The 72,089-nt window shown below is 34.4% G+C and overlaps 5 protein-coding genes across 5 annotated transcripts; 2 read left to right on the top strand and 3 right to left on the bottom strand.

Moving 5' to 3' along the window:
• Positions 1–3,431: 3,431 nt before the first annotated feature.
• LOC132612730 (uncharacterized) lies at positions 3,432–6,239 on the bottom strand. The gene is made up of 6 exons (XM_060326829.1): positions 5,750–6,239; positions 5,507–5,641; positions 5,013–5,443; positions 3,999–4,407; positions 3,544–3,596; positions 3,432–3,455 (listed from the first exon to the last, which is right to left on the bottom strand). Exons 1-6 carry the CDS (start codon positions 6,237–6,239, stop codon positions 3,432–3,434), a joined length of 1,542 nt encoding a protein of 513 aa, XP_060182812.1.
• An 18,554-nt stretch (positions 6,240–24,793) lies between these two features.
• Positions 24,794–28,332, top strand: LOC132613768 (uncharacterized). Its single transcript, XM_060327986.1, has 3 exons — positions 24,794–26,185; positions 27,393–27,547; positions 27,661–28,332. The coding sequence occupies exons 1-3, from the start codon at positions 25,633–25,635 to the stop codon at positions 27,922–27,924; spliced, it is 972 nt and encodes a 323-aa protein (XP_060183969.1). The 5' UTR covers positions 24,794–25,632; the 3' UTR covers positions 27,925–28,332.
• Positions 28,333–32,823: 4,491 nt separating this feature from the next.
• LOC132614983 (ribonuclease H2 subunit A) lies at positions 32,824–38,503 on the top strand. Its single transcript, XM_060329538.1, has 8 exons — positions 32,824–33,025; positions 33,117–33,188; positions 35,543–35,666; positions 35,751–35,838; positions 36,658–36,795; positions 36,881–36,968; positions 37,058–37,178; positions 37,962–38,503. Exons 1-8 carry the CDS (start codon positions 32,941–32,943, stop codon positions 38,137–38,139), a joined length of 894 nt encoding a protein of 297 aa, XP_060185521.1. The 5' UTR covers positions 32,824–32,940; the 3' UTR covers positions 38,140–38,503.
• Positions 38,504–40,313: 1,810 nt separating this feature from the next.
• On the bottom strand, positions 40,314–45,276 carry LOC132614633 (uncharacterized). Its single transcript, XM_060329125.1, has 7 exons — positions 45,090–45,276; positions 42,943–43,083; positions 42,801–42,856; positions 42,282–42,405; positions 42,094–42,200; positions 40,956–41,016; positions 40,314–40,877 (listed from the first exon to the last, which is right to left on the bottom strand). Exons 2-7 carry the CDS (start codon positions 43,022–43,024, stop codon positions 40,798–40,800), a joined length of 510 nt encoding a protein of 169 aa, XP_060185108.1. The 5' UTR covers positions 43,025–43,083; positions 45,090–45,276; the 3' UTR covers positions 40,314–40,797.
• A 9,918-nt stretch (positions 45,277–55,194) lies between these two features.
• LOC132615121 (uncharacterized) lies at positions 55,195–56,998 on the bottom strand. Its single transcript, XM_060329692.1, has 2 exons — positions 56,732–56,998; positions 55,195–55,786 (listed from the first exon to the last, which is right to left on the bottom strand). The coding sequence occupies exons 1-2, from the start codon at positions 56,814–56,816 to the stop codon at positions 55,479–55,481; spliced, it is 393 nt and encodes a 130-aa protein (XP_060185675.1). The 5' UTR covers positions 56,817–56,998; the 3' UTR covers positions 55,195–55,478.
• Positions 56,999–72,089: the final 15,091 nt, after the last annotated feature.

The following is a 72,089-nucleotide window of genomic DNA, read 5'->3' as shown; positions in this document are numbered from 1 at the left end:
TTGCCCCTTCCGGCATACTTTTCCCTTTTTCAAGCATAAGGTTTGCCCCTTCCGGCATATTGTTCAAAACTTGTTCATAAATTTTCCTTTTTGTGAACCTAACTTCTGCTTGTTTTGACATAATTTTCAATCTTTTACCCTTGCAGAATTTGTTATTTTTTTATTTTAATATTTTTGCTTCGATGATGGATGTTGTGTTTCTTAATTTGTTACTTTATGTAGGTTGTTATGGAGGAACAATTGGGCGGTGAACAGTTTCGTGACGCCAATCGCGAAGAATCCAACGTATCTCCACCGAAAGGACATATGCCTGAAAATCTTGAGCACATAAGACGTTAAACACCTGAAGCTCAAGTTTCTAACGAGGGTGATGAACGCGCTGTTGTTCCTCATATTGGTGTTATGCCCGAGTCTATTAAAGCGGTTGAGCCATTGAGGAGCGAACCAGCCAATGCAGACCCGGTTCAAGTCAATACTCCAAAGGAGTCTGCTGTTGTTGATGGAAAGGGTGAGAACTCTCAAGGAATGGAGGACAATATTCGATATGTGTCCTTTGAAGATATTGTAAATGTCGCTTCTTCCGCTGTCAATGAGAGTACTGTTATTCAAACCCCTCCTATTGCTGAAGAAGAACCTGTTGTTAAAGTGGCGGAAGTGCTATCTTCCTTGAAGACAAGGCGCCAGAGGAAAAAGAAAGCAGTGGGTGATACCCCGGCACCCGGATGGATGCTATATTCTGGACGAAACGATCTTCCTTTTGGGTCACGGAAGGACGAAAGTGACTGGAATGAACAGTACATAAGGATGTGCCCATTCCATTACTTCAAATGCAAATTTGCCATGACCTTTTGGAAAAAATTTATCAATCCTCGAAATCTTCCACCAAGTAGCGTTCGACCTACTGGGTAAGTTTTTTAGTTATTGTGTGCTTTCTTGCATTTTTATTCCTTATTTTGGGTTTATGTTTTTTTTCTTTTAAGTACAATCTATGTATTTTTGCCCCTCCTGGCATAATCCCCCCTTTTATTGCAAACTCATGTTCTGCCTACTCCGGCATACTACCCTTTTTCGCAAAGTTATATTTCTGCCTAAATCGGTATACTTTTACTTTTTGAAACTTAGCTCTTGCCCCTTCCGGCATAGTTTCACATTTTATTGCAAACTCATGTTCTGCTTCCTCCGGCATACTCATCTCTTTTGGAAAGCTATTTTCTGTCCACTCCGGCATACTTTTACTTTTTGAAACTTAAATCTTGCCCCTTCTGGCAGACTTTTTCCTTTTTCAAGCATAAGGTTTTCCCCTTCCGGCATATTGTTCAAAACTTGTTCATAAATTTCCCTTTCTCTGAACCAAACTTCTGCCTGTATTTTTGTAATTTTTGTTCCCTTTTCTTTAATCAGGGCAGAAAACGAGGTAATGTATCCTAGAAAGTTGAACCAACTCAGTGAAGTTTATAAGTTGGGTGATGTTGAGCCAAAATATAGGATGTTTTTTTTGGAGTTGTACCATGATGTCTATGCGCTTAATGATGAGGTTCGTGATTGTCTTTTACTTTTTCTTTTCTTATTTTTCTATTAGTTATTGCTTCTTGCTTCTTCTTCTTTTTTTCTTTATCGCTGAATCACTATTTTTTTCCCTTAACACAACATATTGATGTGATGCTATATTATTTGAGGAAGAAAATGATGTATCATCCTCCAACTGCTAATGCTGTTAAGTACACAACCGTAGATATGATGTTTGATCAGCTTGTGCAATTTGACATCAATAGATACTACAAAGACCCGGTTAATTACCACTAGTTTGGTGGCGACAGTGATGATGCATTTTTGCATAGTAATATTGTGTATGGGAGAAGAGGAAAATGTGGTATATCATGGGAGAATGTCGATAGGAAATTAATTCCTATTCGCCCAGGAGATGATGATCCTAAAGTAATTTCTCACTATGTACTTGCTGTTTTCATCATTGATGAGCGTAAATTGGTAGTTTATAACTCACTCAATCATAATGATGATCATTTGGTTCGCATTGTCTAGGCCTACTGTGGTATGATCCCTAAGTTGTTGATGATCAATGATTTTCAATTATTCAGGCCATCATACAATAACTTCAGTAATCTGACATATACCTGGGCTGCCTGTCCAAAGCAAGGATCGTACATTTCATTCTTATATTTTTTAGCTTTTTTCGTGGTTTTTTGTTGATTTTTAACTTTTTTATTGTTTTTGCTTTTCTGTTGTTCTAAAACATCTCTCTTTTATGTCTTTCAGATATTATAATTGTGGTCGTTTTTTGATCAAGTTTGATGATATGCTGATTAGTGGTCAAAATCCTGCTGATTGGGATGGTTCTGGTTTGATGAACTACATGAAAGAGTGGTTAATCAATTCGGTTTGTCATGGGAAAGATAAGCTGAAAAAGGGTTATGACACGCTACCAGATACAGCTGGAAGTGATTATCATGAGCATAACGATATGGAGTGTGAGTATGAGATGAAAAAGAGAGCAAGATCTACGAAGAAAGCAAAAAAAATAGTTTGTTTTAGTTGAGCAAGATCTGTGAAGAAAGGAAAAAAATAGTTTGTTTTAGTTATTTTCCACTATGTAATTTTTTTTTTCGTTCGCCCTTGTGTTTTTTGTAAATGTTATAAGATTGTATAGTTTGTTTGTGTTATAAATTTCAACTTTAAGCCCCTTTGTAATTTGATGGTGTTCATTTTTAATCTTAACTTCTCTGTTCATAAAAACTGTCATTTTGTTGAAAATCCAAGTTATGCCCTTTCCATCACAACTTCATGGTTGTTATGTAATAGAAGTTTGCCGGGGTCGGCATAGTTTCTCATTATGTAAATAGAAGTTCTGCCCATTCCGGCAGAATTTAAGTTCAGAAAACTTGCCACAACCAACAACAAAGACAAACCCTTTGAAGTTATTGACCAGCCAAAATGCATTTATTAGGGATTATTTGTGACGGAAAGCTGTTATTTTGTTGAAAATCAAAGTTATGCCCTTTGCATTACAACTTTATGGTGTTTATGTAATAGGAGTTTGCCGGGGTCGGCATAGTTTGTCATTTTATGAACAGAAGTTCCACCCTTTCCGGCAGAAATTAAGTTCAGAGAACTTGCCACAACCAGCAACAAAGACAAAACCTTTTAACTTTTTTGACCAGTCAGAACGCATTTTATTGGGATTAGTTGAGACGCCATAATTGTTGTTTTAGTATGAATGAATTTTTATTTTTAGTCTACGTTGTTGTTGTTTTTTTTTTCCTCTCCAATATTTGTATGAATGAAATTTTGTTATGAATGAATGAAATATTTTAGTTAGTGTTAATTGTATTATGCTGAATGTTTTATCCAATTTTCCAGCATTTTAAAATATTTTATAAACAACAAACCACATAAGTATGCCCCTAACGGCATACTTATTTATTTTGTAAACGGAAGACCTGCCGGTTCCGGCATAAATGTAAAACTTGAAAACAACAGACAGAAACAATATTGTTATGTCCCAAGGCATACATCTATTAAACTTACCAGGATGTAGTCTTTGAGATACCAATTTGTTTTCTTGGCAAAAACTGTTATACCTGCCACATGAGGCATAAATTATAAAACTGGATAATTAAAGTTGATGATTTTTTTTTCTTTTTCCTCAATGTTTTATGGTAGAGAATTGTAGATTTCATGTAGGGACATTTATCTCTTGCTATTATATAGTCTTTTATTATCAGCAACAAGAAGATAACAACTTAGTAAAAGAAAATAATAAAAGAAAGAATTGACAGAAGAATAAATGTGTGATAAGATGCTTGAAGTCTCAGTCTTAGTAATACCAAAGTTTTGCCATTTCTTTCAGGCAGAGTGTGCATTATGCGTCAAGAATCACAAGATAAATTCATATAAACCATGTATAAGAGTGTGATGTTACGATGACAATTGCCTCTTCATGTATCTTCTTGAATATGGATTGAGAGCTAGACTGTGATTACAGGTTGCCCTAGTGTGTCCAAAGAATTTGCATCTACCACATCTGTATGTGTACTTTGTCGATTCTCTTCTTGAGCGATATCTTTTTGTTTGTTTTCTTCCAGGTCTTATTTTAACATCAGGCGGCGTTATTTTAATATCCATAATGTTTTGTGGAATAATCCATGAGTCTTGATTTCCAACTGATAGTATTTCACCTTTGTATGTCTCTTGCCAGGCTTGTTTCTTGAACCAGTCTGCACAGTATATAGATTTTGGCAAACTTCTTTTGTCTATAACTGCCATGGCATGTGTGCACGGTAACTCGTTAGTTTGGAACTCCAAGCACTCACAAGTCATATTCTGCAGGTCTACATTGTATTGATATCCTTTATCTTTCACAACAAATTTGATAGGAGTTATGTTTTCTACCTGTGGAAATTGACAATATAAATGAGTGATATTTTTGTGGCAATTTTCAGATTATGTGAGAGTTATGTCCTTTCCGGCATACTTCCTGTACAGTGAAAATAAGAGTTTGCCCCTTCCGGCAGAACTAAGTATAAAATAGGGTCATAGTCGTTCCTTTGTCTAGCGTAACTTTTGTGTTTGGTTAAATTTAAACTATACATTGCTCATAAAACTAAGATTGAAGTGTGTGTTGGTAAAATCTACTTACTTTCATTGTGAGCATAAAAACAGTGTCATAGTTATGCCCTTACCGGCATAACTCCAGGCTAGTAAAAATAAGAGTATGCCCCTTCCGACAGAACTAAGTATAAAAATAGGGTCATAGTTGTTCCTTTGTCCAGCATAACTTTTGTGTTTGGTTAAAATTAAACTATGCATTGCTCACCAAACTAATATTGAAGTGTGTGTTGGTAAAATGTACTTACTTTCATTGTGAAGCCTCTACTTATCTTTTCAAGCAGAATCTTTTCAGCCCAACATGTCAGATCATGGGACGGTCCTGTTGCATCCAATTTTCTCTGGTAAAACCAATTTTGCAGCTTGTTCTGGATGTAATCAATACATGCCATTATTGGCAACTCCCTTGCTTTTCTCAATACAGAATTCATTGTCTCGACATTGTTTGTTATGAGCATGTTGTAATGCCTGTTGGTGTGGAATGAACGTGCCCATATTTCCGGTGGTTCTTCTTCTATGTATTCTGCAGCTTTTGGGTCGATTTGTTGTATCTGTGACATATAGGTACGAAACTCTGCCTGTTTATAGGTAGTTACTGCATTGTAGAACAGTGATAGGATCGCTTCGGATGGGAAATATTTCTGCAAGTTCTTCTCCATGTGGTAGATGCATATTCCATGCTGGGTATCTGGATACAGTTCTTTGATTGCAGTTGTAATTGATGTGTGGCGATCGAAAAGAATTGATAGGTCTTTGCGCGTGCCAAACACCTTTTTCACGTGTCTGAAGAACCACCTATAGGATTCATTATTCTCAGAGTCTGCAATACCAAATGCAAGAGGAAATATGTTGTTATTTCAATCCTTTGCTATCATGAGCACACCGCGGTATTTTGATTTCAAGAAGGTTGCATCCACTATCATTACTGGTTTGCAGTGTTTCCAACCCTCAATTGATGCTCCATAAGCGAAAAAAGCATACTTAAACTCATTGTCAGCGGTCCATTTGATGTTAGCAACTGTTCCACGATTTTTTAATTTCATCATGTGAAGATATTGCGGTAGAAGTGTGTAGTTATTTTCTGGGCTTCCTCTTATGACATTATAAGCGTGTTAGAGGGAACGACACGCTTTGTGGTAACTAATGTGCAAGCCATATCTGCTTCTCATTTCTTCAATGACAAATTTAGGTGTTATCTCTTGTAGTGTATGGCGTACTAGGTCTGTAATGTATTCCGCTATGACTTTTGAAGTTGCATTCCTCATGTCAGATGTGATGAAATTTATTGAACTATGTCTCTTTTCAAAGTTAACTACTTTGAAAAGTTCTGATCCTCTGGACCTTAAACTGTGGAAACGCCAAATGCAAGTTGGGTCAACACATCTGATGTAATACCGTTGCGTGCATGACTTTTCTACCTTGTACTGTTGATGACGAGTAATTGCAATGTTATTCATGCACTTTTTCACGGTATCTTTGTCTTTGAATAAAATGCCAACTTCTATTTGATCAATCGATGCACTAGGTGTCAAAATTTGTGTATCATTTTGTATCCTCTTCCTCTTTAGTGTCTTTCTTTTGTTGCATGGATGTGTTTGTGTCTCTTCAACTGTCATGCTCGGAGTAAGTGATACAATATTCATTGAAGTTGGATGCTGAGAAAGGTCATTGTTTACAACTTGTTCAATGTTTGGCGGTTGCCATTATAGCTGCTCAGGTGTCTGGTTAGGAGTTACTATCTCTCTTTGCTCATGTGGAATCCCAAGGTTATGTCCAATAGGGTTGTGTTGTTCGTCATCCAATCCAACTTCAAACAGGTCTTCTTCATAAGCAATGCAAAGTTGTTTGTCAATTTCTTCTATGGTTTGTCCTTCTGTCATTAGGATAGAGTCATTATGATGTTCTTGTAATGGGTTGTTCTCCGCATCAGTTGAATTGAACTCTAATATGAAAAAGGAATTTCTGAAGTTGTCATTGTTGTTGAGCAGGTATAAGCAAGTGTGAAGATTAATGTCGTTTGTTACACGCATCCCTTTGGATGTTTTCTCACTGGTGTCAAATCATATGTTGGCCTCTTTTTGCTGAGTATCTTGTGTATGCCCTGCAAATATCTGTTGAGTGAATTGTTGAAAATTTACACCATCGTTGACAAGTATTAGCTTGGTTTCATGATTAACATAATTGTAGGTGGTGTCCCATTTACCGTTGAAGGCTATGTAGATGCACCTTGGTGTCATTTTTTGTTAAACTTCCTGCATAAAAAGAGATTCACTTGAGCAAAACCCAAAATGAAATGTATTTAAGTTGTTATTTTTGAAAATTTAAGTTCTGCCCTTCCCAGCAGACTTTGTATGTAAAGTCATGAAGTATGCCTGAAACGGCATACTCTACCATTTTGTAAACAGAAGTTCTGCCCCTACCAGCATTCTTCAAAAACGGAGTAACTGTTTCTGCAACAGTTATTCCAATGAAATTGCAGCAGTTATTTTCATGAAACTGAAAAACCTCCTCTGTCTTTATCCAATTTAAATCAAATCCATGCAACAGTTATTCCAATTTAAAATGGACTAATTTATACTTCTATATAAACCAACACAACTTTTGGAAGAAGGAAAAAAAAAACACTTTACTTCTGAAAACCAGATATAATCACATACAAAATGAACCAAAATCAACATATTGTACATGTTAATGGTGGCCACGAGCACATGAACGTGCCCATCTTCATAACCAAATCCATCCTAATATTGCAAATTTGCAAATTACTCAAGAAATTGCTGATATCAAAAGAGACATAGATTTTCTGAGGGCTCTTTACGGTGCTCTAAGTAGAGAAAATGATGATCTACGAAGAGAATTACGATTTGTAAGGCAGAGATTATTCCAGCACACTAGTCAAATTGACGATGGGGCAATTTGGAATGGGTACACATGAAATTAGAACAGATGATGGTAGTTTGGTACTTATGAAGTTAGAATTTTATGTTTTGTGGACATATATATTTAAATGTATGTTAATGAAGTCTAAGTTTCTTTAGGTTCGTAGAATTTTACTTTAATGGCTTCTAAACAGAAGTATTGCCTTCTCTGGCATACTTGTTCAGAAGTTTGTTCAGAAGTTTGCCTGTAACGGCTTACTCTTGTAAAATGTATTTTTGCCTCCTCCGGCATAAGTACTTTTTGTTTTGCTTATCATAATGCAGTAACTGTTTTTGGTTAAAAAAAATAAAATGAAAACCTCCTCTACCTTCATCCAATTTAAATCAAATGCCTGCAATAGTTATTCCAATTAAAGGATTGACGCAACTGGACTAATTTATACTTCTATATAAACCAGAACTTTTGCCTTCTCCAGCATACTTGTTATGAAATTGGTTTAGAACTTTGCCGGTAACGGCATACTATACTCTTTTGTAAATTGAACTTTTGCCTCCTCCGGCATAAGCACTTTTTGTTTTGCTGATGATAATGCAGTAACTGTTTTTGGTTAAAAAAAAATGAAAACCTCTTCTACCCTCATCCAATTTAAATCAAATGCCCGCAACAGTTATTCCAATTAGAGGATTGACGCAACTGGACTAATTTATACTTCTATATAAACCAGAACTTTTTCCTTCTCCGGCATACATGTTATGAAATTGGTTCAGAACTTTGCCGGTAACGGCATACTCTACTCTTTTGTAAATTGAACTTTTGCCTCCTCCGGCATAAGTACTTTTTGTTTTGCTTATCATAATGCAGTAACTGTTTTTTGTTAAAAAAAAAAAAAAAAAAAACCTAAAAAACCTCCTCTATCTTCATGCAATATAAATCAAATCCATGCAACAGTTATTCCAATTTAAAATGGACTGATTTATACTTCTATATAAACCAGAAGTTTTGCCCTCTATGACATACTTGTTATGAAGTTTGTTCAGAAATTTTTCCGGTAACGGCATACTCTACTCTGTTGTAAATTGAACTTTTGCCTCCTCCAGCATAAGTACTTTTTGTATTTGTTATGATAATGGATTTTGCCTCTAACGGCAAAATGTACTCCTAAATAAATTGAACTTTTGCCTCATTCGGCATACTTGTTCAAAATTTGTACACAGTTTGCCTTAATTCAAGTTTAAATCGATAAGCATTGCGTGTTTTAAATTGAATTTATTATAATTACAATTTCAAGTAAATAAGCATTGTATACTAATTTAAGTAAGGTATAAAGTAATTAAAATCAGAACAAAGCAATAAATCCAATCAATTCTATTTTGCTGATTAATTTTATCATGCGCAATGTTCAATCTGAGTTGTATGTCAGCTGTTTCTTAATAATCAGGTCGTACAGGATGATTTTTTTCAAATATTAACAATCTAAACTCAATAAAATCGTTAAATTGAGTTGAATTAAGATTTGTACCTTTTACTGATGTTGTAGCGGCAAAATCAATTGAGAAATCTGGCTTGAAACAACGATTTGAATAATGTGAAAAAATGGGAACGAAGTTTGGGTTAACGATATGAAAGAAGGGAAGGTTTTGAATAAGGGTAGATTTGAATAACGATATTTTTTTTATATGTAACGGTTAGGGGTAGTAATGTCTTTGTACTATGTTGCTTTTGCTCGGAAGGACAATAATTAAAGACCGCCATTTTGAGGGGCAAAATCTAAAGACCAGCCCAAAAGAGGGGCATTCGCGCCAATTGCCCGTTATATTTTACATTTTTTGTCCTTATGTATATTTCTAAGAAACGTTTAAGTCAAATTTTTATTTTCAATTGGGGCTTTTGGTAAGACCATACATTTAAACATGCCTAAATAGTCTAGCTTGATTTAGATATTAATGACTTCCTTTCTCCAACTTATTAATTTAGAAGGTTGTATGCGTGTCCATTAATTCTTCAATAAAACCAATTTAAATTAAACTATTTAAAAAGAAATTGCCATGACTTCGTGTGTACTCCTTCTGTCTCAAACTATCTTTCGTGATTTCTAAAATTAATTGTCTAAAATTATTATTATTTTAAAAGTTCATGACAAAATTAATTTTTCTTTTCTCATTTTAACCTCAGTAGTAATTGTTCTTGAAAACTATAAACACCTCTTTAATATTTTCTCAATAGAATTTTTCTGAAAATGTTTGCCATTAAAAAAAAAAATTACTCCTTATTAGTTTATAGAATATTAAATCACTTGTATATTTTTGGTATTTGTAAATTTTCTGCCAAACTTTCTTCTTCATATAGAATTTTTTTTCTTTAATAAGTTATCATTTTTTTAATAATGATGAATACTTATAAACAAAATTTGACTAACATGCCACTACATCAAATTAATTATGCAACAAAGAAAAGTATGAATCAAATTATGCTTCCTTAGTTATCTTTTATTACTTTTATATTTTAAATTTGCACTCGGGCTTAGTACGAGCCTCCTACAACTAATGTGTAAGATAATGGCATATAAATCATACGTAGACCTAATGTCTATTCATAACACCTGGTTGCCTTTTCAAATTTTATTAAGAATTGCATATGATTTTACGATCCATATTTCTAAGTGGTCGTTTGGTACACGGTATTAGCTAAGATATCTCAGCACTAACTCTGAGATTAATTTTGTACCATATTTAGTAGAAGGTATAAATTTATCCTGGGATAAATTTATACCTTATACCAAACAAAATTTAAAGTGCATCTCAAACTTAAAGATGGAATATCCCATTTTATCCCATTAATTCTGTGATTATTTTATCCCGTCTCCTAAATGGGATAAATTAGTCCCAAGAGATGGGATAAATTAGTCCCAGGATTATAATCCTAGGATAATTTTATCGATGTACCAAACGACCCCAAAAAGAATAATAACTTTGTTAAGTATAAGAATAATTATATATCAATTTATACGCTTTTACAAAGTAATTAATTGCTCATTCAAAATAAACTTTGTACGTATTACAATCAAATCAAGCTACAATCTCGTCATGAATGTATAAAAAGCACCTTAGTAATTTCGGATGTAGGACTTAATTAAATTTCACGCAAAAGATTTTCCTAAAGATCAATCCGAGCACAATCCTCAAATTTGTTTGCAAAAACGTTCTAATTTTCGAAAGAGTAAACCAAAGTAAATCCCAACATGCGTGACAACATTATTAGTCGATCCATAAGGTCCATGATTGCATAGTGGATGGGCTTAGAGGCCGTGCCTGCAACAGTTAATTTGATATTTGCCCGAAAAGAAAGTGATCCACGTAATCTGTCTTTTTATGTTTAACTATCCGATATTCAAAATACATTTATTTTTTTCTCATTTTTTTTTTAAATTGTTTTTATTACTTAGTGGGTAAGGGAATGGAAAATGGGGAAGAGGATTACAATATGGGAATTTGAACCCTCACCAACAAAGTGAGAGTTCAGGTAACCAACCAACTGAGCTACTAGATCCCTACTTTTTTTTTCTCAATTGGAACTCATTCACTTGACTAATTTAGATTCGCGGCGCTAGGACCCATTAAGCAGGAAGCATTCTCTTAGTGTTTGAACCCTATAACTCTGATTAATGATGGATGGATCTCATTCATGATTATCAAGAGGACTAAATCAATGAACGATGATGTAAAGAAGAAAAGGTCCAAAAGGATCCTACCCATAATTATTAGGACTACATTCATACTTTGCCCTTTGTTTTATGGGTAGTAACACGGAAGGTCACTCAAAATGATCTTCCAAAGTTATATTTATTTATTTTGTAACAACAAGGTCACCTAACTTTTCCTGTATCACATCAAAAGTCACCAAACAAATATTTGGCCAACAAAATATAACATGACATTTAATTTAGTCTACATGGACTTTTTCCTTTTTTTTCTCTCATAGTTCACATGGCAAAAAGACCTGACCAGACCCAATCCAAACCCAAATTAACCCTTAAACCATATTTAGTTGAATAAAATCAAGAGGGAAACTTTGTGCTCTCACTAAAAATTCAGAACTTGAAAACTACTGGTGTATGTGAAGTCAAAAGCTAGGAAATCTAAAATAAAGGGGTGCATCTCTTTCCCACAGGCATTATTTAATGCGAAAATGGACCACTATATTGAGGGTATTGCACAGAACATCAGAGAAAACGAGGTTAGTGTTTTTTTTTTTTAATTGTTGGTTATTGCATCTCGAAAAAAGTGGTCTATCTCTCAATCTATTGTATATTTGTAAAATTGTGTTTGGACTTTGGTCCATCTCGGAAAAAAGGTTAATTTGAGTTTGGGTCAGGTTGGGTCGAGTCTTTTTGCCATGTGAACTGAGAAAAAAGAAAAGTTTATGTGGACTAAATTAAATGGCATGTCATATTTTGTTGGCCAAATATTTATTGGATGACTTTTGATGTGATATGAGGAGAGTTAGGTGACCTTGTTGTTACAAAACAAATAAACATGACGTTGGGAGATCATTACTCATAGTTGGGTGACCTTCTGTGTTACTACCTCTTTGTTTTACATTTGTTCTAATATTAACACCCCCTTTCGGTTAGGGGAAAAGTATCGTTTTCGTCGTTGACCCTTTAACCGAGCTCTAGCTTGAAGGTTATTTTAAATCATATAAAAGGTTGAGAAGTAAAGTTGGATCTTTTTTCATGAAGAATTTGGACATGCAAAAGTATAATCATTATACGTTAGAGCTATGTTATTAGCAAAGACAAATACGAGACAATTTGCTGACGTTAATGGTATGAATGAACTAACAATATAACAAAACATAAAACTAAAATTACAGAAAAAATAAGGGGGGATATTGAACATTTTCCTGGCGTAAAATTAGAAGCAGAGACTTCACGAGACGAATGAAGAAGGAAGGATCCAATACAATAAAAAGCAAAGTATTTGATACAGACGTAAAAAGTTATTTGCATACAATGTTTAAATCAATTCAATTAATGTATGAGCATGTCTTAATTCATTTTCATATTACTAAACTATAATTAATACATATTTTAACTTTAATTAAACAGTAATAACTTGTTACCTAATATGGACTCTATGATTGAGCTAGCAATCAATTGTTCAAGAGGAATGTTGATAGGAGCAATTCGTTAAAAGCCAAAATCCACATTGCCATGATCAATTGGAAGAAAGGATTCGTAATCAACATTCTTTCATCACACATTATAATCATTTCTTAACTGACTCACCAAACTAACACGTACTAGTTACTACAGTGATTGGGAATTACACGACTTCATGAATTGTCACTCTTAATCTCTTATGCATCATTCATCAAATTACATTCTGAAAACGATGTACCATTTTTTTTTTAATGATGTGGACAGAAATTAAAATTTTAGACTTTAAAGACATCTTTTTGGCCTAAATTAATGCTTAAAAGATTAGCATGGCATGTTAATCGCCTCAGTTTCAAATGTATTATGTATTTAAAGTACTAATAAGATTTTATTTTATAAGATGGAGATTAGAGGGGGAGTTAGGATTTTGAGTTTATTGATTATGAATTTGATCAGAAAAGATTGCTTATGGGATTCTAGATAAATTGTGCATTTTCTAGATAAATTGTGCATACATATGGAGTAAATATTTTTACCATAAATATAAAATTTGAGTCAAAGCTAGTAAGGTTTTACCGAATTCGCAAGTTGCATTGTCGCTTCGCAATATATATGTGTGTGTCAGTGTGTGTGTATGTGTCATATTTAACTAGCAATTCAAACCTCGAAGACAAAGTGCGACTAATTGTCTCGTCACACGATTTCGAGCATTGTAGCTTCGCAATATGTGTGTGTGTGTCAGTGTGTGTGTATGTGTCATATTTAACTAGCAATTCAAACCTCGAAGGCAAAGTGCGACTTCGTCACATGATTTCGAACCATTATTTTATTGTATAAATCATTATCAACCATCTTATCATGATCTTTACTCTCTTCAATTTTAATTTCAAATTTTCATATTGGCCGCAGAGTTTTTCTTTTAGACTTGTGAAAATTCAGATCTAAAATGTTACATCATGCTTAGTCTGTAACCCCACATGGGCCACATCTACCATCATATATTAGAAACTCAAAGACAATAAGGTATGCTTTAGATTTTATATAAAAATAAACGCCTAGATGAAAGAAGAAAGCAATTCCTGTTGTAAAATATATATGAATGTCCATATAGCCTAGGTTTTTCACATGTCTTAAATAAGAATAGGTACATGTACATTTGGTGACATGTATGAAATGAAGAAAATGAAGCAACACAAGTTTGATTTTAATTCTTGGTGTTGTCATTGATGACTTCATCAAGAGATTTACCATCTCTATAAATAGATGGTTAAGTTCTCAATTTGAGATATCAACAAGAAGTGAAATATAATCTCTCCCTTCTTTGTACAAAGTTATTAGTTTGCTTCTCTTGTTTATTTCCAATTATATAGTTTTATAACACGTTATCAGCACGAGACTCTACCGTTTCAAGGAATTTTTGAAGGTTAAGGTACTATTTTTATTCTCTCTATTTTATGGCTAACCTTACAAAACTCGAGTTCGTTGCCCTTGATATTTCACGCAAGAACTACCTATCATGGGTGCTAGATGCTGAAATCCATCTTGATGCTATGGGTCTTGGAGACACCATTAAAGAAAATAATAAAGCATCCAACCAAGAAAATGCCAAGGCTATGATATTCTTGCGTCATCATCTTGATGAGGACCTGAAAATTGAATATCTTACTATTAAGGATCCACTCGTTTTATGGAAAAACTTGAAAGAAAGGTATGACCACCTGAAGATGGTCTTCCTCCCAAAAGCACGATACGAATGGATCAATTTAAGGCTACAAGATTTCAAATCAGTTATGAAGTATAACTCTGAGATGTTCAGAATTACTTCTATATTGACACTATGTGGAGAAAAGATTAGTGATTCTGATAAACTGGAAAAGACGTTCTCCACTTTTCATGCCTCAAATGTGCTCCTGCAGCAGCAATATCGAGAGAAAGGTTTCACAAAGTATTGTGATTTGATTGCCCATCTTCTTGTGGCTGAACAAAATAATGATTTGCTGATGAAAAATCACGAGAATCGACCTACTGGCACTGCACCACTCCCGGAAGTGAATGAGGTGTATGCCCACTACTCCAGGCGTGGAAAAGGTCGTGGCCCCGGTCGTGGTCATGACAATAGTCGTGGTCGTGATAATAGTCGTGATCGTGGTCGTGGTCGTGATAATGGTCAAAGAAGAAATTATTTTCCTGGTGTTAATCACTCTTCAAAGAAAAATCACCACCAAAAGGGGAAAAAGAATGATGATAGGCATGAAATGCCAGAAGCACGTGGCTCAGAAAATAAATGCTATCGATGTGGTGGAATTGGACACTGGGCACGTACCTGTCGTACGGCAAAGCACTTGGTTGAGCTTTATCAAGCATCAATTAAAAGAAAAGAGAAATATCCCGAGGCTAATTTTATCTCTGAAAATCAAATTGACATCACACACTTGGATGTAGCAGATTTCTTTGAGCACCATGAACGAAAGATAGATCACTTGATTGGTGATGGTTCTGTGGTTAGAGATGATTAAGTTGTTTATTTTAATTTTTACTAGTCGTAATAGTTGATGAATAAAAGACCATGTGACAGTAGTTGTTTACATGAGTACTATTTTTAATTAGTCTAGATTTAGTCAGTTTGTTATAGTTAGTTATTAATATTTAAAAAAAAAAAAAACTGGTTTGTCTTGATTAAATAATATTTTAATATTGATATTAGTATCCTCTGCTTACTAATTATAAAGGCTCAGTGAGTATTTTGGGAGATTTATAAACTTATGACACCAATTCAATGGAGTTTGAATTATCTATATCTTGTTACTTCTTCTATTCCTCTGGCCGACAAGATTTTTCATTTTATATACACTTTACATTCTTTTAATCACTACACTTTATACTTGAAGTATAATAGAATTAATATACTACTAAAGAGCGAACTGGAAAGATGGAAATTGGTTTATCAAATCTAGTGGTAAAAATTGCAGTGTTATGCTATTTCATTTTTACAGTTACATATTTAATTCATGTCTCTTGGTATACTTCATTTTACCGGATAAAATACGTGAAACTATTTAGCATTATCTAACCTCCTTGACTTTATATGTGTATAAGTGTTAATATTTAATGGGTATTCATTTAATTTTGTGTAATTTCACTTGAAGATATGGATTATTGTCAAAGCAAGTTTGGATTAAAATCCAATTATGAAGACATTTGTTTGATTGATTCTGCTACTACACACACGATATTCAAAGACAAGAAATATTTTACTCATTTACTTATGGGTAAGGCAAATGCTAATACCATATCTGGTAGTACTAGTTTGATTGAAGGCTCCGAAAGAGCCGTCATAATTTTGCCTAAGGGAACAAAACTCATTATAAGCAATGCCATGTTCTCTCCTAAGTCCAGAAGGAATTTATTAAGTTTTAAAGATATCCGTCAAAATGGATACCATATTAAAACAATGGATGAGATGAATCTTGAATATATTGGTATCACCAAGGATGTCTCTGGCCAGAAAGTTGTTATAGAAAAGTTTCCTGCTTTGTCTTCTGGCTTATATTGGACAAAAATTGGTGTAATTGAGGCACACTCTGTCGTAAACCAGAAGTTTACTGACTCCAATACGTTTGTACTTTGGCATGATCGATTGGGACACCCTGGATCTATAATGATGAGACGAATTATAGAAAATTCAAATGGGCACCCATTAAAGAACCTGAAGATTCTTTTAAACAATGAATTTTCTTGCCCTTCTTGTTATCAAGGCAAGTTAATTATTAGGCCATCACCTACAAAGGTTGAGTTTGAATCCCCTGAATTTTTGGAACGTATACATGGGGATATTTGTGGACCAATTCACCCCCCTAGTGGGTCATTTAGATATTTTATGGTCCTAATAGATGCTTCTTCTAGATGGTCTCATGTGTGCCTACTGTCATCTCGCAACCTGACGTTTGCGAAATTATTGGCACAAATAATTCGAATACGGGCACAATTTCCTGATAATCCGATAAAGTCTATTCGCCTTGATAATGCTGCAGAGTTTTCATCCCAAGCATTTAATGATTATTGTTTATCAATTGGGATAAGAGTTGAACAAACTGTAGCTCATGTTCACACTCAAAATGGCCTTGCAGAGTCATTAATTAAACGTCTGCAATTGATTGCAAGACCATTACTCATGAAAATGAGGTTGCCCACGACTGTTTGGGGTCACGCTATTTTGCATGCAACAACACTTGTTCGTCTCAGACCGACAAACTATCATAAATTTTCTCCGTTGCAATTGGTTTTGGGTCAAGAACCTAATATATCCCATCTAAAAATTTTTGGATGTGCCGTATATGTGCCTGTAGCACCACCACATCGCACCAAGATGGGTCCCCAAAGAAGATTAGGAATATATGTTGGGTTTGAATCGCCCTCCATTATTCGCTACCTTGAACCATTAACCGGAGATTTGTTCACTGCTCGATTTGCAGATTGTCAATTTCATGAGATAATTTTCCCAAAATTAGGGGGAGAGAATAATGAAATAAAAAGAAAAATTTTGTGGAATAATTCATCATTGTCTCATCTTGATCCACGTACTTCTATTTGTGAGCAAGAGGTTCAAAAGATTATTCACTTGCAGAAAATAGCAAATCAAATGTCAGACGCATTTACAGATTTGAAAAGGATTACCAAATCACATATCCCTGCAGAGAATGTCCCGATTCGGATTGATGTCCCTGTAGGACCATCTACTAGTGTCATAGCAAATGAGTCCAAATTACGCCAGAAGCGTGGTAGACCATTGAGTTCTAAGGATCGAAATCCTAGAAAAAAAAAACAAATGGTCAAGATGACACTACGAAAGAACCTCACAAAGAAATTCGAGATTTGAGCAATAGTGATATTCTTGAAGAAATCAATGAGACTGAGACTCAAGAAAATGAGGAAATATCAATTAATCCAATTAATGTTGGGACTAATTTGAATAGATTGGAAATAAATGTGAATTATGTCTTTGCCTATAATGTTGCAACAAGAATTATGCAAGATAGTGAGGATCTTGAACCCCAATCTGTTAAAGAATGCCAAGAAAGACGTGATTGGCCAAAGTGGCAAGAGGCAATTCAATCAGAGTTAAACTCACTTACCAAACGGGAAGTTTTTGGACCTATAGTCCAAACACCTAATGGCATTAAACCCGTTGGCTATAAATGGGTTTTTGTGCGAAAAAGAAATGAGAAAAATGAGATACAAAGATATAAGGCACGCCTTGTTGCATAAGGATTTTCACAAAGGCCTGGTGTTGATTATGAAGAGACATACTCCCCAGTTATGGATGCAATAACATTACGTTATCTCATTAGTTTCGTTGTCCATGAGAGACTTGAGATGCATTTGATGGATGTGGTTACAGCCTATCTATATGGATCACTTGAAAATGAAATATACATGAAAATCCCTGAAGGATTTAAGATGCCTGAAGCATGTAGTTCAAAGTCTCGGGAAATGTATTCAATCAGATTACAAAGATCATTGTATGGTTTGAAGCAATCCGGGCGCATGTGGTATAACCGCCTTAGTGAATATTTGTTAAAGGAAGGCTATACAAATGATGCAATTTGCCCATGTGTTTTTATAAAGAAAGTAATATCGGAGTTTGTTGTACTTGCTGTATATGTTGACGACATAAACCTTATTGGAACTCCTGCAGAGCTCAAAAAGGCAATTGATTATTTAAAGAAGGAATTTGAGATGAAAGATCTTGGAAAGACAAATTTATGCCTTGGTTTGCAAATTGAACATTTGACAAATGGCATCTTTGTCCATCAATCTGCCTATACAGAGAAAGTGTTGAAACGATTTTATATGGATGAAGCACGTCCATTAAGTACTCCGATGGTTGTTTGATCACTTGATGCGAATAAAGATCCATTCCGACCTCAAGAAAAGAATGAGGAAATTCTTGGTCCAGAAGTACCATATCTTAGTGCAATTGGTGCACTAATGTATCCTGCCAATACCACAAGGCCTGACATAACATTTTCAGTTAATGTGTTAGCGAGACATAGTTGTGCTCCTACAAGGAGACACTGGAACAGAATTAAACACATATTGAGGTATCTAAAGGGGACTATCGATTTGGGCTTATTTTATTCTAGCAATTGCAGTCCCAATCTTGTTGGTTATGCCGATGCAGGATATTTATCTGACCCACACAAAGCTAGATCTCAAACAGGCTATGTATTTATTTGTGGGGGCGCTGCCATATCTTGGTGATCTACAAAGCAGTCTATTGTGGCTACCTCATCAAATCATGCTGAGATAATAGCTATTCATGAAGCGAGCCGTGAAGTTGTGTGGCTGAGGTCAATGATACATCTCATTCGAGAAAAGTGTGGTTTGAAATGTGATAAAATACCCACAATCTTATATGAAGATAATGCAGCATGCATTGCCCAATTGAAAGGAGGATTCATAAAAGGAGATAGGACAAAGCACATTTCACCAAAGTTGTTCTTCACACACGAGCTCCAAAAGAATGGTGATATCAACGTGCAACAGATTCGTTCAAGTGATAATATGGCTGATTTGTTCACCAAGTCTCTACCAACCGCAACTTTCGAGAAGATGGTGCACAAGATTGGAATGCGAAGATTCAAATATTTGGACTGAAGTTCTCATCAGGGGGAGTTAATACATGTTGTACTCTTTTTTCCATACAAGGTTTTGTCCCACTGGGTTTTTCTTGTAAGGTTTTTAATGAGGCAACCAAAATGTATATTATTAGAAATATGTACTCTTTTTTCTTCACTAGAATTTTTCCCACTGGGTTTTTTCTAGTAAGGTTTTAACGAGGCATATTATCTATCAATGGACATCCAAGGGGGAGTGTTGTAAAATATATATGAATGTCCATATAGCCTAGGTTTTTCACATGTCTTAAATAAGAATAGGTACATGTACATTTGGTGGCAAGGTACATGTACATTTGGTGGCATGTATGAAATGAAGAAAATGAAGCAACACAAGTTTGATTTTAATTCTTAGTGTTGTCATTGATGACTTCATCAAGAGATTTACCATCTCTATAAATAGATGGTTAAGTTCTCAATTTGAGATATCAACAAGAAGTGAAATATAATCTCTCCCTTCTTTCTACAAAGTTATTAGTTTGCTTCTCTTGTTTATTTCCAACTAGGAAATTAATCCGCGCTTCGCGCGGTCATAGAATACATCAATATTTTACTAATTATAATATAGATAGAAAAGGTAGAACTGCCCTTTATAAATGGATTATATTGTAAAGGTAATGTGTATTTCTTAATCAATCATCTACAGTTAGGTCATTCTATAAAAGTTTCGGTTGTTCTGATTTTTTGACTTTTATAACAATTGGTTGTTATATACCTATAACAACATTTGTCATTTAAATATTATTCGGCTGTTATAGGAAAAAATTATCCAAAAAATATTTTCTTTTCATTTCTTAATGTTATAAGATGATACAAAAATTATTTAAATTTAAAATCTCAAATATATGCATAGTTCACTAATTAATAATTAAAAATAGTTCCAAACTGAAATTTTGAAAAAATAATACTAATCATACACTTTATATTAAACAGAAAAGTGGTGTATAATAGAGTAGTACTGTAAATTTACTCCTATTTAAGAAACGAAAAAAAGTAAGAAACAACTGTTAAAGATAATAACTTTTTTTTTTCCAAAATGTAAGTACTTTACTAATAAAAATCTCAAATATATGCATACTTCACTAATTAATAATTAAAAATAGTTCAAAACTGAAATTTTGAAAAAATACTATTAATCATACACTTTATATTAAACAGAAAAGTGTTGTATAATCGAGTGCTATAAATTTACTCCTATTTAAGAAACGAAAAAACAGTAAGAAACAACTGTAGAAGATAAAAAAAAATGTAATTATTGTACTAATAAAAACTTCTAAGAATATAGCTTCAACCACTATTTCTCTCATAACTCACCCTGCAAAACCCACTATCAGTCGTTATTGAAATAAGGAAATAGGGTACAAATCACTACTTTTTTTCTAGAAAGATAAAAAAGCAATATTTTATATCCTCTCATAGTCCAAAAATAGGAATGGTGCAGCAACAAAGAGCACCATTTTCTCGATCATCTCTTCCTTGCTCATAATTTTTCAATACACCAAAACAACATATAGTCAATGGACCAAATATGTAATATAAAATCTCGAAATACTAATTTAGAAAATTCAAGTATATCATTACCGTAACAACAACTAAAAGTAGGACGTAATTAACAAAAAAGATCAAATATGTCTAATTAATAATGATATACGAAAGAAGAAAGCAAGCATATTTAATAGATTTATTGTAGTTCTCGGGCTCTTTTTTTTCCTCATCTCAAAACTACCAAATCTTTTGAGGTCCTCCATGTTTGACGCAAGAATCATAAAGACTTTGGGTCGTTTGGTATGTCAGATGGAATAAGCAAGGATATCCCATGAGATTTTATCCCACCTTATATATGGGATAGTACTTTCACCATTTTAGTACAAATCGTGGAATAAAATAATCCAGGGATCAAGTTAATACCCATTATCAAATTGGGAATAAATAATCTCACATATTATTCTCAGATTATTATCCTTATCCCACCAACTAAACGGTACAACATATAGATGCCAACCACTATCAGATAGAGCAATCTTGGATTCGCAATAGCACCAAACATAACATATAGATCCAAGATAAAACAAACCGAACCAACGCATCAAACAAAATAGAACATAAAAATTATAATAAAATACACCTGAAAATAAAGAGTATTAGTCCCCTATACCGCTGGAAGAAAAATTAACATTGAGCTACTCTATCTTATTCATGATTTAATTGGAAGAGAAGGATCCTGCTGGCAACCTTCTTTTTCTATACTTACATAATGGATGAACCTCAATAACCAAAATGGAAGAATGCTTCTGTGCTTTGTAGACCAAGAAAGGGAAACGGTTACAGATTTTATTAGGGAAGGCTAATGAAAACAAACAATTACCATTGACTTTATTACGTAAAAAACAGGCAGGGATATCAGTAGACATATTGTGGCTTTTAAATACAATAATTGAGCAAAATATGGAGAAAGGTAAAAATACAATGAGAAAGCAAAGGGACGTGCTGATGAGGGTTGTTGAAGAGCTTTTAAGACCTAATCAATATGAAATAAACTATTCAACATTGAATGGATAAAATGAGTGAGTTTGAAGAAAAATATGGAAAAATAGAGAAAAAGCCAAAAAAATGAGAAAAAAGATAAATAGGAATGGAGGTCATAGAAAGGTGCCACATTACCTTGTCTATGCCTAGCTTTATATTATATATAGATTATATAGTTTTATAACAATTCCATCTTAATTGAAAGATAGTTGACAATTCTGATTAGCCATGTTATTTCATTTGGGTTCATTAATTCATTTCGTTCCAATATCCAGTATTTTATAATAGAGGACTTTGTAATAATTTCTACTTATATACGATTTAATTTCTAAACATACTAAAACAAACTCTAGCAAACACTGAAGCTAATTTAAACATATAATTATAATTAAGCGTAAATAGTAAATACCAATTAGTTAGTATCGCCTAGATCGAAGATCTGGGAGAATATATATATATATATATATATATATATATATATATATATATATATATATATATATATATATATATATATATATATATATATATAATTTGCCAGGTTTGTATTTCCCATTATTAACAAATGACATCAACAATTAACAATAGCCACCAAAACCTTTGACGAAGCAACTTGTTCAATAAATTTGTGCTGCTGTTTTGTCGTCAATATAAGAGATAATGAACAAAAACACACCTCAATTATAACTTTTTTTTTCTTAAGTTTCCTACTTAAACTATAAGGTGTGAGAGTTTCCTACCTAAACTATCACTAATTAGTTTGCAAAACACACCTCAACTATCAATTGTGAGAGTTTTCTACCTGAACTATCACTAACTAGTTTTCGAAACACACCTCCAAACTGATAGTTGAGGTGCATTTTGTAAACTAGTTGATGATAGTTCAGGTAGGAAAAATGCACAAGTGATAATTGAGGTGTGTTTTGCAAACTAGTTCGTGATAGTTTAGATAGGAAACTCTCACACCTAATATTTCAGGTAAAAAACTAAAAAAAAAAAAAAGAAGTGATACTTGAGGTATATTTTTAACCCTTACCCCTAATATAATGGTTAGATTGGACCAAAAACATAACAGATGATATAATTAGACAATTTGAATGCTATAGAGATAACTTTGAACATTTCCTCCCCTGTAAAACTGGAGGTTCATACTTCACGTAAACGAATGAAGAAAGAATGATCAAATAAAATAGGGCAAAGGTGTAAATATACTCTTTAACTTTGCGATTGAGAGCAGTTATATTCTTCGTTAAAAATGATGTATATATATCCTTATCGTCACATAAATGGTGCAAATATACCTTTTCACTTTGCAGAATATAGTTATGAAGAACTCTATCATTGAGTTGGAAACCAATTCTTGAAAGGAACAAATCATTAAGAGCCATAATCCATATTGCCATGATCAATTGGAAGAAGGATGCGTAATCAACATTCTTTCATTACACATCATAATCATTTCTTAACTAACTCACCAAATTAACACTTACTAGTAATGTGGTTAGGAACACGACTTCAAAACTTTCTGTTTCATGTAGATCCTCAGCCCAAGAACAAATGCAAAGACCTCAATAATAATAGGTAGCCGTACACTCTACTCCCAGATCCCACCTGATGAGATTATACTGGGTATGTTGTTGTTGTAGTATTTCCATTTTTTGTTCTTTTTTGCCATCTGTTTCTAATTACAAAGTTTCATTCGTTTTCAGGAATTTGTCACTCTTATGCATCATTCATCAAATTACATTTTGAAAACGATATACCAATTCTTTCTTCTACTATTTTTATTTTTATTTTTTATGATGTGGACAGAAATTAAAATGTTATACTTCAAAGACACCTACGGTGTGGTCCAAAATAATGCTTAAAAGATTAGCATGGATGTTAATAGCCTCATTTTCAAATCTTTTTTGTATTTAACGTATTCATAAATTCGTTTCATTAGATGGAGCCAGAAGATAATGATATTTAACTAGGGTGTGTTCGGTACGGAAAACATAAGAAATTGTCCGTTTGGAAATTTCCCAAAAAGTTAATTATAGCTTCTTCTCTTCATCAGAATAATAAGATCGTTATGCTCATTACTAAACTTGTTGAAGAGATGAAATATAATCAAGGAGAAGAATCTCTTAAATCCGGAGCACCTGGATCTATTTTTTATGTGCCCTACATCCACCTATGTTAAAGCATCTGATCATTCTTCAGTGAAAGAAAATGCTATTCAAGGATCAAAAAAGAAAGTTAGTGCCTTAAAAAATGTTTTTAAATTTTTTCATGTTCGATTGGTCAAAATTTTTATGTGACATAAATTTGAATTAACAGGAGCGCTAAAATAAATATCGAACACCTAATGAGAAAAAATCATTCTTTAAGGAAAAAAAAAACTTTCATATAAATAAATCTGAATACTGAAAAATTAGTGATACAAGTTAAAAAGTTGAGCTGCTTATTGACAATTAAGCTTGGATTGACGTCATATCCACTGATATTATAAGAAGTTATCGGACTAGTAATATAATTTACTCAGCATGAGACAGACTTTTTCTTTTCCACAGCGTGAAACAGACTCATTGTGTATAATAATTGAAAAAATAGGCGGACGTTATAAATATTTAGACTGTATTTACGAAACATAGTTATAATTTTAAAAAATTACAAAATGTAGCTATTATACTTGACAGACATAGCTATCGGTGCTGATACAATATGTATTGATACAACTCTTTCACGGCATTTTCAATTGATACAGTATGTCTGGAGCTGTCAAATACAGTTGAGCTTATACTTGCCTGCCTAAGCTCTTTCTCTGATACGGTAACTACGTTTCGTAACTATTATAGCTATTTATGAAATATTCTCCATAATAATTAAAGGAAATCAGTTAGATTAACAATGAGTAAATCAAAATAAAAGACGTTAAGCCCAATGACCAAACAAAACAAAGCCGTCCGGTCCCAAGGGAGCGTCTTTCCAATTGGCACCTAATTTCTCGTTGTATAACTCTATCTGTCTATCTATCTTCCTCATCAAGCTCCCATTCATCAATTACATTACATATTATAATATAAATAATATACCCTGCACAAAGCACACATCCCCAAAGCTAAACACTCAAAGAAAATTCACTATCAATACGCATTTCCCCCCTTTACTATGCACGTCTAGTTGTCTTCTTCACACTCCCCTATACCATTTGCAACCCATTTCTTACTAATCTAAAGATTAGATCCTTTCACTTGCTTTCCAATATAAAACATATTGTGTTCACTATCAAGATTTGTTATGCCTTGTCCTTTTCTGTTCTGTTAAGCACTTTGCCTATTTCTTCCATTGAACTCGTCCTCAACTCCTCAAAAATCTCTTTCTTTCTTTCTTCATTTAGTCCTTACCCAAAATAAAATATTGCTTTATTCCAAAAACCCATATTTTTTTTGTCATTTCTTCCATTGAACTCTTCCTCTCGTGTTCCAGATTCTCTGTTTGCCCGGAAAAATTCTTTTCATCAGCCACATTCAAGAAAAGAATCTCGGTTAATTTCCAAAAACCAAGAAAAACCCACATTTTTTTTTCAATAATATTGCTTAATTCCAAAAACCCATAGATTTTTTTTCATAAATAATTGTCATTTCTTCCATTAAACTCTTCCTCACGTGTTCAAGATTCTAATTTTCCAGGAAAATTTTGGTTCATTACCCATATTCAAAGAAAAGAATCATTAATTTCCAAAACCCAGATTTTTTTTTTTGTTGTTACATTTCGATTTGGGTAATGGGTAATTGTTTCGGGTCGAGAAAGTCGGGTCGGGTCGAGATTGCACCGGCCGACATGCTAAAGAAACATCCGTCCGTCAAACTTTACGGTCATCCAAATAGTATTCCAACTTATTACATTCGATGTGCTCTTCTTTACAAGCCCGTTACCGTCAATTTTACTCCCTCCATTATTCACCAGTCACCGTTACTGCAGTACAAATCCGACACCGTTACAGGGTCCGTTAATGACGTGCTCCGTTACTTGGACGTTAAGTTTCCCGACCCGAAAGTGTTAACGGGTGGGTGTTATGATGAAACGACGCCGTTTATTGTCTGGTTAGTGATATTGCAACATAGGAGTATGACGTGGCATTTGGAGAGAATGGGGAGGTGGGCTGAGGATTTGGCAGCGCGTGGAGGGAAGGCGCGTGGTGATCCGGCTATGGGGACCCCACGTATGGAGGTGAGGAAATTTGCTAGGGGTTATTCACAGTTGTTTGAGTTGATGCTTGAACATGCTCAAATGGAAGAGAGAGTTGTGTTTCAAATCTTGGAAAAGGCTGATAGAGGTAACTTCATTATTTGGAGAATTTGTTCTCGGTGTATTAGTTTTACTCTTGTATTTTCTTATTTTTGTAGGTCTATTATTACCTGTTGTTTCTTTAGCCTCAATTATCTTATTATCTCGTTATTGTTTCTTGCTACTGCCTCTTTTTCATTGTTCTTTGAGTACTCGGAATCAGACCCTTTCCCTTGTCAAGGTAGGGTGTCTGCGTACACACTACTCTCCCAGGCCACACGTGTGGAATTACACTGGGTTTGTTGTTGTTGTAATCTTTACCCTTGTCATCAAATTGCTGAGCATTTTAGAGTCTTTAGACAACTAAAACTTACTTTTTAGTTCCATTAATAAGAGTCTAAATCAAGCATGAATAGGGAAAATGCTCTTATGCTTATCTCTATCTGTTAAGATGTATTTTTTTATGAGCAAGAAATCTGTCTTGGTCCAACTGTTAGGACCAACCGCAACCTTTTGAAGCTTAGGGATATTGACCCGGCCACTTTGCCCTTCTCCACTTAAATACCAACAGGGCTCATACTTGTTATCTTAACATCTTATTGATAAGTTATACTAATGTTATTTGAGCTGGTGCTCTAAAGTTAGAAATTACAAGATTGATTGACTTTCTTTTGGTAATATGGTTGCTCAAATACGAGACGGGGAAAAATATCTATGTTTTACATTTGTTTATCACGCTGAGGTTATTGTTTCTATGCAAGTTTTGCATAATTAACTACATTGACAACAGTATGTATATTGTTTTGAAGAAATGAAACGACTAATTGGATATTTATAGGTATGAGAACTTGAATAAGAAGTTTGAAAATGGGAAAAGTTGTGTAAGTGCGGCAGATTCTGCCAAACACACATCATAAGGTTATCGTTCTCTTGAATTATTGGGGATAGATGGTGTTGAACTGCTAAGATTTCCGAGAACTTGAATAAGAAGTTTGAAAATGGGAAAAGTTGTGTAAGTGCGGCAGATTCTGCCAAACACACATCATAAGGTTATCGTTCTCTTGAATTATTGGGGATCGATGGTGTTGAACTGCCAAGATTTCCGAGATAGGTAGTGACTGTTGAGTGATACAAGAATCCTGCCTACTTTAAGTTCATACTTAGTTTGTGCAACTTAAATATCTTCTCAGATGCATATGATCTGTTAATATTTTGTTTTGCTGCAATATATTGACCTTACATGGGCTATAATTCAGGATTGTCTAAAGCTGCAAATGAGGAGCATGCAAGGGACCTTCCTATGATGAATGGTATTAAAGAAGATATCAAATCTATAGGAGTTCTTGATTCAGGTCATCCTGCCTACCAAGAGTCCCTTTGCAACCTCTCTACTCGACTCAAAACCTTAAAGGTACATACATACATTCTGCATTCTGTATATCACTTTCAGGATTCGTATATATTATTCCACCGAATGTGTCTGAACTATCTTTTAATAACACTACTACTTTATATCTAATGAAGGAGCATAGCAAGAAACACTTTGAAGAGGAGGAGAAGAATCTACTGCCACTGATGGAGGCAACCGAATTGAGTAAAGCGCAACAGGATAAAGTCCTAGACCAGTGCCTGGATGTCATGCAGGGGACCCATTCACATCTGTTTCGTTTCTTTATGGAAGGCCTCCTCCCTCAGGACGCAATGCATTACTTGGACATGCTTTCTAGGTGCAGCGACCAAAACCGAGTAACCTCAATGCTCAGGTTAATTGTTGACAAGGTTGTATGATTCAATTTGACTATCAGTCATCGTTTCTTTAAAATACGGATACAATCACTTGACGATTGAGAAATTAATCATTGAGCTTGGTCCAGCTTTGCTGTTAAAGTGGAGCACTTGATGCTATGATCACTGTAATGCTTTGCTTTGCTCTTCTTTAATGTCCTTTAAGCACCATTGGTACCTTTTGTGTATTTCTTTCACGAGGCAGATACTCAAAGCAAAAGGGAGGAGAGGTTGCCTTTTGTTCTTTTCTACTTTTCATTTTTTTTTATATTTTTACTTTAGCAGTTTAGCTGGTTATAGTAATCTGTACAGAAGTGAAACATCAAGGGGACAAGCTTTGATGGATGTTGCTTTGAATCTACTTCTCTGTTAATGTAAATAATTTGAAGGTTGTTGCTTTTCTGTAAATAAGGTTTTTACAACTTTTATGCTTTATCCATGTTCATCTAATTTTCTTGTATATCATCATTGGTCTTAACTTTGATGACCTTAGCTTTGGGAGAACAAGAAGAGAATATTGGATTGTGGACAAGGCCTATGTTTCTTCTTTTGTGTTCTACTTTTTGCCTTCTTTTTCCTTTGTTATTCTTCACTTCCAAGTTACGTTACCTTGGGAAACTGAAATAATTCATTTTTCATATTTTAATTTATTTGTCTATTTTCTTTTTAGTTTGTTTAGAAAAGAATGTCACTTTCTATACTCGATTATTGAATTTCAACATCTCACATGTCCTGCTATATCACAAGATTCAAAAACTTTTTTTACTTTCTTCCAACTCTATTTTGTCAACTTAAGACACATAAAATGGAACACGGCATTATATAACTTTGCCAATCAAAAGGTATTATTCTTCATTCATGGAATCTAGGTCGTTTGGTAGTAAGTTAAAATTATCTCGGAATTATAATTTTGGGACTAATTTATCCCATCTCTTGGGATTATTTTATATCATTTAAAAGATGATATAAAATAATCATTTAAAAGATGATATAAAATAATCCCGGGATAAGTGGGATAAGAAGAGATATCCTACCCTTGGGATTATGCTTCATTTTGTACTGTGTTTCGTAGGAGATATAAATTTATCCCAGTATAAATTTATGTCTCCTATCAAATACGGTATAAAAAATTAGTGCTGGATATTCCTGCACCAAACGATTACAGTCTGGCCTGGGTTTATCAAGGACGACTCTGAACACTTCCTTCTTTTGAACAAAAAAAAAAAACTGTACTAATAATTTATCTACTCAACTTTATCTTATACTAGTATTTAAGTTATCCAGTTTTGTTAGATCTAGTTCCATCAAATAATGAAGAATACTGAATACAATATCCAGCGCAATTAATTCTATCTACAGTGTTAAAATTGTTGATAGCGGGCCTCACTGCTATGATCTTTTTTCAATTTTGAATATTTAAATTTGCCCAGTTTAGAAGCAGTTATTGGGCGAAATAAATTCAATCTAGAAGACGCACGTGATTTTAGCAGTCCTTTTTTTGTTTTGTTTGGTGATTTTAGCTTAGGGTCCCAATAGTATGGCTGTGACAATTATTTTATAAAATTTATATCATAATAATTATTTGATTTTTTTTATTTTGTATAACAATAATTAGTCTTTTGAAATCGTTTCATTGTCTCGATTTCTCTTCGATATCGCTATATACGTATTAATATATTAGCCCGATGTGGCATCTATACATACTATTAAAATAGCCCGATGTGGCATTTATACATACTATTATACTAGCCCGACGTAGCATTTATACATAGCGTTATACTAGCCCTAATTGGCATTTATACATACGGTTAAACTTGCCCTAAATGGCATATATACATATTGCTACATAAATAGCTTAAGTGGCCTCCGCTGCTAGCGGGAAGGTGTATAATGTACTACTGCGATCTAGCAATTTCTTAGGAGTAGGTTTTGGCTTGGAAAAAATCCGTGGATGAGTGAGAATATACGAATATTTTTGTTAGAAAGTATTTTCTTTTTAAAATGTCACGTAAAAGCCGCAAGAAGAAGTTATAAATGGAAGAAATTGCACGATTTTCCCTTCAAATGGGTTGGTCTTTAATTTTTATCCTTCAAAATTGAATTTATGCCTAGCAGAGCATAAGTTCTTTAAGGACGCAAATATTAACTTATTATATCTTATAATGTGAAAATACAAATTTATGTCCCTTGAAAAAAGTTATTTGCTGAGCGGTAAAAATTAAAAGACCACCACAAAATAGGGTCAAAAGTGCAAATCACCCCATGTAAAAGTCCCAAATAAATGACTTGTTCTTGCTATTAGAATAAAGAACGAAATTTATGTGAATATACCCTTCGATCATTTAGTTTATCAAATATAGCTGAAGTATACGCTATCTATCACTTTGGCTGTATAGGTATGTATACTATATGTATAGGTATGTAAATTATAATATATAGTAATTTGCAGGATTGCCCTTCGCTGGAGGTGGCCTTTAATTTTTACCCCTCAAAATGGTGGTCTTTAAATTCTGCCCTTCAGGCAGAATTTCAGCCAGTGCAAATTCTGCCTTTGCCCATGCAAATTCTGCCTTAAGGCTCGAATAGGCAGAATTTTGCAACCTCTGCCTCGCGAAAATTCTGCTTTGCGATTTTTTTTTTTACTAAGCTGCAGTTCGAATCCACAACCTCAGGGTGTTAGGCGAGGAGCAATACTTAAAGACCACCAATTTGAAGGGCAAAAATTAAAGACCACCCCAAATGAAGGGCAATCCGCGAAAAAAAAAGAATGTACTTTATACACTACCTATATATTTGGAAAATTTACCTGCCATAGCTACCTCTATGACTTATTTTTGAATAATAACTACCTTATTTTTTATTTATTTTTTGTAGCTTTATTTTTCCAAAATTACATTTCATAACTGGTCCAGTAACTTTTGAAATACATGTACCTCTTTATTCTCCCTCACTACACATTTAAGAATTATCATCTTCTCTAAACCCTAAAAAAATTCTCTCTTCTCTTTCCCCTTCCCCTCACTGCCGCCTCTCTCCCTCCCTTTCTCTATCTCCAGCCTCTATTCTCCTTCCCCTCAATTTCATTATCCCGCAAAACCTTCTCGTCAATCTCTTTCGAAATTTTCTTCGTCACTTGTTTTTTGACAAACCAACCCATCTTTTTTTCATTTGCTATTTCTTTTTCTTTTTTTCTTCCCCTTTTTCTTTGGGTATAATTTTACCATTAGATATGTAGTTCTAGAATTTGCAAAACTGGGGTCATTTGATGGAACTCCATTATAACCACCACTATTGACTTCAATTTCGGACTAGTAGTGGAAACTCTTAATATTTTGCTCTGTACATTTTTCAGCATTTATTGTTTACTGTAATCGTTGAAATAAAAACAAACGCGTGTGTAATTGAAAATGAAGACAGAAGAATGATTTATGTGGTTGCTACTCTTAGAATTATTAAAAGTTGCGATTGATAACAGCGTTATTTCTACCGTCCCTCCGGCATGAATTCAACGCATACTCCACCTCCGATGAGAGTTGTGGAGCTTCATGCTCACCAAGTGTTTGATAAAACATTTTAGTATATTTCAGTGTACTGTTTCAGTATATTTCAATATATTTCTAATTTATGAAACAATTTCTGATATATTTCATTGTATTCCATTGTATATACACATACTACAATTTTATATTTCTTAAACAATCAACCATATTTCATTGTACTTCAGTGTATATTTTTCTGTATTTGGAAGTATTTCTAAAAGTTTGAAATGGAGTAATTTGGAGAAAGAAACGTGAGTTGTTATGGAACTTCAACAGTTATGCGTCATACATGGTTGATTTAATTTGACTTACCATTTAAAATGGGCCTAAAATGAAAGAAGAGAATCTGTTCCATAAATACAGCCTATTTTTACTCTGCCAGATTTTGTATTTAAGTGTATTTCAAAAATGCGAACTCTGCCGGATTTTGTATTTTCGTGTATTTCCCTATATTTCAAAAACACGAAATACAACCGAATACAATAAAAACTAGCTACGATTTGTAAATATAGAAAAAGTAGCTATAAATTATTAGAAGCTATTAAAAGATAGTTGTTTATGTAAGTTTCACACCTTATTTTATGTAAATATTTTATAAATTAGGCGGTCAAATGTTCTTTGAGTGTTTTCTCAATAAAGAGATTCACGGCCCAATAATATTACTCCATATTCGAATCAAAAGATTGTGCGGATTGTCCTTCATATGGACTGGTCTTTGATTTTTGTCCCTCAAATCGCTGGGCTTTAATTATTGTCCCAACATCATTTATTGGAAAATTTGTGTGCCAAAGTGAAAAGAAAAAGTTTCACAAGATAAAGTCTTCATAGAAATTATGCATATTCGGGACAAAATTATGCCTTATTACATACTCCGTCCGTTCACTTTTACTTGCTCATCATTTCATAAATAAATTTTTATTTTTATTTATCCATTTTCGCATATTAAGAGAAAAATAATTTATTTTTTTGTTTTACCCTTAGCATTAATTACTCATTCCAAATTATTTTTCAAATTCAATGCAATTATACATCAATTAATATGGGTATTATGATAAAATATGCACTTAATTTATTATTCCCTCTAGATAAAAAACAAGTGTCCACTTAGCTAATTTTTCTTGGGTAAAAAAAAGTCTCCACTTATCAAATAAAAAAAGAATTAATTTTTTTTTTCAGATTTACCCTATTAAATTTTATATGATCAAATCCCAATGCTTATTTAATTAGGCATAGTTTAGCCAAATTATTTATTTTTATCTGAGAGTTAATATTTTTGAGTGTGTGAATGACAAGTGAATTCTTTTCTTGATCCGGAGAGAGTATTTTTTAAAAAGTGTTTAAAGTTCATAAAACTGAGGGAGTTGTTCAGTAAAGATAAATTTCTAGTAGGTAAACTACTTGAATACTATTGGAGTACCGGAAAGTCGAGAGTGGAGTCTCCACTATTCGTACTTTGTGGCTGGATAATTGGTTAGACGAAATGGGTTCATTAGGGCAGCTCCCAATTTGGGCATCAAAGCCTTGTATTATGGGTATTGATGAAGCTGGTCGTGGTCCTGTTTTAGGTACCCACCTTTTTTTTTCTTGCTCTGGAATAATGGCCTTTCAGTTTGCATCTGTTTTTAACTCTCTTTGTCTTTCCATTTCTTCATACAGGGCCAATGGTGTATGGATGCTTGTACTGTGCACGCTCATACCAGAAGACTCTTTCCACTTTACAATTTGCAGGTTATTATTCATTTTTAACACTTGTACCTTTTTTTTAGAGTGTGTTTGGTATGACGTAAAATGTTTTCTTGGAAAATATATAGTTAACTGGTGTTTGGTAAGTAAGCAAGAAAATTATTATCCCAAGAACATTTATATGTACTAACAACAAAAGTATTCACTGTTAAATAACGGAGATAAAATGGGGAAATAGTGACATCGAGAACTTTTAGGTGGAAAAACAGCCAACATGGAGCAAATTGATATCACTATGATGAGGAATTTTACACTCTATAGTGACAAGTACAATACTCAAAAAGTCACTACCCTCTCAAAAGAAACAGCGCTTTTTTTATTTCACACACCTCACTATAATACCGCTCACACTCTCTATTTTTCTTCACAAACTATTTTCAAGAGGTGGGGGTTAGGGGCATTAGAGGGTGGGACGATACAATGTACTTAGAATGTCACTTATGATACTTGTTTTTCCTACTCTCATTAAGGAAGTCATTTCTCTCATTTTTAAGGAACTTGTTTTCTTAGATAAAATGTTTTTCCAGACAATTTGACCAACCAAACATGGGAAAATTCTCCATACCAAACACAACCTTAATATTAGTTTACTATCTGCGCTCACACTACCAGTCAAAAGCCCCAAATAAAAAAGGACCATTGTGCTAGGTTGGCAGCAGAGTAAAATTAGTCAAATTTAGGATAAATTCTCATGATATTGGTTATGTTAATGTCAGGATGTACTCTCCTAGGCATGACAAGCTATTATCAGTGACGGAATTTGATGTTAGATAGGGAAGGATTCGGGTCCAAATAGAGAAGAATGGATATTTTAGATCATATAGTCTACATCAATAAGTTTGGATTGAGGTGTAATTGTTGTTGTTGTAGTGTTGCGCCTTTACTCTTTGATTTTTGTTGAATTTGGATTCAAGTATCATCTCTAAGGATGCACTCAGTGTTTAAGTAGCTTATATTTGTTTTGGCTTGTTGGGTCGCCAACTATTTATTCTTGCTGATTAAAGGTCTGCTTCTTGTTGGGTTGTAATTTGATGATGAAGAAGTGCTACCAAATCGGTATTGTGTTTTGCAGATTATTCCTAGACAATAATCAATGTACACGATTTTCTGGAATCCTCATTTGTGTGAAGTAGACCTTCTAAGCTCGCCATTGCCTTTTTCTATTGCAAAAATTGCATATACATATTTGTTTTTCTAGTTTTTTTCTGTTGTATGGATAGTAGTCAACTTTTGATCTTTCTGGAGCTTGGCATGCGAGGAAAAACAGCAAAAAAGTTTATTAATGAAAGTGAAAGCAGTCAGCTAATTTGGATGACCAATGAAGATCATTTCTAAAATGTTGTCTCTTTCTTTCTAAATTAAGTACAATTTAGGGCAATGAAGAACTAGAAAACATTTTAAAAAGATGCTGAGTTCAATGTAAAAAAAAGCTATTGCAAAAACTATTCAGCATTTGCCTAGTATTGACGCTTCAACAGACAGAAGTTTACTTGAATGTAAGAATCAGCACTAAATTTACATGTGCTAACAAAAGTAACCTGCTTTAGGAATGTGCCAGTCTGTAAAGGCGCAGATTTTTTGTTTGGTGTGCCCCCTCCCAATAATGTAATTTTATTAACACTGGTTTTCAGAGCATGCAAGCAATATGTGCATTTTGACTGGTAGTAATTATAATTTATACAAGTGTAATTGAATTACAACATGCGCTACACTTGAATAAGCCTCCAATTTCATTCTACGGTTTTCCATGTTGTAGATGTTTCTAGGTTTTGCAGTGTTTAATACTGTATTAGAAGTTGCCACATCAGCTGTCCATGAGGTTCATGTTCTACTAGGAGTAGACATAACTAACTAAAAGGGTTATTTAATGAACTTTGGTTTCCTAATTTGCATCTCTTCATTCCCATTCTTTTTTCTGTTATACATAAGCAGCTGTACCTTTCTCATTGCTTCTTGAGACTTCTGGGGTTTGTTTTCTTTTCTCTCAACACTATTTCAGTTTTCATATTTGTTCTTTTCTCTTTTCCTTTTCTTTTGTTCCTATGTCGGAGTCTGTGATAATTGAACCCACATAGAGGTATTGTGTGTAGAATTATAAGATTGCCTTTCCTTGAAGTGCAAAGATGATTATTTAAAATTTTATGGCAAATCTCAGCTGGGTGAATGTAACAAAAAAGAAGTTATATCCTGATTAAAATGTTAGAAAACATATTGGATGAATCATAAGATGTCAGTTGTTTTCTCTACATATAACAATTAGCTATTTTACCTGCAAGTTTCTTTTTCATGTTCATGCAGACTCAGTTTCTCTTCTTTTTTTTAATTGTTAAATAATACAGACTCGAAGACTTTGAAAGAAGAGAAGAGGGAAGAATTATTCGAGGAATTAAAGACAAATGAATCCATCGGATGGGCTGTTGACGTGATAGATCCTAGAGATCTCTCAGCCAAGATGTTAAAGAAGTTTGTACAAAACTCTCTTTTGGTTTACCATACTCCAGTTTTATCAATTCCTCACATGACTTCTCTTTTTCTACTATTTGACAGAAACAAAGTAAATCTTAATGAAATATCACATAATTCTGCCATTGGCCTCGTAAGGAAGACACTGGACCTAGGTGTTCTTTTAACGGAGGTAAAATTATCTTATTTTGAACTCAATAGACTTGCTTCCCTTCAAGATGTCTGCACTGCACTGACTTGTGTGTTCTTTTAGCAAAAAGGGAAACTTAATAAAAAATAAGATATCCAATTTAGTGGAATATGGGTACGTCCAACTTAGTTTCTTCCAGTTTTTACCGAAAATTGGTGCAGAAGGTGTGCCCCTTTTACTCTAGTTAGCATAAATAGGCCTTTTTCTTGCCTCACAAGATAGACCCCTTTGTGTGAGTGTGACTGTTAAGAGAAGGGAAAGAAAAGCTGAAATAAATCAGCTACTGGAACTATACTTCAACCATCCTTGCTATTTTAACCAAAATATTAATTAACCAATCAGCTAGATAAACAATCCCAAGCTAGTTGAGTTCGGCTATAGGAATCCTGCATAACCCATTTAGAGGATTCATCATATTCAGACTACATTTATGTTGCTCATTTACCCACTACCAACTCTCCTCCTTTATGGCTTTATCTGGGTTTGAGACTGACTATACTTGGCATAGCTCACATTGGTGAAGTTACTCTAACCAACTATTTTTATGTCGGACTCTCTCTGCCGCAGACCACTGCTTTGATTTTGGTTATCACATTTCATACCTTTAGTTTTGTTAGTATAATATATGGGGCAAATTGCTCATTTTCCTGAATGACTTACTTCACTAAACAACAAATAGGAAAAAATAGACTTGATGGCTTCAAATACTGATACAGATAATATTTATAAATCAAGTATATATTTTATTCCACAAGTAATTTAGACATTGTCAGAAGCAATGCACTAATAAATCCCTTTCAGGTTTATGTGGATACTGTTGGTGATCCTGAAAAGTATAGAGTGAAACTCTCTGAAATATTTCCAGCAATCAAGTTTGTTGTTGCAAAAAAAGCTGACAGTCTTTACCCTGTCGTAAGTGGAGCTAGTATTGTTGCAAAGGTGACTTGGCATCTGTCACTTTGTCTCGCTCTATTTATTACTCTGTAAGATTAGAATCTTAATGTCATTTTGAACCATCTTTTAGGTTACTAGGGACCGAGCCTTGCGGGATTGGGTGCTTGATGAAACTGCTGAGAACATGCAAAGAAACTTTGGATCTGGATATCCTGGAGGTAGTTTTTTTTTTAACTTCCGTTAAGTTAAAGTTCGTACGATATGTTGCTAGATATTCTAAACATCTTACTCAAAAAAATGGATGTAGATCCTGAGACAAAAGCATGGCTGGATAATCATAAACACACAGTTTTTGGGTTCCCCACCTTGGTCCGTTTCAGCTGGGGAACATGCAATGCATACTCGAAGGATAGTGTTGAAGTAGTATGGTGAGTCCATTACTAACTCCCATAAAACATTTGATAGGGTTAAATTTTGGTATGTAATTGGAGCATGCAGGGATCCTTTATTTTGGCCGGGTCAAAATGGGTTGAGTTAATAATGACCTGCCCAAAAGTTACTTGGGCTGAAATGGTTGGGCTAAAGTGGGCTAAAAAGTGGGCCATAACCCAACCCACCCAATTCTTACTAAGTTTAAATTTCTCTGTTTGTCTTTGTAATCTTTTAAGTACCTAATAAAACTATTTTTTTCTTTATTATGGCAATATATTACATATCAAACAAACAAACAAAAAAGTCTTGTTGAAAATATTATGACAAGGTTTCTTTGGATTAATTTGGGCTACATATCAGCTCAACTTTAGATGAGCTGAAATGGCTGACCTGCCCAAACTTAAGGGAGTTGGGCGGGTCACGATTTCATGGGCTAATTTTGCTACCCCTAAATTCTCATTGTTTTACTTTGCCTCAGTTCCTTCTGTATGGCCAAACATTTTAAGCAGCATATTTTTGCGCAAAGTCTTTTCATTTGCAAGCTTAGTACCATTGGAAATGTGTTGGGTAAGATAACAGTCTTTAAAAGAAAGAAAAAGCACCCTTCCCTCTGTTGGGCTATCCATCTGATAGTTTCCCCTATTGCTGTTTTTTAATAGACAGTTGGAACTCAGAAATGAGTGAGAGCTTAATAAGTTTTTCATACTGCAACAGGAGCAGTTCAATTCATATTTTGCTATTATAATTTAATGTGGATCCTTTTTATGTGGTTTCCGTAGGGAATCTGATGCTAATGACGAAGATGAGTCCAAAGGAAGAGCAAGCAAGCGGCAAATGAAGCTAACTAATATTGGTTTCACAGGTGTAAAGAGGAAAAGTGAAGATATTGAGTCAAGTGGGAAAGGCCGTTGCAAATTCTTCCAAGCTCGTAAACTTGAGCTCCTCTCACAGTTCTGAAGGACACAATTCACATTTACTGATAGGATGTGAACTGTTGCTTCAAGCCGAATTCATCTGATATTAAATAGAACAGTGAAATTGGTTCCTTAGACATCCTTCCAGGATGGTGATTAGATTAGTTAGTTATAAAATGTTTACCAGATTTGTAACGCGATTAATGTGATTAACATCTTTTAAGGATCATCCATACGTGTTCCTCTTTGGTTACCATAGTTTTTGTGCTCGTCGTGTCTTCAGCTTGCAGCAACTAGAATATCTTCTGATTTCTGGGGACCACTAGCATCTCAAAGGACTATGAACGTCTCGTTATTCATGTAGTCACTTAAATTATCTGTTATTTCATGTGTTCCAGTTTGGTGTCTGATGTATCTTTCTAACTTGCTTCTAGCTTTAGAACTTGGATACAATTGGATAGTTCCACCTCATTGAGGATCACTCTGCTTAAGGTTATGTTGTGCATTTAAATCGAATACGCATTTGATGAGAATATGTTCTTTTTTAGATCTTGAACTTTGAGTAGATGGTGTGGAAGAATGAATTCTCACTTTCCTTCGATATCGAACATTTGGAAGGCTAAAGATATCACTTGTTAAAACAACCCCATAGAGAGTTAATTTGAACAACTGGCTATTAATTTATTTCATAGTTTAAGTTTTATACATCGTCAGTGTAATCGATTTTTTACTTTATCAGATCATTCAAAGGATATCTACGGGTAAGCTTCTTTAAAAGATGAGATTTAAAATAATTTTGGAATAAGACATGTATCCTACTATAACATGCAAAGATGACTTGACAGTGTAAAAATGACAATGTACGTTACTTAAATTCTTAATTTCAAAAGGTGCATTATATCTGACTGCTGAGCAAGAAGAGATAGCGACTGCGGCGTATCCAACCACAACATGAAAGGAATCTTAGCCATTTTTTTCTTTTCTTGATGCAATTAGAGATAAGTATACATCTGTAAGCTCCTCATTATCTCATGCAACACATCTATGGCTGGAAAGTCAGGTATCATTTGTCATCTTAAGATACCATTGTCTTCCACGACGTCTCTTATATTAATATTCACTTCAAGGGAAGAAAGTAAAGATAACTACTATAACAAAAAGGAAAAGTGTGAGAGTTGTTGCTTGTAGAACAAAGTAGCAGATGGGGCACGTCTATCTACTAATCTAAGTAGGAAAATACATGCTATACTTAGTCCCATTCATTTCTTATCGTTAGCAAATCACCTCATATATGTTCTTGTCAGTAATGACGCTCCAGTTTGAAAAGGGTGAATTCAATGTGTCCAAATCTTTCGACAAAAAACTTCAAATTTACCCCTCAACTTTTGAGGATGATTTTAAATCACCCTCAACTTGGAGCTCCTCGAGGTGTCAAGAGTAAAACGAAACTTTTTCCTAACAACGGAGATTTACTAGACTAATAGCCTGTTTGGCCAAACTTCTAAAATCAGCTCGTTTGAAAAGTACTTTTGGCAAAAAATTATTTATGTTTGGCCAATTAATTTAAAAAACACTTTTGAGCAGCAATTTGTTGTGTTTGGCCAAACCTTTTAAAAGTGTTTTTAAGTATATTTTTCTCAAAAGTACTTTTCAAAAAAGTGATTTTAGGCAAAAACTATTATTTTTAGCTTCTGAAAAACTGTTTGTGCTACTTCCCAAAAACACATATTTTCTCTCAAAAGCTTGACAAAACACACTCGCTTTTTTTAAAACAATCACTTTTAGAGAAAAATAAGTTTGACCAAACAGGCTAGAAAAGTCAAAGGAAGGACACAGATACTCAATTTCGAATCAATACAAAGATAAATTTAATCCTTTTCTCTCCTTAAAAATAGCAAATGCTGATGAAGTTGACCACTTGACTTAACTTTAAAGATTCCTAGAAGAATTTCTGGTAAAATTCATGATTTAATCGTAGAGGTCTCTCTTCATACATATTTGATGTGACAAATCTATATTTATAACATCTATAGAGACAAGTTACCTCGTTATGTGCTAATTTTATAAATTTCTTCTATTGTTTCCCTTCAAATTTCACCTTATAGCTGTAGTGATAAAACTCAATACAAACTTTAAAAATTTGTCTCCGAGTGAAGTAAAAAAAATTCAACAAACAATAGCCAAAAAAATATTCAACAAACAATAGCCACCTAAAGATCATCCAAATAAATCCCTCTCAAATTCTTCATTTAGTGTTGATATCTAAATAACTCTTTTAGCCAAAATGTACATTCAAGTCCCAAGAGAATGTTGGAACATGCCCCCTATAAAATCAGATGCAAGTGCATTCTGCTACACGCAAGCAACAGCAGTCGCACCTAATGAAACATGAGGTAAAAGATAGGAAGTGAGTTCAATCCAGTATGAATCCTTCTAAATCCAACATTGTTGTGTCTATGCCAGTTTGCGTAAAGTGAAGAAACATTGAGGGCAACTTCACGTATTAAGTCTTCATGCACCAGTCTGATACTTGGCTCGGTAATGTTAAGTCTTCATGAGATAAATCTTAAATCAGAAAAGCTTGCGAAAACTGCATTGATAAAGGCAACTTATAACAGCATCTCCGTTGAATCCGAACCGTATAAGAATCCTCTTTAGTCAGTCAAAGACATTTGGAATAACACCACAGTTACACTAATAATCAAGAAGCCCTCTTAGGAGGTGCCATATTTTTAATAAGAGAAACGGTTGTACCAATTGCAAATAATTGTACCACAAATCCTGCAGAACAAAGGCAGGGTCAATACATCAGTTGTATACAGCATATGATGAGAACCGGCTTTGCACCATGAAGCTCACCTAGTAGGACAACGGCAATGGCAATCTTTAGAGTCTCCAAACTTGTAAAATCTTGGAAAGCCTACACAATAACATCATTAGATTGTTTTAAGTCAAGCCAAAAAGATATCAAGAAATCAAAGAAAGAAGCAAATACACAATAACATCATTAGATTATTTTCCAACCTCATGGACAAATGAGATAGAACTATCAAGTGGTCAGTTTGATGCTTAAAAGAGGCAACCATAAAGTGAAAGGGTACAGAGAGAAAGGTGAACATAGAGCAGGGGATCTTCGACAAAGGATACAAAGGGAATACCAGGTGTTGAGGGTGATAGTAAGAAGGGGCAAGAATAGAGTGATAAGGAAGAGGAAGAGACAAGTGAAACCTTTTCTACTCTTTCCTCTTGTTTTGGGCATAAATAGATAAAAGTTGAGCCATAACAAGCTACCTTCCTTCAAACAAGAATCTTCCACAACCAGGATATATGGCTGTTGGGATAGTTCGGTCTCTCTGTGCATTAGCGAGTTGGGTTATACTCTCTCTTTAACCTTTCTCAAAAAAGGGTTGTGGATGAAGGACTAGTGAAATCAACTTATCTATTTTGGACTGCAAATTGACGAGCAACTACCAGCAAAACCATACTAGTGCAATAAAATTATCCATGGTGTAAATGGAGAAAATAATTCTATCGATCAGAACATCTCTTACAAAGTTAAGAAATATAAGTGCTGCTTCTTAGATTCTACGGAGCCATTTGGGCAACATTTGAAGTTGGACAAAAAACCATTTGAAGTCGAGATTGGAAATGGTTGGTGGAACTTGAGAATTTGTGAGTCTAAGTTGAAGATTTGAAAAACTTCACTTCAAATACCCCTTGAAACTACAATTTAAAATCTTGAACTTGGAGATTTTTTTTCTCCCTAAGTTTTGCGCCAAAACTCAAGCACTAACTTTTTAAAAAATAATTCCAAGTGAAGTTAAACAATTAAACACAGCGCCACCTAAAGATCTTCCAAGTAAATCCAGGTTCTCTTAGCTCAATCATGCCAAAGAATTGAGAGGTCCCTATTCAGCATACTTAGATATAAAGCAACAAGGTCATAAATACATTTCTGTCAATTACATCCTTGGAATGAATAACCACATTACCATACCTCCAATGAGAGATTGTTGATGGCAAGACATGCCATTGACAGCAGGATTGCCAACGATGACCCAAAGACATAAAACTTCAGAAAGTTGGACCGACTTTTCTTTCGACCTAATTATAACAAAAGAGAATGTCCAATTAACGGGTGAACGATTAAGTTAATTAGGTCACGAATGAGATCCAGTAGCAAACCTAGTTCTCCTGCCACAACAGACACGAAGCCAATCACAAGGGAAAAAATGGAAACTCTATCGGGAGACTCCTTCTTTGATAATGAAATAAATACATTAGCTGCTATCATCAATTGAGTGACAACCTGAAGTGCACAATGCAAACTTACAGTCAGAAAGACCACATTAATATGTTTGCAAGCTGTTCCTAAATATGCCACTTATAACCCTGGAAACGAGATAACTACTTTAGTTAAGCCTCCATTTGTCTTTCTTTCCTTTAGTTTTAAATACCAATATCCCAGTAAGAAAGAAATGACATAGGTACCAACAGATAAAAAAAAAACCCAGTATCCTATTAGACTAAACTAAAATGTCAATTAGTTAACGGTGGCACAATTCAAGTTGAGATGTATACAGTTATTGATGGATTAATAGCATCTTGAAGAACAACTAACTTCACAACTTGTTTTAATCCTATACCAATTCTGATTAAACCAACGATCTTTATGTAATAATAGATCAAATTCAATCTACAAACCTGAGCAAAGATCAATTTGGCCAGACGAGACTTTGCTTTTGCAACTTTTGTGTATCCTACCAGGAAAAAAAAAAGTAAGATTACAGAAAAAGGGAGATAAAATGAAAGTGAGAGTTGGGAAATGTAAAAGGGTAGACAATACTGGAATCGACGACCATGCGGTAGGAGAAATCAGAGCCATCGGTTCCGGAGGGCCTCCCTCTAACGGCTGCCCTCTGATTCATATTCACCAGTTTCTTTTCTCTCAACGTCAGATTGACGACTTCATGAAGCCCCAAGGTCTCTGTTGAACAACACAAATTCTCAAGTTCCACCAACTTTTTTCCAATATCATCTATATATATATATTTATTTGTGAGTGCAATATTTATATCATCTATATTCTCAATATTTATCGTCTATATTCTCAAGTTACATATAGACGATATAAATATTGTACATATTTAAGATTAGTTCGATCCGATGAAAAATGTCAAAAATTGAGATGATAGAGTACATGTTAGTGTTAAGCATGGTGAACAACCTAGAAAAGATGTTAAATGACCTGCTGAAATACGTCTACTTACATCTACTTACAAAAAGTAGATAAATATGTAAAAATATAAATTCGGTCACTATATTTATTACTCCAAATTCAAGAACATAACCATTTTCAATCCCACTAAAATAAATGTAAAAGTTGTATGTTTCATTTAGATATGAATCTTAATTTCAGTTTGAATAAAGTCTTTAAAATATTACTTCTATTTCTTTGGTTACCAGTGAACTTTTTATTTGTTTACCTGCTTTTCTTGTGGATGTAATGTTTTCTATCCTCTGGTCTTCTTTTTCTCATGAAGTACTAATGAATTTTGTAAAAGGCATCAAGAAGATGCAACTTTAACAAGACAATATAAGTACAAAAAGACAATGTTAGCCCTTTCATGTTCTCCATTCTTTGGTTTTATGTAATTTGTATTTTGTGTGTTTGAAGTTCTACTTGAGTGGTTTTCTTTTTTGTTTGCATGTGGTTTCCCCCCTCAATTTCCAAGTTTCTTCGCTTATTGGGACATCTAGCAATATGATCTAACATAAATTTTGTCCCATATATCACAATCACCAAAGCGAACACCATCAACCATCACCAATCTAAAATGTTACCACGCTTTAGAAGTCAATTTCGTTTTTCTAGTTTTAGTCACTTCATTGGACCTTGTATAGGCCTTTGACTCTCACTATTAATGGAAGAAGTACTAGAAGATGAATACATCGGATTTGTTTGTCTTGATACTACATGCTTATCTTTTTTGATAAGGAAGTTTCAACATTGACCTGTCCACAGGTTCGCCTATGGAAACCGAGAGTACATACTTATCTATAAAAACATAGCCACATTATCAATTAAACAAAGAGGTATTGAAGAGAAAGCACGCATTAACAATGGCAACTTTGTTTGGGAAACAAAACGTCATATTACAGTAAAGTTCTGAGTCAACAAACTGCTTTCTTCAGTTTCTCTGCTCCTACTTGACAACATTATTTATCCAGACACAACTACTTCAACAAACTTTAAGTTAACAATATAGTAAGATGCCCCTGTCTTACCATTAAGAATCTTACTGATTTCTACTCAAAAATAAAAAAGGGCAGCCCGGTACACAAAACATCTCATGTTAGCAGGTCTGGAAAAGGGCCGCACCCAAGGGGTGTGATGTGGACGACCTAACCTAATGCAAGCATGACTCAAACCTGTGACCTATAGATCACACAGAGAGACAACTTTACCGTTGCTCCAAGCGTCAGTAATTCGAATTATACTCCCTCTGTCCCAAAAAAATTATCTTAGTTTGACTTGACACGAAATTTAAGAAATAAAGGAAGACTTTTGAAATGTATAGTCCAAAATGATATTTTTGTGGCTGTATAAATTATTTCTAAATATAAAAATGTGTCAATCTTTTTGGGACGGACGGAGTATTTCTTTGTTCAAAAGTTTTGTTTAATCACTCCATAGTATATATAAAAAGAAACTGGTGCAAATCCTGAGACCAACTGAACTAAGTAATTATTTCATGACATTACTGTTTGGATGACTTAATGCACAAAATGGGACCCAAACTCTTCAATAACGTAACTTTCATTGAATCTTGAAAAAGGAACAACCAAAGATAAGAACCCCAGATCAAGAAAACCTTAAAAACATATTTTTGTTCAAACAAAGGTAGATTTGAATCAAACAACCAAGAAAAATTTCAGTAAGACAATAAAAGAATAGAGAAAAAAGAATGAGGTGTAAAGTTAGAGTATTACCGAGAATTCAGAGAATGAGACTGTAAGAATCAATTGTTCAGAGGTTGCTTCAGCAAGGTGAAAACTTTGTTTTAGATAAGTGAAATGACAAAAGGGTCCCTTATGTTTGAGGAAGATAATGGTCCTTTATACTTCTGATCAAATTTGATCTTTTAAGTTTGTCAAAAATGAATCAATCCTCTATGATGTCATGTCAGTATATGATATATACCATAGAGGTATCATAGGGAATTGAATAGTGTTTTTTTGAAGAAACAATCATTCCTCTATGATACCCTGTCAGTATATGATATATATCATGTGAGCATCATAGAGGATTGAGTAGTGTTGGAATGAATATGTCATCTATGATACCCTATCAGTATATGATATATATCAGGTTGGTATCATAGATAACTGAATGTTTTTCTTGAAGGAATGAACCGACAATCCTATATGATACACTGTCATTATATGATATATATCATGTGGGTATCATAGTATACTTCAACGGTATACTTCAAATGCTATTGATTTGATATGCTATATGTTAGATTATTTTTTTAGATATAGGGTAAAAATAAAAAATAGAAAATAAAAAGGATAATATATCAGTGATTTTTTTTTTTTATTGTATAAAAAACAAAAATAAAAGAGCCAAAAGGTGCGTAGAATTAGATTATGAAAAAATATAAAGAAAAATAATAATTTGAAAAAAATTAAATTAGAAAAAAGAAGAAAGAAGTAAATGAAAATCACCAGAAATTAAAAAAGAAGAATAAATAAAAATAACAAAATAGGTGAATGAAATTAGATTATGGAAATAAATAAGAAAAAAGAAAAGAAAAAATGAAATTAAAAAAGGAGAAAAAAGTAAATGAAAATCACCAAAAATTTTAAAAGAAGAATAAATAAAAATAGCAAAAAAAAAGAAGAATGAAATTAGATTATGGAGATAAAAGAAAAAAAACAAATGACATAAAGAAATAAAAAAAGAAAGAAAATAGAAAAAAAAAATGAAAAGAAAGGAGTTAGAATTAAACATAAAATCAGATTATGGTGAAAAAGAAAATAAAAAATAGTATGATTTGGAAAAAAATTAAATGAACAAAAAGGAGAAAAAAAAAAGAGAAAAAAGAAAAGAAGAAAAGAAAGAAAAGAAGATAAGAATTAGGGAAATAAAAAGGAAAAAAACGAAAAAAGAGACACTTAAACTACAAAAACTACAATAGGTATAAAGAGTAAATAATTTGGGGATATAAATATAAGGGGTATGGAAGGATAATTATTTTATGTGTAATGGACATTGATGTTCTTTTCCCTTATTTATTTAACTCATTTTGAACCGCATATATTCAACTCAACCAATCCATCTAACACTCATAACCTTCTCTATCAAAGATTTGGAGGGAAAGAATATTACTTGTCTAACCTAACATAGAGTCGTACTTTGAACAATTAGCTACAATTTCAAAAGGTACATTACCTTTGACTGCTGAGCAAGAAGAGATAGAGACTACTGCATATCCAACCGCTAGAAGAAAAGAATCTTACATGCATTTTTTCATTTTCTTGATGAACTAGACATTATTAAGTATACGTCTTTAAGCTTCTCATTATTTCATACACAAATCTATGGCTGGAAACTCAGGCATCATTTGTTATCTTTATTCCTTTCCCCTATAATATTCATTCCAAGGATAACTACTTCTAATAAAGGTAAAAGGGAAGAGTTGTTGCTTTTAGCTAGCACGTCTACATATCTCTACTAATCTAAGTAGGAAAATACATGCACTTGACTATGAGTTAGGATTTAATTAAGAGTTGGTGATGGAGTGGTAAGTATTCCTTCATTCTTAACCACTAGTCTCGGGTTCAAGTCATGAGTATGAAGTCGCCTTTGTGCATTTGCTAGGAAGCGTTTTACCTCCCAATATAAGATTTTCCGGCACGAATCTAGATTTAGACGGTCCCGGTGCAGATGTTGGACACTGGATAGGGAAAAAAAAGACTATGAGTTAAGTTTTATACTTTAAAAGGGAAAGATTAGTTTATATAGGAGATAAGGGTCAAAAACACACCCCAACTATAATTTTTTTTTGAGTTTCATACCTAAACTATCAGAAGGTTGAGAAAACTACCTAAACTATCACTATTTAGTTTGCAAAACACACTTTAAATTATTCTTGAAAGGCATGTGATCTACACTTTTCATTTGGGATAAGGCATCATTACCCCCTCACCTAGTAGCGTTTTTGCTACGACACACCTTACCTAATTTTTGGTCCTATTACCCCCCTAAACTATTTAAAATCGTAATATTTTACCCCCTAAACGCTGATGCCCACTCTCATATGGGAGAGTGACATACACTCTCCTTGCCACATGTGCATTTATTTATTTTCTTTTAAAAAAAATCAGCTTACGTGTCAATTTTTAAGAATAAAAAAATAAAAACTGATTTTTCTTTTAAAATTTTTATTTTTAAAACCCGTTTTAAAAAAAAAAAAACTGAAAATGCGAATTAAAAAACTGATTTTTCTTTTAAAAAATTTATTTTTAAAACCCGTTTTTAAAAAAATAAATAACTGAAAACGCGAATTAAAAAACTGAATTTTCTTTAAAAAAATAAATTTGAAACCCTTTTTAAAAAAAAAATTGAAAATTTGATTTTTGTTAAAACCCATATGTTCTTTTTTTTAAAAAAACAAAACTGAAAACATGAATTTTTTTAAAAAAATATGGAAAAATGGATTTGTTAAAAATATGGAAAGCTTGATTATTTTTTTTAAAATGTCTTAAAAGATCTTGATTTTCATGATTTCATTTTCTTAGGACACTTTTATTTTTCAAATAAAATCTGGAAAAAGTGTTTTTCTTGTCAAAATTTGAAAAAAAAACTGATTTTTATAAAATTTTGAAAAAATTAATTATTTTTTTAAAATGTGGAAAACTAGATTTATATTCATATTTTAAGAAAATACAGATTTTTAAGAAAAAAATTTAGTTTTCCCGTTTTTTATGTTTCTCACTCTCTCAAGGAGAGTGAAACACACTCTCCTTGCCACGTCAACCTTAAGGGGGTAAAATATTACGGTTTTATATAGTTTAGGAGGGTGATGGGACCAAAAATTAGGTAAGGTGTATCGTAGCAAAAACGGTACTAGGTGAGGGGGTAATGATGCCTTATCCCCTTTCCATTTTATATAAAAATGTTGCCAAGTGTTGTCCACGTGGATAAATAATGTCACAATGGCACCTACATGGAAATTAAAAAAAAAACTATTTGTTTTAAAAAACAAACTGAAAAATAATAATTTTTGTAAAAAAAATTCAAAAATTATAGAAAATTAAAAAAATAGTTTAAAAATGGATTTTTTTTTTAAATAAGAAAAAATTTCACTTTTTTTTTAAATCAACTTTTCCATTTTTTAAATCATTTTTTGTTTTTTATTTTCTAAATTTTTTGATTTTAAAAAAAAAATATATATATACAGTTTTTTTTATAAAAAATATTATTTTTTAATTTCCATGTAGGTACCAAGACAACATTACTTATGCCACGTGGACAATTTTTATGAGAAAAATTCAGCTTCACTTGCCTTTTGGAGAGTGAGTTCACATATTTAGTTCAGGTGTGTTTTACAAACTAGATAGTGATAGTTTAGGTAGTTTTCTCAAATTTATGATAGTTTAGGTATAAAACTAAAAAAAAAAGTGATAGTTAAGGTGTGTTTTTGACCCTTATATCTTTATATAGATAATGCCTTAGAATCCAAAACAGGATAAAAGAAAGCTTGGAAAAGGTATAATCTGATGTGTATTTATTATAACCAATTTATGAAAGCAGTGGGCTATATATAGTTATATGGATTATATTCTAATGCCAGTACAGATGCTAATGCTATTGCTAGTGTGACAAAAAAAAAAAAAAAACAAACTAAAATAGATAAAGATTATCTTTGTCATGGTCGTATTCTGTCTGCCTTGTCCAGCAATCTTCGTGATATTTTTTGCACTACAAAGACTGCTCGTGAATTGTGGGATGCATTAGAAAAGAAATATGGAAAAATAGGATGAAGGTCTAGATAACTATCTTATTTCAAAATACATGGATTTTAAAATGACTGATTACAAGCCTGTAGTAGAACACGCACAATTTTTTCAACTTCTTATTCATGAATTAACTCAAAAGAAGATTGAAGAAGCTTAATCGGAATGAATAATAATTTTTCTTCTATGATCAATCGATATAAACATCAATAACTCCGAATGGATCAGCTTCTCCTCAACAAATAAGTGCTTGGGTCACTAAAATCCTGGATAATGGAGAGATAGTTGGAGAGGTAACAAAACCCTATACTTTTCATTACAAAACGGAAAAAAGATGGATTATTTTGTGAAAGAATTTTTGGTCCTATAAAAAGCGGAATTTGTGCTTGTGGAAATTATTCTGTGAAAAATTCCATGTTGGCGTTTTGATTGAGAAACTTCCTCCAAAATGGAAATCTTTTGGTTTGTCCCTAAAACACAAACGGGAGACTCTAACTATGGACAATTTAATTGTTGCTCTTTAAATTGAAGAAGGCGACGAACATGGCTCAAGAGTGTCTATACAAAGCCCCTCTCTTCTTCACTCAAAGAGGCGCGCTCTTCACCCGCTTAAAGGGAAGACTCTCCACCACCGGACCTAAATGCTCAATCTCCCGCAGGTGGGAAGCGTAGGTCCTTTGACTAAGCACCTTGCCCACTGGAAAGAACATCAAGCCCCTAATATCGTGCCTCTTCGCAAGAAAAGACTCAACCGACCACTCCCGGTTGTCCTGTTCAATCCGTTGTTCTTCTGTCTGAGGCAAAGGCGAATCCCTTTTACTGTATACGGTCGAGCAATCCAAATCGTAGTCAGTGGCCATTATTTGATTGAGTACGACGTGATCTGCTAGTCGCGTTAAACCATCCAAAGAAGTACCGTAAATGCGCTCAACAGCAATCATTGACTCGTTAAGTGAAGTTAAAAAGTAGCAGCCTATTACGTTTTTTCAGGCCCCTTTGATATCTTATTAGTCAAGCGCTAGCGCCCCTTTAGAGTCAGTCTTTTCTGTTATCAATGAAACCGAAAGAAAGAAAAAAACAACAAAGAGATAAAGACAAAATGTCCAATGAGTTTGAAAATAAAGTAAACATTGTTGAAGGGAAAACCTCAAGTTCGAAAAAGAGGAAATCTTCCAAGGATAATAATTTCTTGAAGAGAAAATTTGATATTAACAAGAAAAGAAATACATTTTGTTTTGTTTGTGGAAAATCGAGGCACATGGCAAGAGTTTGTCGACACCACAAAAGCCAGAAAACATCTAAGGTACCGACGTCACAAGTGAATGTCGTGACTAGTCAAATTGACGAAAGGTATGTTTCAACCATTCCTATGATCAATTAATATGTACATCTATAGATTGGTGGATTGACACTGGTGCAATATTCATGTATGTGCTGACCCATCTATCTTTTCAAAGTATCATATCATTGACGGGAAAATCGTAAACACTAGTAATGTTGCAGTTGCAAAAGTCAAAGGAGAAGGAAGGATAAATTTGATGTTGACTTCGGGAAAGACTTTGACGATTCATAAAAAGCAACACGTGCCAGATGTTAGGAAAAATCTTATTAGTGATTCTCTTCTTATTAAGGATGGTTATAAGTTACTATTCGAGTCTAATGAAGTTGTACTTGGTAGAAATGAGTCTTTTGTGGTAAGGGATATGTATTTGAGGGTCTATTTAAATTAAATGTTTCAAATGTTGTTTGTTCGTGATGATAGTAGTAATATAAAAAATAGTACTAATTTTTTGCTTTTCAATATTTCTCATGATTCCTATGATATATGGCATGGTCATTTAGGACATGTTAATAATACTTCAATTAAGGGAATGATGAATCTGAATCTTATTCCAAAATCTAATATAAATTTGCATGAAAAATGTGAAACTTGTGTGCAATCTAAATTACCTAGAAAACCTTTTAAATCTGTGACTAGAGAATCTAGTATATTAGGATTGGTGCATAATGGTGTTTGTGATATTCAAGTTTACTTTAGAAATGGCAAAAGATACTTTGTGATATTCATAGATGATTTTTTCAAGTATTGTTATGTATTTCAAATTCGAACAAAAAATGAAGTGTTGGCTATGTTTACTTCATATAAAAATGAGGTTGAAAATTAAAAGGAAAAGAAAATAAAGATCCTTTGATCAGATAGATTTATGCTGAATTTTCTAATTTCTGTAGTGAGAATGGAATCATTCCTCAGTGTCTCCTCCTTATACACCTCAATCAAATGGTGTTGCAAAGAGGAAAATAGAACTTTATTAGATATGATAAATTAGATGTTCTCATGTTCTGGAGTCCCTAATAATTTTTGGAATGAGGTGTTAGTGTCAGCATGACATATTCTAAATAGAGTTCCTCATAAAAATTTAGAGAACACTCCATATGAATTATGGAAAGAGAGGAAACCAATTTTGAGTTATTTAAGAATGTGAGGGTGCTTGGTAAAAGTGAAGATTTCAGAAATTAAAAGGAAGAAACTAGGACAAAAAACGGTTGATGGAGTTCTTGTGGGCTATTCTCAGGATAGTGTTACTTATAGGATTTTAGTAATAAAATCTGAAATCGCAAATATAAGTGTCAACACTATCATGGAGTCAAGAGTTGTTGTATTTTTTTGAGGATATTTTTCCTTTTAAAAGTACATTGAATAAACCAAATCCTTCTAATTGCACTCCAAATTTGGTAGAGCATGGTAAAGAAGATGAACACAACGTAGAAGGTCTTAGAAGAAGCAAACGAGCAAAAGTAGAGAAACATTTTGGACATGACTTTTATACATATCTAAGAAGAAGATCCTCGAAATTTTAAAGAAGCCACGTCATCTATAGATTCAGTATTTTGGAAAGATGCCATAAATTCTGAAATGAAGTCTTCACTTGATAATAAGACATGGATTCTGACTGAATTGTCAAAGGGGTGCAAACCTATATGCTATAAGTGGATATTTAAAAAGAAACTTAAGCCAGATAGGTTAATAGAAAAGTTTAAGGCAAGATTTGTTGCAAAAGCTTATTTCAAAAAGAAGGGTTTGATTATTTCGACACTTATTCTCCTATAGCAAAGATGACAACCATTCGAGTGTTGTTAGCTTTGGCATCCATATATAAATTGGAGATCCATAAAATGGATGTTAAAACTGCCTTTCTAAATGGTAATTTAGAAAAAGAGATATATATAAAGCAACTAGAGAGATTTGTTATACCTGGACAAGAAAATAAGATTTGTAAATTAATAAAATCTTTATATGGGTTGAAGCAAGCCCCCAAACAATGGCATGAGAAATTTGACCAAGTCATATTATCAAATGGGTTTACGATAAATGATTCAGAAAAGTGTGTTTATAGCTATGCCCGTGCACAAATCGATTCAATCCAAATTTCCAAACCGATTCGAAACAATTCGGATAATTCAATTTGGATAATACAATTCGATTTCAATTTACAAATGCAATTGTAAAATATTACGGTTTAACGGTTCAGATACAGTTGGCTTCAATTATCAACCGAACCGATCCGAACAAACCGAATTTATATGACACTAGTGACTAATATGACTAATTTGGGTATATATAATGTGGTGTTGGCAGATTTGTATGCTTGCACAAGTTGTCAAGCTCTTGTTTTGCTATTTATATGCTATTATGCTTGCAAGTTTATGATTTTTTTTTTGTTATAATGTTGCAAATTTAGGATCTCATTATTTTTTGTTATGTTTACTCTAAAACTGAAATGAAATAGTTATTTGTTTAAATTTCGAATAAACTGAACAAATCAATTTGTGTAACCGAACCGAAATAATAAAAAACGAATCGAATTGAACCTAGAATGGATCGAGTTTGGGTGAGAATTTTAGAAAGTCGAAATTCGAAATTTCAACTCGATGATGGCCAAAACCGAACCGAACCGATTCGTGCATAGGCAATTATAGCAAGACTTATGAACTGGGATGTGTTATATTATGTATGTATGTTGATGATATTCTCATCTTTGGCAGCAACTTGAATATTATTAAAGAAACCAAAGCTATTTTGTCAAATAATTTTGATATGAAAGATCTAGGAGAAACAGATGTTATAATGGAATTAGGATTCAACGAGATCCTATGGGTATTACAATTACTCAATCGCATTATGTAGAGAAAATATTGAAGAAATTCAATAAGTATGATTGTAAACCTGTGAGTACCCCTTATGACCCAAATGTGAGACTAAGGAAAATGTTGGTGAGCCTGTTTCTCAATTGTTGTATTCCCAAATTATTGGCACACTTATGTATCTCACAAATGCTACGTACTAATCCTGACATAGCACAAGCTGTGGGAAGGCTAAGTAGATACACAAGTAATCCTAATGAAAATCATCGGATGGCATTAGAGAAGATATTAAAATACTTAAGAGGTACCATATCACTTGGTATACATTATCCAGGATATCCTGCTGTGCTTGAAGGCTATAGTGATGCAAAACTGAATTTCTGATTTAGATGAAACAAAAACTACCACTAGATATGTGTTTACATTAGGTGGGGGTGTAGTTGCATGGAAATCCTCCAAGCAAACATGCATTTCTCGATCCACTATGGAATCTGAGATGATAGCCTTAGATGCAATCGCAGAACATGCAAAATGGCAAAAAAAAAAATTACTAATGGATATTCCAATTATTGAGAAGCCAATTCTTGCAATTTGTATTCACTGTGATAATCAAGTGGCTATTGCAAAATGCAAGCAAAAGAACTCAAATGAGCAAAAAGGACATCTCCGCTTGAGGCAAAAAAACAATTATGAGTTCGATTAAAAATGGAGTAATCACATTGGATTACATTCCTTCTTCGAGAAACACCGCGGATCCGCTGACGAAAGGACTTGCTAAAATACAAGTCATAGTGTTCTCAAGAGAGATGGGACTGAGCCCCAAAATCTGTAATTACTAATAGTGGCAACCCAACTTTACTGATTGGAGATCCCATGACGAAGGTTCAATGTGGTAACAACAAGCTATTAAGTAATTGGAGAAGTGCCATAATTTTTCTTACTTTCTTAGTCCCATCGAGATTTTCATGGTACTTAATGTAACGGCTAGGAAGAGCACATGTTTTGAATGAATTCATAGCATAATATGCAGGATCTGCTTCCGTTACACATATCCTTGAAGAATTCACCTATTTGAGTGTGATTGTGAGGCCGCAACCTATGAGATTGGGCTTTTCTCTAGAGCACTCAAGAATCAAGATACTGCGCAAGGCCGTTAAAGCGAACTCAATAAAAATCTCATATAATGTGTATGATGAAATGAAGCGGACTAAAAGGTTCTAGTTCAAGACTCAAGGTCACTATGTTCCTTCCGATCATATTTTCTCATACTAAGTGAGGTTCAAGTCCACAATACACCTTCACTGATTGCATTATAAAAGGCTTCTTTGTTATCCTAGAATTCTTGAATCATGTGGGAGATTGTTAGTTAATTTTAGGTGATTCAAAATTCCTAGTGTGAATAGGTGTCTTCTATTCTCAGGGGTTGCAACTTTTCTTTGAAAAGGCGTGTTAGGTTTTTCTACACCTTATATATAGTAGGTTTCCTGTAGATTTTCAGCACTTAGAAAATATTCCAGCATTACAAATATTCTAGCAGTACAAAATTCCTGCAACATAAAATTCTACATTCTGCCTCTTCTTTTTCTACAGAAAGCACTTGAGAGATTAAGAGTTCTTCGGAACTTTTATTTGAGTACACATTAAAAGTTCCTGAGTGTTTCGTTGTATCTTGGGAGTAGAACGTCATTCGGATATTGCACCCGGATAGAGGCGAATTTCTACTCTGAAGAGAGCGTCAACCATAGCGTGCCTCGAATCGGTTTTTCACTTCCAATAGTTATATCTTCCGTTATTGTTAATTGTTAATAGTTGTATCTTGTGTGTCATTGTTTGTTCTTCTTTTAGTATTTTCATCTTTTTTGTAGAGTACATTTTTTCCAACACTGAACTAGTATAAAGCTTATCAAATCAACATCTTATACAGGGGAAGTTTAGGAGAAAAAGAGGAAAAGTAAAAGACATAAAAAGCACATCCTAACAATTCATCTCCGCGGCCTAATCAAAGTCTAGGCAAAAACAGAGTACACAACAATCACTAGACAGGTCAACATGGTTTTCAACCTTTTTCATGTACAACAAAAACACAATTATAACCTAAGTAGATCAAGACAAGGGTCAAAGCTCGATGCCAAACATGCCAACGGCTCAGAATGAGACGAGTCAGAGATCCAGAACGACCTCATTGTAATGTGTTATGCGATTTGCTCGTGGTCTTTAAATACAAAGGCAAGCGAAGAACATTGTAGCGAATAAGACTAGATGTTGATTGTGGCTTTTGTGGCTGCTTGCAGCACCGCGATGACGATTGTGGTGAGCATTTGCAGCATAAACTGGTATGAAATTTGATCCTTGATTCGAAGGAGATCGAGATCCATCGCCATTTACTTCCCCTCCATTTCCTCTGCCACCACCAACATGAGCCTCTCCAACATGGCCATATTTGTTGTTAACAGCTATGGTTGTCTCTCCATCAACATTATGATTATTATTAAGTTGTTCAGCTACTATTACTTCTTCGTTATCTGCAATAGAAGAAGGTTTATGTGAATTAAAGATTGTACAATATATATCAATTATTATAACAATATTAACAGAGGTTGACTCAGAATTTAAACTTGACAGGATTCAACCTTTAATGTTCTCACCACTAAACCCAATGCATTTATACTATTATGGGGTTCAAAATTTAGTATTTGTTTGAAATTTCACTGAAATCCTCAAATGTCATCATATTGAGAAAAAGATATTCGACTTCAAATAAACTAAGGCACCTTAAAATAAGGAACACAAAGAAAGAGCCCCCATCCCCCACCCCTCAAGAAAAGTGACAATTGGTTAAAGATATGGCTTTTATATACAACAAATATACGGAATACACTAATAATAACAATTATGCCTCAATTCCAAGTAAGTCGGGATCGGCTATATGAATCATCAATGACTATGTCACTTTGTTAAAGCTCATCTCAAGCCATTATTAAGCAAAATAAATTAAAAATAAGTACTAAAAGTTCAGTATATACAATACACGGAAGATAAGGAGCAAGAAATTTTCATCATATTAGTATACTCCAACACCTGTGGGCAATCTATTGTTTATATTTATTTAATAGTAGTATTTTTTTTCCATCATATATACAGGATTTAAGTCATTTACGAGTTCATTTAGTTACTGAGTTCAAATAAATCCATTGCTTGTTGACTAAATCTGCCCCTACTTTCCTCCTCTATGATTCAGATGAAAAAAGGAAAAGAAATATAGAACTTTAAAATAGGGTAAAATACAAAGTTTTCCTTCCAATTTAAGTAACTGGATCAAATTATGAAAAGTAGCACTTCAACAGTTTGACTTAAACTGAAAGAGGAGAAAGTACAATTCTACAAAATTTGCATAAGCTCAAGAACACGAAGGCAAAAAAAAATAAAAAATACTAGATATAAAGGAGTATAAAGGGGAAAAAGATTACCAGAGGGCAAAATCCTGGCTTGATAAAAACCGCATGAAAAGTAGAAGGCCAAGAAGAAGAGAAGTATCATTTTATTGGTTCCCATTTTTGCTGTCTAAATTCAAGAACTCCCATGCAGAGAACTTTGATCTTATTTCTTTTGTATTCTAAATATTTCCCACTGTTTTATAGCCTTTGTTTGTTCTTCCTGAATCGATCTGCTCACTCTAAACAAAAAACCTTTATTAAAGTTAGAAAAGACAATAATTTATTGCCTGTGTTAAGTGATCTTATCAGTTATAGTAAAAAGAGTTGATAAGTGGGGACTGAATATATGTGATACGAATCTTAGGACACGGTTTCTTGTCTGAAATTATTGATTTGCCTAAACCTACGGGCGTATGCAAGCAGTATTGATTTATTATGACAATTTAACTAGCAATTAATTTAGGTTTAGAAATGTATTGGTTTTGATGCATAACTTCTTTTATAAAATATCAGCGTGTTGTGTATATCAACAATAGTATCAGTAATTGCGCTGACAAGGTAGCGGTTATATTATTTTTATTTTTATAAAAATATTATTTAGATACACATATATAAAGAATTATTTTTGAAGCGCTGTTGGATGACACGTATTGGTATTAACCTACACCCCACTTTTTTTTTTATTTGTTGGAGTGACCTTTGATAAGAAAGATTTGGTGAGTATTGGATGTTACCCTTCCAGAATATAATTGAGAATGATAGCTCACCAGTGAGCTAACGAAAAGTTTTATGGCGGGTGAGACACAAATATGATTTGGCATGTGAGGAAATTTTTTTATTAAAAAATAATAGTGTGTGAGTCCCATTTCTATTAACCCTTTCATCCTTACTTCTTGGTGCTATTTTTTTCTTTTTTTTTCCAGTGGTCATGAAACATTATTGGTGCTATTTGTGGGCCGCTTCTCTACTTTTACAAATCACAAATGAAATTAAATGAAAAGAAAACACTGCATAATACGTACAATAGAAATCAAATGAAAAGAAAACACGGCATAATACGTATAATAGAAATGGTGGGAGCTTTTCACCATTTTCCATCCTTTTATTTGGGATCTTTTCAAATCACATCTAAATCAAATAAAGTAAATTTCACCCAAAAAAAATACATCATTGCTAATCAGTGCACTCTCAAAGAGACACCCAAAAGTCAAGTAAAGTTACAAGAAACTCTCTTCTAAATGTATAAATCTATAAACTTATTTCTTCTTTTTGTTTTTCTCTTCAAATAAATTGTATTTGTATAATCACATTCTGTTGTCAAATTTTCAAATAAGAAAATGAAGAGCTAAACCTTATTTTGGTACATATATACCACCAGGATAAAATGGAAGTGGCAGGAGAAGATCCAAGTAATTGAGCTAGATTTAGACAGAAAAAATCAAGATCTGGAACTAATTTTTTATTCTCTTTTAGCAGCAGATGTCAACTTTTTCTTTTAGTATCAGCAAGGATGACAACCAAAATTGAACACCAATCTTCAAAGAAAGTGCATGTTTAATTTACCATGGCTAGACGTGTAGTTTTAATTTTTGAAAAAATTAGTTGGAACAAAATTTCCATTATTTAGTTGAGAAGGAAGAAGATGGAACATTGAGCTGAAGAAGAAAAGTCATTTCCTTTTCTTTGGAATGAAGAGTCCGGAATCAAAATGTCCCCAAAAAAATCACTTTGAACCAAAATACCCCAATAAAAAAAAAGTTACAAAACTATCTTTAGCGCAGTAATTTACTGCGCAAAAGCAGTTCACGGAGACGGAGCCGTTAACTGCTTTAGCGCAGTATTTTGTTGCATTATAGAAGCTGTTAAAAAAAAAATTATAACGCAGTAAAATATTGTGTTATAGAAACAGTACCCAAAAAAAAAAACTGGCCAACTTTATTTTTTGCAACACTGAGTGTTTTTTTCCATACTTTGACCAATGATTAGTCGTGTGTCAAGACTCTGAAACGTCAATATTTTATATAGAACCTGATTTTTAAAAGTTGGCTCGGCCAAACCGCCTTGCGACAGTTTTTCCGCATAGATCTCGGAAAACTACGCAAGTTAAAAAAACGCGTAAATCAAACGTCCGAGCGCAAAGTTATGACCATCTAAAGTTTGACCACTTTACAACTATCTTTTCTCCCTATATTTTTTAGAATTATATTTATATTCAAAATAAAGTTATGTCTTGATTAAAAAATAAAACAAAACCTTAAAAAATAAAACACTTAAAACAAAACTTACTTCGGGTACCTTTTCAACCCCTAAAACGACGATCCGAACGTTTACGTATCCTTGACGTATTGAGTCTACATTATAGTATGCAGAAAAAAATATTAGTTTCTATATAAAATATTGACGTTTCAGAGTCTTGACACACGACTAATCGCTGCTCAAAGTATGGAAAAAACACTAAGCGCTGCAAAAAAAAGATTTATTAAAATAAGATGTTGCGATCTTTTTATGCAAAAAAAAAAAAAACACTAAGTTCCTTAAGGGTGTTATTTTTTAATGCGTAACTTTCTTTCGAATATGTTGCAAAAAAAAAAATTCGTGTAAATCGGACGTCCGAGCGCAAAAAACCGCGTATATTCGAAATAAAGTTACGCTTTAAAAAATAACACACTTAAATCTAAACCTAAAAATAAAAAACTTTAAGCTAATGACAACAAGTCTTCAAACAAAAATGGACGTCTATGTATATAGAAAACTTAAACCTAAAGTTTACAAACAAAACTTACTTCGGGTACTTTTTCAATCCCTAAAATGACGATCCGAACGTTTACGTATCCTTGATGTATTGAACCTACATTATTGTACGTAGAAAAAAAATCAGGTTCTATAGAAAATATTGACATTTCGGAGTCTTGACACACGACTAGTCATTGGTCAAAGTATGGAAAAAAACACTAAGTGTTGCAAAAAATAAAGTTGGCCAATTTTGTTTTTGTACTGTTTCTATAACGCATTATTTTACTGTGTTATAGATTTTTTTTAACTGCTTCTATAACGCAGTAAAATACTGCGCTAAAGCAGTTAACGGCTCCGACTCTGTGAACTGCTTTAGTGCAGTAAATTACTGCGCTAAAGCTAATTTTATAACATTTTTTTGTTGGAATATTTTAGTTCAAAGTGATTTTTTTTGGACATTTTGATTCCGGACCCTCGGAATGAACGAGCATTAAAGAGTAAGTGGACCCCCAATTTAATATATTTTTATTTAACACAAATCTGCTGGGAACATGTCACTTTAATATTTCTCTCTCTTCTTAGCCTTAAAATAGAGAAGAGGCCCACAGTCCACTTGTCACTTAATGAACCCCTCACACAAATATTATATGGCATATCTCACACATAATAAAAAATTTCTGAGCTAACCCTTGTTTCTTAATAATCTCACCTTTCCAGCTTGAGGACCAAAGATCAATGATATGACACGTAAGAAGTTACTAGTCTAAATTGTAAAAATAAATAATAGATAATTCAAATTCTCGTAGTATAATAATTAAAATTTTGGAAGTATATGGTATTCACAAAATATTAAATTAGAGTACTTTAATTCCAAAAATTTACCCGAATTCATGGTATATTTCTTGACGAAGTTGTGTGGAAGTTGTTTACCCTGGATTCAGGAAACCAATTGAATTTATAAGTGTGTATAGAATATGTGTTTGAATCTCAATTAATGTCGTGGGGGATAGAGTATATGGATGTTATATAGGAACACAATTGATGAAGAGTGTTAATGCTTGTTGAATGACGTGCAATATTGATTCGAGGAAGTACAATAAGGATGCAAATGGTCACTATGGAATCAGATTTTAGAGAGAAAGAGAGAAAGATTGAATATATGTTTTGGTGTTACAAGTGTTCTTGAAAATGAATGAGCCAACCTCCCCAAAGGAGGAGAATGGGTTCTATTTATAGTGTTGCCTCCAAGGGCCTTATACAATTCAAGCCATTAAAATAATAATACTAAGGACAACTCTGAATGGATTTGGTAGGATTAGGTTGACCGTACGGTCTGACACACGTATGGTTGGTGGTTGACCACTACAGAACGCCACTGACATATGGCTCGTGTGCAACGGCTGTACCGGACCAACGACCCAGATACTCGGGGTAACGGCCTTGAGCGACTCGGTGATGGAGGACCCGGACCAACGGTCATCCCAATCCGTTCCGGACAAGCGTTCCTCCAGTTCAGAGTGAAAGTCTTCATGTATGCTCTCGCTCCCTTCTTCCTCCGGTTCACCGATTCACCGGTTTGAATCATATCCGGTTTTTACCGTATACAGATAGCCCCCACACTTCCCGGATCACCGATCTATCGGAGTAACGGGAAGTGGATAAACCACGAAACCGGTGACTCCGTTGGTTCATCGTTATCTTCTTATTTTGGCGGGAACGGTTGCGTCACGTTCCCCCTTTATCGGCCACGTGTCAGATCCCGAGTGGCCGGTTCTGACAACCGCCGCACGCACGTCGCTTCGAGTCATTTCTCATTAATTACGGGAGACACGTGGCATCCCCCGGTTGGCTGGGAAACCGTAACCGTCACAGTTCCACGCCTATATAAGGCTCCTTTCCCCTTCATTTCAACACTTTCACGATTAATTTCTTCTTCATTTCTCACTCTCACTGCATTTTCTCAACTTCACCATATTTACTTGTCCTCTTCAGCCAACCTGTTGCTGATTTACTACACATACTACGTGAAAAAAGGAGGGCAACTTTGTCACCATTTCTGCTAACTGTTCTCGTTTGAGTGTTGGTTTGCATTTTGTCGTCCCTCGAATCGCCAGCTCCCTCAATCTTTTTGAGCTTTCTTCTGAACCCTCTTCCTTCCATATTTTCCAAAATGTCTGAAACCACTTCCCATGATGTACCGTCGGTTTCCTCTCCGGGTTCCAAACCTGCGTCTCCGGCCAAAATAAAAAGCACTTTTGAGCCCACGGCCTCGGATATTATACCGGCAAAGCCCAACTTCAACAAAGATCTCGAGGTTGAAAAACCCTCCTCGATGTCCAATAGGGGATTCGACGTGAGGCGATACCCCTCGTCCATTACCGAGGAAAGGCTAGACATAGTCCGGGCCGAATGCGGGTGGGACACCCGTCTGGTTCGGGTTTTTGCCCCCGGACCAGATGAATCTGTTGCTGACCATCGAGAAGGGTTCCCGTACGTGTACACTTACCCCTTCACTCTCAAACTCGAACCACCGGTGGATCCGGTCATTCTCGACATGTGTCGGACTTACGACGTGACGTTGGCTCAGATCGGCCCGATCGTTTGGAGGGTCGTAGCATGTCTCCGGTTATTGGCCAAAAATGCCGAGAAGGAGTTCACGCTGGCCCATCTGATACGCTTATACTCCCCAAGGCTGTTCCGGGGTGGCGTAATAAAACTGGCCAAGCTACGGTAGTACTTCGCTCCTACCCATATTCCCCATGTCTCCTGCTATCCGTACTCATTGTATCTTTAATTTTTCAGGTTTGTCTAAGGGCTCGGTAGCCCCCAGATCGGAGTCGACAGCTGAACCCACAACGTCGGCGTCCGAGTTTGACACAGCGGGTGCATCTCGTGCCCTTTCTGCTGCTACTGCTGCCAAAAGAAAAAAGCCCTCGGACAAAGGGCAGCAGTCGAAGAAGAAAAGGGCGAGAAGCGTTACACGAACCTTGCGGGATGAACCAGAGCCCGATATTATAGTTCGAAGAGTCGATGCCGAACCTTCTGTGGCTCCGATCTCGGAGGAGGCCGTTGCCGTCTCACCCCTCCCTTCCGCTGCTGAGGGGCCTCTAGTCCCGGTCTCACGAACAGGTGCGGAAGAAATTCTTTCCCCGGCTCCTCTAAGGTCGATTGACTTTGTCGACATTTCAGGTGAAACTAGAAAATCCCCTGCAAAGGACAAGGAGGCCCGGAGAGGTGGCCGCTGCTGAGCTCGGTCAAAAGACTGGGCCGGTCCCGGAAGCCGAAGTCCTTACTGATATTCATACGACGCCCGAGCGCGGTCTTACCGCCACCACGGGACCAACGAGCTTTGCCAAAGATACTGGTGCTGTTCCAAGTTCTTCGACTTCGGTTCCGAGACCCGATGATTTCGAGGATATGTTCTCGGGCACTCCTCCCGCTACAGGCGAAGCCGCAGGGTTCGGACATTTTATGATCCCTCGGGCCACGAGGTCTTCCAACCGGACCTCTGAATCTGGGGCCAGGGATGGCTTGGTGCGCATCTTTCCGGCCCCAACCGTGGAGCCGAGGAGAACAAGATTGGCTGTGGTTACTGTCCCTGAGGACTGCAGCTTTCTTTCCCGTCCGGTGGGTATGGCCAGTTATCTGAGGCCTCTTGTCTCGGACTCGGATAAGCGGAAGATGACCGGGGTCACTTGGCGGTGCCTTATCAACGAGAGTGTGCACGCGGCCAACCGGGTAAGATTCTTGATCGTCTTTGTATAACTTTGCTGGTAACCTTAACCTTGCCTTGCTCACTTTTGCTGATAACTTTGAACTCACTTCATTTTGCAGAGCGTGGTGCTCGCCAACGAATCCTTTATCCGTGCCCAACAAGAGATGGATGATCTTAAGGGCCAATTGGATGCCAAGAGCCGGGAAACGGAGAAGTATGCGAATCTTCTTCGGGAGAAAGAGGAGGAGCTGAGTCGAGCAGTTGCTCTTTCCCATCTTCAGCCCGAGCTTGACGCAACAAAGGCTGAGAACCGTCAGCTGAGGAGTGAGCTGGTCGCCATGACCGAATATAACCGGAGCCTCGAAGCTCAGAAGATCGGCCTTAACCAGGATAACGCTCAAATTTGCTCGAAGCTGGATGAGCTTGAGACCGCTTTCTCCCAACTCCGGGAGGAGCTGGATGTGGTAAAATCGGATGCTTCCAGCTTGGCCGAGAGGAACCGGCTTCTTGAATCTGAGAGTGCCCGGTATCGGGAGAGTGTCGCGGTGTTCGAAGAGAAAGCAGAGACCAGATCTCGGATGTGCGAGGATCTAAAGAATGAACTCAAGGAAACGGTCGCTGCAAATGGCACCCTCGAGGCCGAGCTTCAATCGGCCATTCAAATGCAGAATGTTCTTGGTGTTACACCCTATTTTAACCGGGTTAAATCAGGAGTACAACGTTTTGGTGATTCCTGTTTTATTTTATTTAAGGAGTCGCCACCTAATTAATTTAACGGTGAATTAGGACACCTAATTTATTAACAAAGGTAAAACTAACTAAACCTCCATTAATAGTCTGCTTAATCAGTGTGATTCTAGGTAAGGGTTCTTGTAACACCCCGTACCTTTAACGAAAGTTTTGACCACGATCCTAGACTTAGAACATCAGATAAAGAATGTGGAAATTGAAATTTTTCTGTTCAGTTGTGATATGGTGGTTTACGCCCATGAACAGTGACCGTATTTCAATTTACGACCATGAACAGTGCCCGTAAACTGAAACCAAGAATTTCTGAACATTCTGGAATTTGACATTTTGAGGTCATACGGTTAAATACGGACCGTATTTCACTTTACGACCCGTATTTAAAAACTTATTTCGAATTTGGGAAAACTTCCTTGATGAAAGTTGTAGAGCATTGAAATACCTTTCCAACGGTATCTTACGGGGGTCAAACGGACATATGTCCAAGGAGTTATGGCCATTTTACTGAAGCGACACAGTGCAGTCCGTAAATCAATTTACGGCCCGTAAACTGACTTTACGACCAGCAGTGTTCAGGTCGTAAATTTCACTTTCACAGAACAATATATATTCATCCATATCAGTTCAACTCATTATTTTTCATTCCTTCAAACCCTAGAACGACCTCCTACTCTCCTCCAACATCAAGAACACCAAGGTAAGTCCATTCTAATTATTCCAACTCAATTCTAATATATATCCTTGTAATCTAATCAGTAAATCATCATTCCTAATCTAGGGTTTTCAAGAAAACCCATCTCAAGATTCAAGAATCAAGATTTAGGAAATCTTCTCCAAAATTCAAGTCTTTAATTCAAGTTTTGGAGCAATTAAGGGTTTGCAACATATTTCCTTCCAAACTGATTCGAGCTAGTTTTTGGGTGTTCTTCAATAGAAAAAGTGAATTGTTAAATCTTGTTTAACAAATTAAGGTATGTCTCCCTTTTAAAAACATTATTGTGATTTGTATGTCTCTTTACAAATAAAATCCTTTTTGAATATAAAGGTAATTTATATGTCTCTTTTGAAAATCTTATTTTGGAATGCATGACTTCTTTTCTTAAAAGTTCTTTATTGAATAAAAAGGGTGAACTTCTCATACAAAATCCTAATGTATGTCTAAGATTTTAATGATGTTTTTATCCTTATCATTGATAGATTTGACGAGTTAGAATAGAGAAAATGGCATTGAAAAGTTTGGTTATAATTTTTGGATATCAAATGATTTGTGGTGCTGTTTTGGTGTGATTAAATGGCTAGTATTGGTTGGATATTGATATAAAGTAATTGTGTATGCTGTTGGTAAGTTGTTGTTCTTGAGAGTGGGAGAATAAGGTGTATGAAGATATTGTATACAAAGCGTATACCGGACTGTTTTGTGACGATATTTGGGGGTTGTTTTATATGATTTTGTGGCTGTTTTGTGACGCTATTTTGGGGCTGTTTTATATGATTTTCGTGACTATTTTGTGACAATATTTTGTTGTTGTTATAATATCGATATACGGAAATAAAGAAGTGTATACAAGCGTTGGCATCTGAAGGTATATTGGGCTATTTTGAAAGTAATCTAAGGATGGATTAAATTTCAAGATCCTTTAATGAATGAAATGAAAATCGATCTTTTCATGTTCCTTGAACTTTTCATGTTTAAATAATGGTTAATGTGTGTGAGGGGACAAGCCCACATTAAACCTAGTTTGTAATAAACCCTATATATGTATGTGATATTATGAATATTTTCCTCTATAAGAGATGCTTAATAATGATGGTTAAGGGTTGGTAATGATATTCTCATTGATGATTTAAAGCATGGAAATCTTTCGTAAAGAAGTTATATGTTTTCAAACATTGGTTGGAATGACTTATTCTTTCAATATGGCATAATGGTCCGTAATGATAATTTGACTACAAAGATGATTTATTTTAAACAAGGTCATGCGTGTGTAGGGTCAAGCCCGCGTCGAACCTTACACGAACTATACTACTTTGTGAAACTCGCTTTTCCCCATTATTGGATGATTGAATTTCATCTTCTAAAGGTTAAACCTTCAACTTGTTCTGTTGTAAAATGGGTTTCTTAAATTTGAAATTTGAATAAGATTCTCAATCGGTGGTAACTTGAAATGCCTCTATTTGAGATGATGACTTGAGAAGTGAGGTTCGGCTCTAAGCCATGATTGATAATTTAGTAATATGACATGATTAGTATTTTTGTTTGTATTTTGGACCTGTATGGTAAAGTTGTGTTAGTCCAGAGGACGATTAGCCTTCGTGGTTTCCTAACCAGGAGTATCGATTGATTGATTAGTTTGGCTGTGAGTGGCTTGCTTTCTATCTTGTTTCCTGTGAGTGGCTTGTAGTGATATTGAATTCGTAAGTGAAATGCTTGGCATGGTAAATGGTAAAGAGTTAAATTGATATGTCTTTCATTGATCGATATGTGTAATGAACTTAAATGTTATTGACGATATGACTACTGTGAGACAATTGGTGAATCGGCTTCTATGCCATGGACTTTGTTGTTGTGTTTGGCCTAGCTACTCGGGAGGAAGGGTAGCCACTATGGATCCTAGTGTGTTGTTGCCTAGCCATTCGGGAGGAAGAGTGGCCACCGCTGGGTTCGCTACCCGGGGTGTGATTTATGCCTAGCTATTCGGGATGAAGGATAGCCACCGCGTACTACATAGTTCGGTGTGATTTATGCCTAGCTATTCGGGAGGAAGGATAGCCACCGAGAATTATATGTTCCAGTGTGGTGCGCTATGCGCGATATGCTTGATTCTTGGGCCTATATTGGCATGTGTGACATTCTTATCCTCTTATGGAATTGTTGATGACTATCTTAATTGATTAAAAGGGCATATTTGAAGTTGTAACTTGACAATAGGCTTTATGAATGGGGTTTGACATTTATTATCGAGATACCTAAGCTGAATAACTGTCCGTATATTGATTTCATATCATTTTTCAGAACTGATTTCTTTATATATTATTATATTTTATTTTCATAATACTTGTTGTCCCCGAGGCACTCACTGAGTACGAAAGTACTCAGGCATACCATTGTTGTTTTTTTATGGTATGTTAGGTAACGAAGAAGAGCAGGTTCGTGATACTTTCAACGCTTAAGAGAACTTTCTGCTATTGTTGATTTGGTGAACCCACATCCTTGTTCGTGGAACACTTCCTGTTTCGTATATTATTCTAGATTTTCGGGCTGCGTCCCGAGGTTTGACGACTGTTATGTCTCTTAGAAGCTCCATAGATAGTTGTCATAATTGTGGGTAGATTGTCAAAAGTCTCGTACGACTTAATGGGTGTTTGCCACGTTGATGGCTATTACTTATAAAGACTTCCGCTGATTTAATTCATGTGTTCATGATGTGTTGCATTTAATTTATAAATTGTTGGAGGCGAATGTTGAACCTGGCGGGTTCAAGTATCATTATTGTGTTGTTTAGGTTCTTCCGATGTTGTTCGTGACGTCGGATGCCGGTCACGTCTAGGGTGGGTTATGGGGCGTGACAGTTCTATATTATCCTAAAGGGAAGGGGTTAGGCATCCTTTAGAATCCGTTAACTACGATTATCCGGCCAAACTTAGGTTAATTAATTAAAGTTAAATAAGGTGCTTAAATTTTAAGCAAATGGCTTATAATGTTTCTAAAGTTTTAAAGAAAAATATAATAATGCTGTTTAAAATAAGATTTAAAAAATATGCTAAGGCTTTAAATAAAAATGCTATTTTTTAAAACAAAACTTGTAGGATAATTTGCACAAAAAGAGACTTCGAATGTTATTTAAAGTAAACTATAAATATTGCTAAGCTTTAAATAATAATGTTATTTTAAAAATGAGACTTGCAAAATATAATGATTCGCATATAAATAGAAGCTTTTAAGAGAAGACCTAGCCAATTTAAACTTAGGATAGAATGACATTATATGAGTATAGTGGTATAGAAAATCACAGACTTATTTTATAAATAGAATGCAAAAGATGATGAGTTTTCTTTTTAACTTTATTTAACTATGCTCGGCTAAAAAATATATATAATTGGATGAATCTTGAAATCAATGTTTATAAAATATACTTGAGTTTATATTTGTGTATTAGTGACGCTTTAGAAAATGTATATGATAGTAAGAATAAAATATGATTCCATTAACTCAAAATACATCGTCATGCTATTTGCAAATTAATAAATAAAATAAATATTAGATGCTATAAATAGTTTTGACATAAAAGAAAAATGAAGCTTATGGAGTGAACTGGTCTTTCTTAAGTTAACTACCCTTTCACTAAAAACTAAGTCTCATATTAATCTAGTAAGGTTCATTTGGCAAAGGAAACAAACAAGTGTTAGTTGCACAAATATAAATCAAATACATGAAATGAAATAAAGGGGCAAATGATATTAAAATGGGCTCAGCCCACTTTAGGACTGCTGAGAAACTGTTCACGCTATTGGGCCTTAGCCCAGAATTTCGGTTTCTTTTGTTTTGCTGCGGACTGGCTGGACGCGAAAAAGATTTCGTTGGGCTTTTAGCCCAACACCGGATGTGGAGGAAGAATGAGCCCCTCGGACTCGTATATGATGGTCATGCATAAAAAAATGAAAGGAAAAGGATTAGTATCTAATCGATGAATAAGGTTAAACATGTAAAAAAAATACAAATTCAAAACAGATTGTGTATATGCTGTGTCAATTTATGTATATCTCATACATACACATTCACAACTGATTGGAACTCACACCAATATAAAACGATCGTAATGAGCAGACATTCTCAAGATTTCAAGGAAATTTACAATGACACTTTAACTAAAAAAAAAAAAGCCAACTTATCTGAACATCTCCTCTAAGCTATCATGCAGAAGTTCATGATTTAATTTCTCAGACGAACATATAAGCAACGTTAAGTAAGCATCCACTACTAAGGAATCTAACTCCATTATTTTAAAACTAAGTTCTTCCAAATTTTTGTCCAAACTAACTGGATTAGAACACAAGGGGTTTAAAGAATTAATTAGAGATGGTTATGATCAAACATATTCTAAGAAGTGACAGTCTTCAACCCTTAAGAGTGGACTTCACTCAATTTTCTCTTCTTCAAAAATACATATTAGCGAAGCCATTTATCAAATCATATCAAATGAACGATCAAATAAATTCAGTTCTTATTAATCTTTATAGGGAAAGAATTGATTTCAACTATTGATCACAAGCTTCAGCAGAATGCCAGCACAAATTTTAAATAGCCAAGGGTTGAACTTAAAGGTTTATGACCCAAACAGAGAAGATGTTCTGAGTTTCACTAACAAACAAAATCAATGAGCAAGCTATGTTATGCCTTCACATTAAACCCATAATCATTCCATTGATTCATACTGGCTTGAATAAACTATATTTGACTACACTTTAATCAAGCTAAGCAACATTTAAACACAAACAAACTGAGCAGTCATGGATAAGTGACTACACATGCTCAACCAAGCTACCAATCACGCTAAATAGGGAGGAAACCTGAACAGACTCGCAGACCTGCTAAATTAGGCATGGATAGGTTTAGGCTAAAGCCAAATACTACCAAGAAAATGAACTGATTTTGCACACATAGCGACAATTATTAAACGAGAAAACACAACAAGACTAATCCAATAATTAAGCTAAGACAATAAGCTAAACATGTTAAATGGCAAATTGATATTAACCATTCTAGCAATTGAACTAATAGCGAGATAATGCGTGATTAAATACAACTAATCTGAAAAATATGCCAACTGATATACATTCATATAAGTATGAAACTGAATATCTTGAGCCTATCCCCCTTAACATTCTACAGAAGCCAATCATACTAAATAGGAACAAACACAAGGGGGAAATCATGCTAAGATATGCAAATTAAAGAAAATCATGTACTGTTGTATACAGATCCAAAACAGAACAGCCCACATGATATAGATTTAATTAGAGGCATACTTTCTAACAAGGGAATGAATATCCTCTAGTCTTATTGCAATAATGCTACTAGGTATTAAACTAACAAGCTTGAATCCTAATAGCAGGACATGAAATACTCTTAAGCAAACAAACATAATAAGTTGGGAGGGAAACAAATATTTTCATAAACTGATTTGTCTTGAATCACGTCGACTAGAAAAAAAAAAGAAAAAAAGGGAATGCCTAACAGATATATTTAATTAGGTAGTTTTAGATTGCCACTTCACCACATGTCCCTTTCCCAATCCTTTCTTGAAAATGAACATTCACATTTTAAAACACTTAATTTGTAATTCAAAGCCAGGGCAGGACCAACATGAGTAATTATAGCTAAACCACATCTAGCTAGGCACATGTTAACTATCATCAATCCTAGAACAACATATATTGATTAATGCTAACATAAATAATCACCTAAACTAACATATATATGAAAAACAATCTATCAACCTTAAACTAACTAACACAGCAAGGACAAAATATCAATCTCAACTAACGAATACATAACAAACAACTGCAGATAAACACAAAAAAAACCACATGTTAAACTAACACAGAAGCATATCTAACTAAACATAAACCGAATCTAGCATATAAACATATAAACACCTCTTAAACTGCTGAAAACTAAATGATAAGGAAGAGGTTTTACCTTCTTCGGGTGCAGCGAAGTGAGGCCTCGAATCTCCGATCTACACTCGAAACACTTCAAAAAACCCGAGCTTGAATTCACTCGGAACCGAAGCAGTAGAAAAGGCTAAAAGTAAAAAAACAGAGACGATTTCTTATTTTTTCGAAACAATTTCCAGAAAATCTTTAAAACTGATAAAGACTCTTTAACTTCTAGGGAAATTTCGTGAATCCAAAAAAATCCCCTAGGTTCTTGGGGGGTTTCACCAATCAAAAGTCCTCTCTAAAACTGATTTGGAAATGATTATTTATAAGGCGATTTAGGGTTTGTTGCGAAGAAGAGAGAGAGGAGCGTGAAGAGGAAAGTGGGGAACAGAGGGAAGTGGGAGACAGAGGGAAGTGGGAGCGGCGGAGGCGTGGGAGAGAGGAGCGTGGGGGGACAGAGTGAAGTGGGGGTGAGGAGGAGCGGAAGAGAGAGGGTAGAGAGAGAACAGGGAGCGGCGGGGGTGCGGCGGCGTATGGAGGAAAATGAGGGAAACCCTAAAAGGGTTTCCTTTGTTAAATGAAAATCCGGGTCGGGCCGGGTGAATTCGGGTAGTGGGCTGAATATTGGGTTAAAATAGTGGGCTGGGATAAAATGTGGGTTAATTGATTTGGGCTAGTGAATTAAAAGAATGGCTGGTTGAATTAAAATGTGGACTGATTTATGAATTGGTCCGAAAATAGTATGGGTTGATTGGGCTACTACATTTAAATAAAAGACCTATTTAAATAACTTGTGTTAAAATATTATTTAATATAAAATATGCAATTATTAGTGCTCAGATAAAAAATGGCGTTGTAATAGCCGTGTAATAATATTTCGAAAATCCACAGTAAATAAACACTATTATTTAATTATGCAAAGATAAATGCGATGCGTGTGCGTAAGCTGGTAAAATGCCGAAAATGATAATAATAATAATAATAATAATAATAATAATAATAATAACAACAATTAGTGCGGTAATAGAATAGTGAAACGCCGGTATTGATAAGAGTCTAATAATTATAGTAAAATATAATATATATATATATATATATATATATATATATATATATATATATATATTTATTTTTCAAAAATATTAAAAGCGTAAATAGGTATTTCGGAGGAGAGGCGGGACAAAATTGGGTGTTAACAACTTGTCCCTCTTTGCCCGGTAATGATGAAAAGAGTTGTCGGGCAAAGACGTTGACTCAATAGCCTATTTTGTCCCGGCTAAAGGAAACTTGAGAGGATTATGATCGAATTCCGGCCTCTGAGTTGCCTACATATCTCGGGTTGCACGAGAATCAGGTCGAGTGTAGTTCTGGACAATTATGACACCTTATGACTAACGATTGGCGCGAATCTTTGCAAAATATTGTCCAGTGTTGAATTATGATGAGACTGGGTATTATGATAGAACTTGAAAATTGAATTGCTGGAATGCAAAAGAATACTTGTGATTAGAGACGAGTGTTCAAGGTAGATCC

This window comes from Lycium barbarum, chromosome 10, assembly GCF_019175385.1.
Source record: "Lycium barbarum isolate Lr01 chromosome 10, ASM1917538v2, whole genome shotgun sequence".
NCBI classification, from domain to species: Eukaryota; Viridiplantae; Streptophyta; class Magnoliopsida; order Solanales; family Solanaceae; genus Lycium; species Lycium barbarum.
Note: the sequence above shows the minus strand (reverse complement) of the source record. Positions and strands in the feature narration are given on the sequence as shown.

Excerpts from the sequence above, each read along its gene's own strand:
- LOC132612730 (XM_060326829.1), bottom strand. The coding sequence starts at position 6,239 with ATGACAGTTGAAGAGACACAAACACATCCATGCAACAAAAGAAAGACA. Across the intron at positions 5,642-5,749 it reads CATTAGTTACCACAAAGCGT|TTGCTAACATCAAATGGACC; the intron begins GTCGTTCCCTCT and ends ATCGTGGAACAG. Across the intron at positions 4,408-5,012 it reads CAAGGGAGTTGCCAATAATG|GTAGAAAACATAACTCCTAT; the intron begins GCATGTATTGAT and ends CAATTTCCACAG.
- LOC132613768 (XM_060327986.1), top strand. The coding sequence starts at position 25,633 with ATGGGTAATTGTTTCGGGTCGAGAAAGTCGGGTCGGGTCGAGATTGCA. Across the intron at positions 26,186-27,392 it reads CTTGGAAAAGGCTGATAGAG|GATTGTCTAAAGCTGCAAAT; the intron begins GTAACTTCATTA and ends GCTATAATTCAG. Across the intron at positions 27,548-27,660 it reads CTCGACTCAAAACCTTAAAG|GAGCATAGCAAGAAACACTT; the intron begins GTACATACATAC and ends TATCTAATGAAG.
- LOC132614983 (XM_060329538.1), top strand. The coding sequence starts at position 32,941 with ATGGGTTCATTAGGGCAGCTCCCAATTTGGGCATCAAAGCCTTGTATT. Across the intron at positions 35,839-36,657 it reads TAGGTGTTCTTTTAACGGAG|GTTTATGTGGATACTGTTGG; the intron begins GTAAAATTATCT and ends AATCCCTTTCAG. Across the intron at positions 36,796-36,880 it reads GAGCTAGTATTGTTGCAAAG|GTTACTAGGGACCGAGCCTT; the intron begins GTGACTTGGCAT and ends ACCATCTTTTAG.
- LOC132614633 (XM_060329125.1), bottom strand. The coding sequence starts at position 43,024 with ATGAATCAGAGGGCAGCCGTTAGAGGGAGGCCCTCCGGAACCGATGGC. Across the intron at positions 42,406-42,800 it reads CCAAATTGATCTTTGCTCAG|GTTGTCACTCAATTGATGAT; the intron begins GTTTGTAGATTG and ends TGTGCACTTCAG. Across the intron at positions 40,878-40,955 it reads CATTGCCGTTGTCCTACTAG|GATTTGTGGTACAATTATTT; the intron begins GTGAGCTTCATG and ends TTTGTTCTGCAG.
- LOC132615121 (XM_060329692.1), bottom strand. The coding sequence starts at position 56,816 with ATGGGAACCAATAAAATGATACTTCTCTTCTTCTTGGCCTTCTACTTT. Across the intron at positions 55,787-56,731 it reads AGCCAGGATTTTGCCCTCTG|ATAACGAAGAAGTAATAGTA; the intron begins GTAATCTTTTTC and ends CTTCTATTGCAG.